The following is a 72,089-nucleotide window of genomic DNA, read 5'->3' as shown; positions in this document are numbered from 1 at the left end:
GGCCTGAGGAGAACAGTTGCTGGAGTCCCTGTAATCCTACTATGCCTCCATCTTCAAAATAATCTCCTTAGAACTGAGGCCATCAAAACTCAAGAAAAAAATGATGCCTCTATCGGCCTCTTTATCAGGAGGATAAAATATTTCACTTTATTTTAAGAACCTTGGCCCTTAACTTAGAGTTTCTAGAAAATGTTTTTTTTCTCCTTTCTGATCACTTTGCTATAGTTATTCAGACTGTATCATGAGGTTGCCCAGATTGTATAGCACATTCTTTGGGAAGCATTTCATTGTTTAACTGGTGAATTTGTTGAAAAACTCTAAGTGAGTTGTAATTATGTAACAGAAATAACTCGGGTGTTGGATGTTCAGCAATATTTGTTCACCTATGGGTCATCATTTATCTGTGATTGGATTATTTACCTAGAAAGTTCTTAAATTAATTTTACTATTATCTTTAATTTATTGTCAATTAAGCCTTAAAAAGTAAGCACATAAACTTTCTTATTTTATTCATGTAAGAATAGAAAATTCCGGCATTCTGATTTTTTGAAGAAATATAGATGCCAGAAAAAATAATTTGATGTTCTTGGAAATGTTTATCATTAAAATGGCCTATTGATATAGAAGAAAAAAAAGTTAACACATTAATAAGGCCATTTTTAGTATATATATTCACAGATTAGTCAATATTATGGAATGTAATTTGTTCCTAAAATAAATTTATTTTCTTTCATAATCACACAAGTGTACACCTAGTTGTATAACACAGAAATTTAGAGGGTCTCCTTGATTTCCTCATTCACTTCCAATCCATCAGTCTGTCCTACCTAATTGCTTTACCCTTAAAATGTAAATCTGCTCCCTCATTTCTACTGCTACAGCTAGTTCCCTAATCCGTGTCCAGTTTACTACAATAGCCTACCACATCCTCTCATCTATTATACTCTTGGCTTTCTACAAACCACTTCTCAAAGAGCAGCCAAAAAGATCACATTAAAATATACACCACATTGTATAACATACTAGTGTAACACCCTCTAATGACAAAATCCAAAACTACTTACTGAGGTCATTACTGGTTCTAATCATGCTTGTTCTAATTTGTTGGCATGAATTCCTTCCTTTTTTCTCCTCATTCAACACAGTTCTGCCTGATTGACTTTCTTTTCCTAGGAAACACCAAGCACCTGTCTCATGGCTTTTGCATCTATTATTCTACCTGCTGAAACTGGTTCCTCATGCCTTAGATGGAAGATTTTTATAAACTATCAAGTCTTACAGCAATAGTCACCTAGTCAGACTATGCATGGCCTTTTCACATTGCCAAACATATATTCTTCATTGCACACTTATTAAAATATGACATTACTTTCTTTAATATTTCTCTTGCTCCATTATTGTCTTTCTCACCCATTAGAATGTAAGCCCTAAAAATATTGTCTATCCTGTTCACTAATGTCACCTTAGTACCTACAATAGTGTCTGGAAGATAGTAAGTATTCAACAAATATGTACTGAGTGAATAAATTTTATGATTAATTGACCATGAAATCATGCTTGTAAATGGGACAGGTTCAGGGGAGTCAGGAAAATATATTACATATCTGAACTGGGAAGCCCCCTCAAATAACTGTTGGATCCCCATTTCTGACTTTTATTACAGTTCTTTCTTGGCATTCTTAACAATGATACTTAGATTTGGCTTGCCAGAAATTATTTGATAGTTTTCTTCTTTAAAAGTCATACCAATTTCTAGATCATTATTTTCCAGTGGTGAAAGATTATTGGCACACACTCCAAAAGCACATTTTCTTCAAGGTATCCGGTAAAATTATAAACTGAACATAATTTTCAATGGTAATTTATTAAATGAGGAAACATTTAAAGACCAAAATGTTCTCTAAGCCCTGGAATGTTAGAGATAGAGAATATCAGTCTTGAAAACTCTTAGAATTTGGTGCCAGTCAGTAATCTACCTCCCCTTATATGCTATTATCCTTTCTTCTTCCATCAATTAAATGCAGGGCTTATCTTTTATTATTTTTTGCAATGATAACATTCACTTACATAATGTGGATGTATTATTTCCTTCCCATTTGATCTTTACCAAATGGACATCAAGCTTTAATTTATGTAGAAGTATGCAGTATGTGGAGAGCAGCATAGTAGTAAAAAGAGATTGACTAAATTTGGAACTAGACAATCATGGGTTCAAGTACTGACTCTACATTTGTTAGCTGTGTGAACTTGGGAAAATTTTGTAACCTCCCTGAGACTCTGTTCTCACCATTAATACTTAAAATACCTCATAGTGCTGTTATGAGTAATAAATTTTACAAAGAATATGTTCATTATAGTGCTTTACACCTAGCAGAAATAACATAAATGCAATTTACCTCTTATAACTTTGCTGTCTACCATTAATGGGAAATGTTCTGAGAACACTGGAAAGGCATATACAAATAAATTTTTAAAATAAAACCTCTTAATATAAAATAAATATGTAGAAAAATAATATACAGATTCTAGCACCTCTGAAATGCCAAGTGCTGCAAATATATTTTAGATATTAACTTAAGAGACTGCAGGTTGAAAATAGACATTTTTTATGCTTAGGAAGGGTTCCCGAACCAGCACAACTAAGAAACTGTTCACTGAGGGAAGATCAGGCACGTCAGGCACAACACTCACCAGAGAAGAGAGCCCTTTCCTTTGTGGTTCAGCTCTAAGAGAAAGATTCAACACAGAGAGCCAAGTTTTTAACTTTCTATTTTGGAAGTTTCAAACTTATAGAAAAGTTACTAAATAGTTCACGTAACATACTTATAAGTACTCTTTACCACTATTTTTAAGATTTTTCCACATTTATTTTCTCTCTCTCCCTCTCTCTCCTCTCCCTCATTTTTCCCTCACCATGTACATGTTTTCCTTTTTTTTTTTTGAACAGTTTGAGAGCAAGTTGTAGACCTCTTCCTCCATTTACTTCTAAATACTTCAGTGTAAATTTTCCAAGAACAAGTACATTCTCTTACATAATTATAATTTTCAAAATCAGGAAATCAACTCTGATACAATGTAGTATGTAATCTATAGGTATTATGCAAAGTTTACCAGCTGTCCCAGCAAAGCCCTTTATAAGCAAAAGACTATTCTGAGTCGTTCAGTTGTCCTAGCTCTTTAATCTTCTTTAATCTATAAAAATTCCTCTCCCTTTCTTTGTCTTTCATGTTATTGATAACATTTAAGGGCACAGGTCAGTTATATTTTGAAAACTGTCCCTCAATTTGGGCTCGTCTGATGGTTCTTCATAACTGGATGAAATGATGACTTACAGAGTCTGTGTATTCTACTAAGGTCCATTGTCTTTTCTGAATCTTTTAGCTCTATTTGAAACCACACTGGTCTCTTTGTTCTCTCCACTCCTGTTGGATTTGGAGACAATGCCATAACATTAGACCTAAATCTTTTGTAACTGACATAAATTTACCTGAGAAGAGAGCATGTCTCTGTACCTGTCATCATATAGCCCTAACGGAAGAAGGCAATCAGGTAGGCTTCATGTTAGAAAAAACATATGAAATCTATTTTTCAGAAGCTATGTTTACCAAATGAAAGCTAAGCAAAAATGTCCATTTCATCGTTCAAGTGGATCCTCTGAATCTCCATTAATTTCTATGGTCATCAATGAAGAAGGTAGACAGACTATTTAAATTCATCTTACTCTGGTCATAATTAGCTTAGGAGATTCAGAGGAGACAATGATTCTAGAGGTGAATCTGAAATTATGACAGAAATGAGAAGAAAATTAATTAAATTGGGTGTCCATAAAGGTAGGAGAAGAAATGAGTACCTACATTTTCTTTCATAGTTTTTTTTTTTTTTCAACCACAGCAGAATGTTTATTGCTACGTTCTAGTCTAGTGTGTGTGTGTCTTTTAGCATGCCAGAACACAGGGATCCAGGGATCATCATTCAGCACCCCAGAGTGGGTCCTGACCTGGAAATTGACTTGTGTTACTCTAGTGTATGAGACTTCAGATATTGATACTATTGTTTCACCTCCATTTTCTGGGCTTCTTATGGCTTCTGAAGTGTTACCATGCAGCAATGGGCTTTCCAGGAAGCCTTGGCATTAGGGAACAATTAGGATCAGCTGTTCTTCATTCACAGCAGTTTGAGGCCCACTGGAGTTTATGTAGATTAAGAGTTTGGAGATTTGGGACGCCTGGGTGGCTCAGTTGGTTAAGCAGCTGCCTTCGGCTCAGGTCATGATCCCAGTGTCCTGAGATCGAGTCCCTACATCGGGATCCTTGCTCATCAGGGAGCCTGCTTCTCCCTCTGCCTCTACCTGCCATTCTGTCTGCCTGTGCTTGCTCTCTCTCCCTCTCTCTCTCTCTCTGACAAATAAATAAATAAAATCTTTAAAAAAAAAAAAAGAGTTTGGAGATTTGGTGACTTTAATATGCCCAACTTTTTGCAATGAGAGCTGAAAACAAGGCTATAATAAGGATCCCCTTGTGCACTGAAAGCTTAGAGAACAGAGAAAATACATAGAACCTGCAATATCTTTATAAAACAAAACAGTTGCATTTTTAAAAAACATATAAAGAAAGTGGAAAACAGCAGAATCCCAGCTGAGCCAATCATTGCATTTTATGGATACTCAGTATAAAGCATTTAAATTTAACAATTAAAAAGACACTGGGGAAGAAGGTAATGTTCCATTTTGGTACTTTAAACCTGTTGTTTATGTTTCACTGAGTGAGTTCTCAAAATGTTCAGCTGTTTCTGCTTAAAACCAGAGGTGCAAATATTTGAGATCTGGAACAAGATTATGAATCAAGACAATCAAATTACTTTAAGGAAACAGAATGCTCAAGACTTCAGTGAACCGAGATGGAGAAAAAAAAAATCATTGTAAGCAGTGATTGATTCACACCATGAAACAGAGGACATTTTATGAGAAAATAGAGCATCATCAAAATGGAAACTCAGAGATGCTATTCTTTAAAAGAATAATTAAAATAAAAACATAATAATGCCTACTTCTATTTCTTTGGATTACCTTCTGTTCATTAGCCCCACCAAAATCAGAAATATGTAATATTATAAATATCTTCTGGCATATATACTATTGAGCCCACGGACAGAATTTTTTAATTATAATAATAACTTATGAAGGAACAAAAATGAAAATTTGGGTATTCATTCTCTTCAGTAAGACAACACTTTTCCTTACTAGTATATCCAGTATGTCACTAACACTACAAAATATCTGTTAGGCACATGGCCTCAGAGTACAGAATAAATAAATAAGTTAAACTGACATGATACCTATTTATTGGAAAGCTGAAACAGAAAATAAACAAGTATATCAAACTCTGCTTTCTATTTATATTCAGTCCTGGTCTTTTTCCACATTCTCTGTCTACCATATGTAGCTGTCAAACTAAATGAAAGCAAATATTGAAAAAAATAATAAAATCTTTATAGCAGAGATATTAGCTCAATCTGTTAATTTCTGCTATATATACTAATACTGGATTAATGGAGAAAAGGTATCAGCTTAAACATTTTGATTACTTTGACCAGTGAGGGGTGAACTACAAAAATTATTCATGTAAATATTATTTGAGGAACTCTCAAATGCCATGCACTATAATAATAAGGCCAGGATATGGCAGTGAATAAGATGGTCAAGGTCAATACTTATCACTTAACCTCAAGTATCGCAATAAAAACTAAAAGAAAAATAAACAATGATAATAAGAGATGAGCTAGGAGAGGGAAGGAATAAGAATTGTTTGGATGGTCAGGAAAAAAGTTTTTGAGGAGGTAGCATTTAAACTAAAACCTGATTGAAAGGCTGTTCCAACCATGGAATGACCAGAGAGCAGAGAGCCTTCTTGGTAAAGAGAACTTAACTTGATGGCATGGTCCTTCTTGGTAAAACCTTGCTTAGTTCTTCTTTAGAGGGCTTATAGGCTGTCTCTGAAACTTGACTCTTAAAATAGTATCTTTGTAAAAAGTCTGCAGAGATGAATATCAACACTTGGCATGCCATCTGCATAGAGCTAATTATATACACTTTGTTATTTGTCACTATAAGATATTTCAGAATGAAATGTGTGAACCATCTGCCAACAACTTTATTCACATTTCTTGGATCATCAACGAGAAACCTTATACTTCTTTTCCCCCTAGGAAACACAAATTGTAATGTGCACAAGGTGGGTAGATGGAAAAAAAAAATTCTAAAAATGACTTTGCCATGTACCGGGAAATAGTAGGTATTTTCATAAGAATGTCCCAGAATCATTTATATCTATTACTCTGCCATGTGTCCTTGAGACAGTGTTATACAAACTAAAGCTAACCCCCAAGTGTCAGACAGGCACCAGTGCTTTTGGCATTATTTACATGATTGTTGGGTAAGGAAGAACAAATAATCCATGGGCTTAAAATAAATTGCAGTTTGCCATTTGATTATGTAAATATGTGGTTGTATGATCCCTAAATTCTCCAAATCACATTTTATGCACAAAGGCAAAACCAGCTTTTGTGTTTTGAAAAGCAGGTGCACAATTATTCCTGCAAAGAAAAAGAGAGTCATTTGCAGTGATTTTGGGGAGGGGAGATGATTGAGCAATTACAGGCGTACATGCTAATTTTGTTTCACCCTCTGACCATCTTCTGTTTGTGAAATGGACAGGCCTTTCTGTCTTTTAGATAAGAGAAAGAAGCTGCAGAAACAAAGATAAGTACATTGGACAATTTATGCAGTTGCCAGTCTATATCAACCTGGCACCACATGTTCAAGCACTTCTCGCTGAGGACTTGTAAGGGCCCTGCATTTACTAAAACACGTTGGCAAAGTTTAGTGCCTACCTTGTTAACAGTGATGTCCAAACACCCCCACAGAAAGCCAGGGACGTGGTATTGATTACAACATGCATATATATATTTATATATATTTAATTTTCATTCCAGTATAGTTAACATACGATCTTCTATTAGTTTCAGGTGTACAATATAATGCTTCAACAATTCTGTACATTACTAGAGGTCACCAAGATATGTACACTCTTAATCCCCTTCACCTATTTCACCCAGTCCTGCAACCTCCCCTCTGGTAACCATCAGTTTTCTCTCTAGAGTTAAGTCTGTTTTTTGGTTTGTCCCTTTCTTTCTTTGTTTTGTTTCTTACATTTTGCTTATGAGTAAAATCACATAGTATTTCTCTTTCTCTGAGTGACTTACTTTACTTAGCATTATACCCTGTAGATCCATCCAAGTTGATGCACATGGCAAGATTTCTTTTTTTTCTTTTCTTTTCTTTTCCTTTCCTTTTTTTTTTTTTTTTTTTTTTTTCAAATAGAGAAGGTAGTGGGGAGGAGCAGAGGGAGGGAGAAAGAGAATCAGGGAATCTTGAGTAGGCTCCATGCCCAGAATGGAGCCCAACATGGGGCTCAATCTCCTAACCCTGAGATCACTACCTGAGCTGAAATTTAAAAAATTGGATGATTAACTGACTGACATACCCAGGTGACTGTAGGTTTCATTCTTTTTTTGGCCTAATATTCCTGTGTGTGTGTGTGTGTGTGTGTGTGTCACATTTCCTTTATCCCTTCATCTACTGATAGATACCTGGGCTATTTCCATAATTTGGTTGTTGTAAATAATGCTGTAGTAAACATAGGAGAAACATATATCTTTTTGAATTAGTGTTTTTGTATTCTTTGGGTAAATACCCAGTAGTGGAATTAGTGGATCATATGTTAGTTCTTTTTTTAGTTTTTTCAGGAAACTCCATACTATTTTCCATAGTGGTTGTACCAGTTTGCATTCCCACCAACAACACATGAGCGTTCTCTTTTCTCCACATCCTCACCAGCACTTGTTGTTTCTTGTGTTTTGGGTTTAACCATTCTGACAGGAGTGAGGTGATATCTAATTATGGTTTTAATTTGCATTTCTCTGATGATGAGTGATGTTGAACATCATTTCATGTGTCTATTGGTCATCTGTACATTTTCTTTGAGGAAATGTCTGTTCATGTTTTCAACCCATTGTTAAATTGGATTATTTCTTTTTTTGGTGTTTGGTTGTATAAGTTCTTTGCAACGTGTGTAATTTTTAATAATACTCTCTAATAGACCTTTTGGAAAGAAACTGAGAGGTGAAATTAGAAGATTAAAAGAGCCTATACTTTGATTTGGAAATTCAACTCACTTCCTTGCCACTGTGAGTTTCCGTCAAAGACAAAAGGGCCACAAATTCACTGTGATATAAGATTAGAACTTGGATAATTTCAGAAGGCAGAAAACTGACAGGAATACTGTCCTTGAGTTTTGAGCTATTTGTACTACCTGAGCTCTGAAAATTTCCCAGGACTAGAACTGTAATTAATATTATAAACAGTCAAATTTCTATTTCAAAAAAATAAAATTTTATAAATAAAGTTGGCTTAAATGTATACATCTAAAATTTATATATACACACACACATACATATACATACACACAATTACACACTTTTTTAAACTATACTTCTTTATCTATATTTTAGGGATAAGATGAAGAATCTCTAATTCAAAGTCATTGAAATGTTGAGGCGCTGGTTTGGCTCAGTTAGTTGAGCATTCAACTCGATTTCAGTTCAGGTCATTGTCTCAGGGTCAAGAGATCAAGCCCTATGTCGGGTTCTATGCTCAGTATGGAGTCTCTTTGTCCTTCTCCCTCCATCTTTGCCCCTTCCCTTGCTCTCTCTCTCTCAAAATGAATAAATACAATCTTTTAAAATAATCATTGAAATATCAGTTACCTTTGAAAATTATCTCATTGAAACTACTTGGGAGATACTCAAGTGTAGATAATTTTACTTAAATGATTTGATAGGGCTACTGATAAACCATTAGAGACATATAGGTATAAACAAAGGGCAGCCAAGTATTTAAAACAGTGTATCATAATATCCTTGATAATAAGACAGGAAAATATATCTGTATACAAATTAATCTAGATTGTATTAAAATAGTTAAATGTCCTCATCAAAAGTGTATAGACACATGAATCAATATCATTTGTGAGAAAGAATATACCACTATAGTCCACCATTGACCATTCTCTGCACCAAGTTCATGAATATTTGGCATAAGGAAAAACTGAAGTTTATTATTTGCCTGTTAAAAGAAGCTGAGAGAAATAGACAACACAAGGAAAGAGTCAGGATTAAAGTGACAAGAAGGGGGTGCCTAGTGGCTCAGTGGGTTAAGCCTCTGCCTTTGGCTCAGGTCATGGTCTAAGGGTCCTGGGATCGAGCCCTGCATTGGGCTCTCTGCTCAGCGGGGAGCCTGCTTACCCCCTCTCTCTGTCTGCCTCTCTACTTGTGATCTCCCTCTCTGTCAAATAAATAAATATTTTTTTAAAAAGTGACAAGAAGAAATAATGGACCAAGTTTATAAAAAATAAAATGAATAGTAAAATGTAGTTGGATTTATTTATTTATTAAGATTTTAGTTATTTATTTGAGAGAGAGAGATAACGAGAGAGAGGACAAGCCAGAGGCAGGGAGAGGGAGAAGCATGTTCCCTGCTGAGCAGGGACCCTGATATGGGGCTGGATCTGTAGGACCCAGGATCATGACCTGAGCCAAAGGCAGAGGCTTTAATCCACTGAGCCACCCAGGCACCCCAGTAGCTGGATTTTTTTTTTAAGTGTAGGATAGGCTGGAATCTTTGGTGTGCTCTTTACTCACTGTATATGGATGAACAAGTTGCTTAACTTTTCTGTTTTTCAATTTATTCAACTATAAAATGGAAATAATTTTATAAAAGTACCGATCTTTTATGAATGTTTTAGGATTAAATGACTTTAAAGGATGTTTAGGCACAGAGGCAGGTCTCAATGAATGTTGAAGTATTATTATATTTGTAAAAAAAACAAAAACAAAAAAAGAAGAGAGTGGTTTTGGTTAAAAGCTCAGTGTGAATCAACAGTGTTATGAGATTGACAAAATACGCTGATCTGGGGTTTGACTAAAGGAAGGAAGATTCAAGACTGAGAAGTCTATGTGATTGTATGCACATGCCAAGCCACTCCCTAGTTATGCATTCCTTTCTGGTACATCTGCCTTCTGTTGTCGCTCTTCCTTTGTTTCTTTATGCACATCTTGTATATCTTCCTGCCTCTCTCCCTTCCTCATTCTCTCCCTCTTTTTCTCTTTCTTGCTCTCCCCTTCTTTTTATGCTACTTCTTCTCTGTCACATTAGAAGAAACTTCAACATCCCTGAGTGCATCTAGGGGAGAGCAAAGACTAGCTGGTGACAGCTGGAACTGGGGCACCAGAATGGCAGCTCCATTAACAGAGATGGCAGGGCTCAGGGACATGCTGAGGAGCAAAGCAAACTGTTTTCAAACCCACCAAAGTTACATAGTTTAAGCACGTCTATGAAGCTTAGCAGGGAACAAGAAGAATAAATGGAGAAAAGATAACTGAATTCAAAAAATTTTTAACCTAAAACTTTGGAATTCAAAGTAGTCTCATCAAAAAATGTAACCCTGTACACTTTTGGTGGGAATGTAAATGAGTACAACCATTTTGAAAACAATATGGAAGTTTCTCAAAAAAAACAAAACAAAACAAAACACCCTGAAAATAGAACTACCATACCAGCAATCCCACTTCTGGGTATATATCTTAAGGAAATGAAGTCATTATGTTGAAGAGATAGCTGTACCCCCATGTTAATCGAAACATTATTCACAATTACTAATATATAGAAACAACCTAAGTATATATCCACCAATGAATGGAAAAAGAAAGAAATTCTGCAATATGTGATGACATGGATAGACCCTGAGTGCATTTTGTTAAGTGAAATAAGTTAGACAAAGATGAATACTGTATGATCTCATTTACATGTGGAATATTTTTAAAAAGCCAAACTTATAGAAACAGAGACCAGATTAATGGCTGCTGGGGGCTAGGTGAAGACAGGGGGAGATATTGGTCAAAAGGTAGAAACTTCCAGTTACAAGATGTATAACTTCCAGGGATCTGAGGTACAATATGGTAACTATAGTTAATACTGTATTTACATATTTGGAAGTTGTTAAGAGAATAAATAAGTGTTCTTACCACAAGGAAAAAAAGGTGACTATGTGAGTTGAAAAATGTGTTAATTAATCTTATTGTGGTGATCATCTTATAATATATATGTATATCAAATCATCATTTTGTGTACCTTAAGCTTACATAAGTTATTAATTATATCTCAATATAGCTGAAAGGGAAAAAAAGAATAGCCCCCTAGTGAAGCAGTGAATTTCGTCTCACCCAGAAGTTCAGAAGAGACTGGAGAGCTTATGATTACCTTACAGCTGACTTAAAGAACCTGGAAAAGGCCTATCAGGTTTTTTTTTGGGGGGGGTGTTTGTTTTTTTTTTTAAAGTAAGCTCTACCCTCAACAAGGGGCTTGAACTCATGACCCTGAAACCAAGAGTAGCATGCTCTACTAAGCCAGCCAGGCACCCTCTTGGCTTATCAGTTTAACAAAACCAATGGCTTTGTGTTTGCTGTGATCTGAAAGGCAACAGAGGACCTCCAATAAAACAAACAATTCATAACAAGCATCATTTTGACTAAAAATGGAACAGGATTTGAAAAAAACTGGATCAAGATACTAAAGTCTCTTAATAAAAGTGGAAAATACTTCCTGGGTATGATTTTTTTAATCATAATCATTTTACTGTGAATTTATTTGCCATCAGGACAAAAGAACATGTATATGAACTAAAATGGAATTCATTTTTGTATATAAAATAGGAAATTGATGAGAAGATATGAACAATACAAGTGGGTTATGTGATTCCTTTTGTTTTTATGTCCTTCCACTCAGGAAGGTGTTGGTTATTTATGTGATAATTAAAAGACATTCCTCTGCAAAATGCATGAGCCACAGAAGTATTATCAATAATTTGACCACACAGATACAAGAAAAAATATATATAATTAAATTTTTAAAAAATTGCTATTTTCAATATACCCAATATAATCGTTTTGCTAAGTATGTCAAAAAGAAAGGAAAAAAAACCACTTAAACCTTTACTATAATCTGTAACCTCAGTGCAAATTGCAAAGCTATTTAAGGATGAAATGTACATATTAAAAAGAAAGAAGCCATATACCCAAAGTATCCCATAATTACTTCTCAAACAGATTTCAAAAGAAACACATGATATATTTGCATAGAGACACAATCACCTTGAAATTTTACTACTTACTTGCTAATGAGGGTATAAAGATTATTCATTTTATATGATGTCTTAGGAAACAAGATTTTTTTCTTACAACATTTATCATGGACTCTTCTAGTTAATTTAAAACTGTATTTTTGTCACTCGCCATTTAGAAAACTGAGAAGGCAAACATACCAGGAGAGAAAGATGTTTGAGAACAATGACAAAGTTCTTGGATTCCCTAAGATCCTTCCCTTCCTCTTCTGGAATACTGAGCTACTAGAGAGTTTTCTGGGAGGAATTTTGGGAAATCAACTTTGAGGCTGTATCTGTGGAAAAGAGAGCAGACTAAGCATGAGCATGGCATATGCAGTGATGCAGATAAAAAGAGATGGATTTTGAAGATGCATGGAATGCGTTAGAGACAGAGACAGAAAGACAGAGATACAGAAACAGAGAGAGACAGAGGCAAGAGACAGAGAATCCAAAGATGGCTTAAATAGAGAAGAAAAAAGAAAAGAAGCCAAACATGCTACCTAGTAATGCTGTTATATTTTATTGTGCCCAGTGTAAAGTTCATGAGGAATATCTTGAGTAGCTCCCAGGAGTTAGACATTGTTGTTCTGTTCCTGCAGCCCATGGTTTCATTTTGTTCAGAACAAACAACTGAACTTTTCGAAGATAATTAATGAAGAAACCTTTAAGGCCTTAGAACTTCATATTATTGCCACAAGCCTGATCCTGCCTCCTCCACACATGGTGATACTGGAATGTATCTTTTATTTCTTTGATCCCAAAGGTCACTTCTACAAATTCAAACATCAAGGAAAGGAGAAACTGGTGGATTATTTTTCTTACTATAGCAATTATTTCGAACAAGTTCCATTTTTGTCTTTTTTCCTCCCACAATAGGACTGAACAGTACACACTTACTAAATTTTTTGCCACAACAGATCAGTTCTTGCACATGGCAAACTTTTGGATTATAAGAGCCACTGGTCAAAATATACCTAAGGGTGAGATATAACAGACACAATTCTTCTTACCACTAATACCATGTGATTTAGGGAAAATTATCCCCCTCTCTGGGTTTCTGTTCTGTCCACTGAAAAATAGAAATCCTTAAGTCAGTGCTTGCTAATGTCACTTATACTAATGAACTTGTATTATTCTGTAAAAAACCATGTAACCATATAATATACTAATGAATAATTTTTGGATAATAGTTATCTCATTCAATTGAATTTGATTTAGCACCTTATATAGGTGCATATTTAATGTATTTAACATATATTTAAAAACAAGATGTAATCTTAAATAACATTCTCCCAATGCGTTTTTAAAGATTTATTTATTTATTTTTTTTTTGAGAGAGAGAGAGAGAGTGAGTGAGCATGGAGAGGAGTGGCAGAAGATCCCAAGCAGACTCCCTGCTGAGGGCAGAGCCCAGTGCAGGGCTTGAACCCATGACCATGAGTCCATGGCTTAAGCCCAAATCAAGAGTGAGACACTTAACCAACTGAGCCACCCAGGTGCCTTTTTCCTAAAAGGTTTCTTATGTACCTATTTTATTTTATTTTTATTATTATTTATTTTATCATTTATTTTATTATTATTATTAAAAATTATTATTTATAATGCACCTATTATATTTTATTATTATTAGTTATTATTTTTATAATATTTTGCTTTTCTAAAACAGTTATGGCTCAACTACTCTTAAAAAAGTGGAGAGTATTACAATCTATTAAACAAATCATACACACACACATAGACATACACACACATGCCAAATCTATTCTTTCTTGTCATCCAAATAATTAATTTGTCATGCAAAGAGGGGGGAGGGAGATAATGCCATCTTAATCAGACAATAATGAAACACATCATTAAGAATGCTATAGCATCAAGAAAATGGATCTCAAAAATAATGAAACGTTCTTAGCAATTAAATGATACAGTATAAATATTGGCTAAGAATATTCTAGTCTTCAAAAACTATAAGCTAATTCACTGACTCAATGTCCAGAAAAAATACGGATACATTTCTAAACATGAAAATCTATTAACCCTTGGGGGGAAAATACAGTGATCTGTATGAACCAAAGTGATGGCACATAATAAATTAATTTTGCTTTTTTGTATGTGAAATTTCTTTTTTTTTTTAAGATTTTTTTTAAGATTTTATTTATTCATTTGACAGACAGAGATCACAAGTAGGCAGAGAGGCAGGCAGAGAGAGAGGAAGGGAAGCAGGCTCCCTGCTGAGCAGAGAGCCCAACTGGGGCTCGATCCCAGGACTCTGAGATCATGACCTGAGCTGAAGGCAGAGACTTTAACCCACTAAGCCACCCAGGCACCCCTAAAATTTCTATTAAAATTTCTGAACCAGACTGTATTATGCATAAATTATTGGAATAGGACCTTGGTTCCACTGAGCTAACATTTTTATCAGTGACCTGAATGAACACTGTTATTTGTGTACAAGCATGATAACTATTATAATAGACAAAACAATAAAAGGTAGACATAATGCCAAAAGAATCCAAACATGTAAAATTGAACACACATAAATGTAAGCTCTGTATTGGGTTCCAAAACAATTGCACATATATACATATATATATATATATAGTCAGAGCCATGCTTTGAAAGTAATTCTTGTGAAAATTAGAGTGAAGTTCAGCTTGAGCTAAAGATTGTTCTACATCTGCTTATAGAAGCACATTTTCAGATAAATACTACCTAAAGAATTGGAACCCCCCAAAAAATGAGGTCTTCCTTAATCAAGCTTAAATAAAATACAATAATGCCATATCTTCAAAATAAAACCCTCAGTGAAGATCTTTCAAGTGTTCAGAGAGTGCCAGGCAATAGGTTAAGCAGTTTAATAATAAGTTAAAGCTAAAGAGAGAATTAGAGAACTGGAAGTAAAAAAATATATATATATATATTGAGGATGAAACACAGTGGGAAAGCAAAAATAAGAATAGGTAGGAGACACTGAATACAGTGAGAACTTATAATATATATAGATACTTATAACCCCAGAGAGAAACATATGGGAAAAAAGCAATATTTGAAGATATAATAACCAAGAGTTTTTCAAAGCTGATGAAAGAATTAGTTAATTGATTCAGACATTCAGTTAGTCCTAAAGTACACTAAATTAAAGAAATATGCCCACAGATACTTCACTGCAAAACTGTAGGATACAAAAAAAAAAAAACAAAAAACCAAGAGCAGCCAAAAAAGGAGAAAGAATAGAATTTTCCTTAAAGCTGACTTCTTAAAAACAATGAAACCACAAGAAAATGAGTTAATATTTTAATTGTGCAGAAAGAAAATTACTACCAATGTAAAATTCCATACTAAGTGAAAATAAGAATTTAAGTGAAATTAAATTTTTTTATATAATTGTAAACAGAGGATTCATTACAGAAACACACTCTAAGAAGAATACACACACACACAAACACACACATACAGGTATATATTAACACATATTCACATATATTGACATATGTATGAATGATAGATACAGATGAAAGGTAGAAAGATTTAATGTGCTATAAGGTCTTTGCATTGTCTAGGAAAGGGATAAAGCACTAATTAATATTGGACTTTAAAATCAAATATGTATTTAATCACCTCCAGTATAACCACTATAAAAGCACAACAACATATAATTTCCAAATACATAGGGTACAAAATGGAACAATATAAGCTAATCTAATATAAACTCATAAACCTATACAAAGGAAATGAGAGAAACAAAAAGAGAACATAAAACAGGTGTAAGAAATAGTAAGTGTATACGCACCAAAAAAAAATGATAACCAAAAAGAGATTACTTATTACATTAAATATAGGTGAACTAGAAACTCCAATTAAAAAAAAAGATTAAAAGATTATAATAAAAGGGGTGCCTGGATGGCACAGTTGGTTAAGCATCTAACTCTTGGTTTAACTCAGGTTGTAATCTCAGGGTCATGAGTTTAAGTCGCATGTCAACCTCCTGGCTCAGCATGGAGTCTGCTTAGGATTCTCTCTCTCCCCTCTCCCTTTCCCTCTGTTCAACCCCACTTGTGCTCTCTCACTCTGTAAAGAAATAAATCTTAAGAAGAAGAAAATATTATAATAAGAAGAGAACCCACATGTTTGCCTCTTACAGGAGATGCATATAAAATATAATGGTACATAAAGTTTAGTAAAAAATAAAAGGATGACAACTTAAAATTCAATATGTGAAAAATAACAAATATTAAAGCTGAAATAGCTGTATTAATTCAAACTCAGTAAACTTAAGGGCAACAGGCATTAAAAATAATAAAGGAAAATGCATTGTTAGAATGAAGTGTTCAATTTATCGTAGGATAAAATACTTCTAAATATGTATGCAACTAATATAATGATTTTTAAATACATTAAACAATATTGATGTAACTATAAGGAGAAATCGGCAAATCCACAGTAACTGTAGAAATTTTTAATACAGCTTTCTCAATAACATAGAAAAAATAGGAAAAAATATTGAATATAAAAGATTTGAAGAGAGCAATTAAAAAATTTGACCTGATAGATATAGATGATATGTACCTCACAAACATAGAATACAAATTCTTTCCAAGGATATCTGAAATATTTACAAAAATTGATCAAAGTCAATATCAATATATTTCTACTTATTAAAATTATACAGAAAATATCTGATCACAATGGAATTAAGTTAGAAATCAATAATGTTCCTATGATTTGGGGAAACTAAGAAATGAAACACTTTAGAGCCCATGGGTCAAGGAACAAATTATAAGAAAATTTAAAAATATTTTGAATTCAATAATAGCTAAAAATACATTTCAAAGTTAAGAGAATCAGCTAAAGCTGTATTTATTAGGCAATTTATAACTTTAATTTCATACTTGGGAAAGGGATAGGACTAAGAATTTATAAATTCTGAATCCAACTCAAAATGCTAGAAAAGTGATACAAAATTAAGAATAGATAAAAAATAAGGACACCAATTATATGAAATAAACACCAACACACCAAAAAAAAAAATTGGCAGATAAGAAGGTGGTTCTTTAAAAAGAGTAATAAAACTAATAAACCCCTAAAGAGAATAATAAAGAAAATAAGAAATAAGACAAATATTTTTAAATCAATTTCAGAAAGAGAAAAGTAAGCTCCATTAAAGATTCTACAGACATTAGGGGTACCAGGGTGGCTCAGTTGGTTATGCTTCTGCCTTAGGCTCAGGTCATGATCTTGTGGTCCTGGGATCCAGTCCTGCATCAGGCTCCCTGCTCAGCAGGGAGTCTGCTTACCCCTCTACTCCTCCCCCTTCTTGTTTTCTCTCTCTCTCTTTCTCTCGGTTTGTCTCTCTTTCAAATAAATAAATATTTAAAAAATGAAGATTCTACAGACATTAAATATATAATGTAATATGTATTATAAAAAAGATCATCATGCCAAAAAAACATAAATTTACTAAGATGTAAAGAGTCATAATTTTTAAAGATACTGAATCCATTATTTGAAACCTTCATACGAAAAAAAAAAAAAAAAAGCCCTGAAAAAAAAAAACAAAAACAAAAACGCCCCACTAGCCTCAAGGGTGAATTCTACCAAACATTTAACATTCATCCAATTAGAATATCAAGATACCTTAAAGATATTTTGAGAAAACTTATTGGTCAACCTCATTCAAAAACAGATACAAAAATCCTAACGAACTGCAAAATAATTCAGAAATATATAAAAGGGAAAACAAAGATAGGTTTCCTTCAGGAATAAAGATTGGATTAATGTTTAAAAATTCCTCATTATTGGGCACCTGGGTGGCTCAGTGGGTTAAAGCCTCTGCCTTCAACTCAGGTCATGATCCCAGGACCCTGGGATCAAGCCCCGCATTGGGCTCTCTGCTCAGTGGGGAGCCTGCTTCCTCCTCTTCCTCTCTGCCTGCCTCTCTGCCTACTTGTGATCTGTCTGTCAAATAAATAAATAAAAATCTTAAAAAAAAAAGTTCCTCATTATTGTATGTCACATTGACAAAAGAAAAAAATCATATAATCATCTCAATAGATGCAGATAAGGCATTAGGCAAAATTCAACATTCATTTATGTTTATAACTCTTAGCAAACTAGGAAGAGAAAGAAATTGCTTAACGTAAGAAAGAATAATTACAGGAAGTCTGTAATATTGAATGTTGCTTTCACTTAGCGGTGAAAGTTGAAAACTTTTCCTTTGAAATCAGGTTCAAGACAAGTATGCCTGCTATGGCCACTTCTATTCAAACTTATACTGAAAAAAATAAAATAAAAGCAAGAAATAGAGGTGTAAGAATTGGAAATGATAAATAAATGACATTATTGGCAAAAGGACTTGGTTATATAAAAAGAAAACCAGAATTTTCAGAAAAGAAAATCAGAAATTCAGAAAAGCAGTAAGATTTAGTGATCCACATACAAACATAAAGCAGAAAATAAAATTAAAGATACTAATTATAGTAGCAAAAAATATTAAAATAAAATATGTAAGTTTTCTACGTAGACCTCTACAAAACGTTGTAAGAAATGCAAGAGAGCTTATATAAATTGAGATGCAACATTTTAATTGACCAAAAGACTTAATATTAAAAAATAAATCTCTCCAAATTAAACCATAGGCTCAATGTAATCACAATGAGAATTGCAATGGATTTTTGGTTTTGTTTTTGTGGAACTTAACACGCTGTTTTTATAATTTATATGAGGTTGCAGAAGATCAAGAAGAGTAATGACTATCTATTTTCAAATGCTTTGTGCTCTGAAAAATTACTGAAGACCACAGAGTAAAATTTGTATGGGTAAGATGTATTGATGTTTACTATATAAGATATTAAAACTGGGAACACTTTAAAATATTTATAATTAATTTTTAAATAACATCAGTGAATATATTATATTTTAACATAACATAAAGAACATCTTTCAACATATAAAAATATTTAATTTTCCAAATCAAAAATAATCAGTAACAACAGTGGCCCTGTTTTGAATATTTAGTAACTTCTGTTGCTTACTCACATTGTCTTCAGAATTAGAATCTGTTACATATTCTATTTGGTTGAAGTATGTGAAGAAAATCCAATCTCACACTTGTAAGTAGATAGAAAAGGTAGAATCATATGCTTTCTGAAAAATCTTGGGGACCACATGGGTCTTGGGAAGCAATGGCCAAGAAAATGAACAGTGACGACCTGGTCTATTTATTATAAAGGACAACAGTATGGTGGTGGTAGAAAGAGAAAAAAAATACACCAATAGCATGATATAAAGATCCTAAAAATATACATAGATGTTTCATTGATAGATGATATAACTGTCATTATAGAGCCATGGGAGAAGGATGATCTTTTCAATAAATGATACTGGGATAATTGGATACCATGTCAGAAGAAAACAAAGCTTTACTCCTCCTTCGTACCATATCATAAAATCAATTTCAATTGGATTTTAAACTAAAATGATCAAACTTTAAGAAGTGTAGAGAAGAATATTACAAAATTCTCAGGGAAGGGAAAGATTTTATTTTTACTTTTAATAGAAAATCAAAAACATTAACCATAAGGTGAAGACTTAAATTTTTGACTGCATTAAAATTAAATTATTTTTCTCTAAAGGTATCAGGAGAGTTGAAAGGCAAGTCATAGAATGGAGATGGTGCTTGCAATGCAAAGAACCAACAAAGGAGGTATAAGTGCAGAATATAGCACACACAGTAGGAGATACTCAAATGGTCTATGGTAATAGGAAAAGCTGGTCTTCCTTAATCATCAGGAAAATGCAAATCAAAACCATAATGATATTGTCATTACACATCTACCGGATTATGTTAAATTTAAAAAGAATGACAAAAGAGGAACTCTCATAAAGTTTGGCATTCTCTAATAAAGGTGGGCTCACCCTCTGTGACTCAGGAAGTTCATTCCTATGTACAGATTCATTCATGAAATTCATTCACATGCACCAAGAGACAGATAAAAGAATATTCACAGCAGCCTCATTATTAACGGCCAAAAGCTAAACTCATCCTAAATGTCCATGCAGTTGATTGGATAATTTAACTAGTGTTCACTAGAACACTGTAACAGCATGAGAGCCCAAAGACAATAGTTCTAGAAAAACATGGATGATATCTCACAAACATAATGCAGAACAAAGAAACCATACACAAAAAGAACTCTAACTGGTGAATCAGTTTACATACCAATTTTTCTTTATATGTGTTATTTTTTCCAGTAAAAGTTGTTTTTTTAAAAAGGCTAACATTGGGGCGCCTGGGTGGCTCAGTGGGTAGCCTCTGGCTTCAGCTCGGGTCATGATCTGAGGGTCCTGGGATCGAGCCCCGCGTCAGGCTCGCTGCTTGGCGGAGAGTCTGCTTCCTCCTCTCTCTCTGCTTGCTTCTCTGCCTACTTGTGATCTTTCTCTCTCTGTCAACTAAATAAATAAAATCTTAAAAAAAAAAAAGGCTAACATTGTTATGCAATGACGTTTATAAACACACATCTACCAGAAGCTTTTCAAAGTGCTTAATATGCATTATCTCAGTCACTCTTGAAAAACGATCCCTATTTTATAGATGAATAATCAGATTAAATAACATACCACAATTGTAAGTGATAGATCCAAAACCAAATACAGTTCTGAATTCAGAGCTTGAGGAGTAGTCTGTTGCATATGCATTACCTCATTTAATCTTGTAAATTTGCAAGGAAGAAGCTCTTATTTCTAAGTTGTATGAGAAGAATGAGCCCTGAAGAAGTTAAATCATATGCCCTGGGGTCGCAGAACAAGGAGAAATCCATTGCCCTGCCTTCTTTGAGTAAAACAACAGGTACCTTTTTATTTTTTACTCTATACAAATGCACTGAAATAAATTACCACCTTTGCTTATACTAAGTAATTGGGTGAATAAAACATGCTATCCTGAGCCATATTACCTATTTATTCCAAAATGTAAAGTGATTCCCTGTTTCCTAAATAAGAATTGAGAAGTAATATGCATTTGTTTCTGGCTTTCCATTGTACTATGTGACTAATGATTTTGCTTTTGTGACACTGGACCCCTGGGGCCTAAGCAGGACTAGTCCTGATAATTAGAAAACCAATTTGAAAGAAAAGTGCAAAACAGCTAACCAGACAGAGAAACAGTCAATGTTACCTCTGGGATAATTCCTTTGTGTTCTTAGTGTCTTTATCACAAACTGCAAGTATGATGTCATAAGAAACCATGCCAGAGGATTCAAGGAGAAGAGAAGGAGCTAGTCTGAGAGACGTAGAGAAAGAGAGAGAAAAGGGGTAATAAAGAGAAAAAGAAATGAAGGGAAAAAATTAAGGCCAAGGAGGGAACAAAATTTTAAAATAGAATTTCCATTTATTGATACACTGGAAAGAAGAAAGTAAGGAAAGGAGGGAGGGAGGGAGAGAAGATGGAGGGGAGAGAAGGAGGGAGAATCAGAGGGAGGCAGAGAGGAGGAAGAGAGGGAAAGAAGGAGGGGAGGAGGGTGAAAGGGAGGAGGGAAAGAAAAAAGGGGAAAAGGTAGGGGGAAGATCCCTTACCCCTAGGGAAAAAAGAAACAGAGAAAGGGGTGATGATAGCAACTTCCATCCTGAATTCTGCCACTTTGTAGAATCAGATCACATCCTCAGTGACTCCCAGCACTTAATCACCATTCCTTTCCAACTTTCTCTACCTGAATTGAAAAATGCCATCCTACATTCAGCATGATGTTACAATAAAATGACTTCTTCCAGGAATTTGCCTTGTAATTTGGTGATGTACAATTGCCCACCCAGCAAAATAATGTGATGCCTCTTAGTGACCTAAAGCCTTCAAAGTACCATTCACTTGATTCCCTGCCCTGAAAATAAGTGGTTTGTCACTAAATTTATTATTTCAGAATGGCCTAACTACCACTATTTGAGTGACTATTACACATAGTAGTACTGGTAATATTGACAGCAAATACTTGGCATCGACTTTAAAAACAAGATGATTTTTGCCCAGCATCTCTTATCATCTTCCTTTTGAGCTCCTTTAACTTCTGACAATCTTTTAATGTGCCATTTCAGCCGAAGGAGATTCTCAATCTTAACCATCAATTTTATGCAGAATCCTATTTGAAGAAATACCACCACTGGCATTTGTCTTGTTTTCAAACTCCATCCTGTGTGATTTATAAATCTCCATTCCCAATGGAGAAAAATGAAATTCATATCCTATATTTTTATGAGGCAATACAGAAAGTTCAGCTGTTCTCTGAAACTGGTAGAACGGCGGAAATATCTTTGTCATGTAAGAAGACATTCCCAATCTCCTCCAAGGGAACCCCAGCAATGGAGAAAGGAACATTCTTTAAAATCCTAAATTAAGTTCTAAAATTTATAAATGGTTTGAAATAAGAAGTGGATATTTTGAAAAAGTTATTGCCATGAATATCCTAAACTGAAAAGAATATCACTATGTGATAACCAACATGATGATATTTTACAAGTATTTTTCTACCTCTGCTTGCCCTCAAAATTTTCTGTATTATTTCTTTATAATTTAGGAAAACTTACTTATACTTTGAGGTAAAACTATACAAATGCTGTCAATAGGAGGCTAGTTTAACTAATGACCAGTATATTCTACTGAAATAAAAGGCCAGAAAAAGACATATTTAATTAGTATCAAATGTATGTGCTGATGGAAAGCAAAAGAATTGTGTAAATCTCATGAAGTAGGAAATCACCACCTCCAGAATTAGGAGTAATGGGACAGTAAACATTCTTTGCATCCACCACAAGAAAACGACTCAAATGGTTTTCCTGGGCCAGCTCCCATTAAAATAGAGATTGGGAAAGGAATCTGGTTGGAAAATAATGTCATGTGTAGGTTAGGGGCCTATTTATATAGGTATGAGGCTCAAATAGGGTCATCCATCTCTTTTAATATCAGATGGGACCAAACAAGGAAGAAAGCAATGACATTATTTTTCTGGATGTATCATCTGGCTTTAAGTATTCTATCAGGCAGCCTGGGATAGGCTGAACCAGAAGCAGGACCATCAGTGCAAAAGTTCCCTAACGAGAGTACTCCTTACCCACCTCCCCCAATCATACATGTGGCAATGTGTAAAGACATTTTAAACTGTCAGCTATAAGCTTCCTCTGTAATCTAGTGGATGGAGGACAGGGATGTTGCTAAACATCCTAAAGTCCACACAACAGCTCCAACACAAAGAATTATCTGACCCAAAATGTCAATAGTACCAAGGTTGAGAAAACTTGGCTTGGGGATTATCCATGTGTAAAACTGACCAGCAGTTCAAAGTTAGGTACGCAATATATTAAGTTCAATGAGATTGTTTTTAGAGGTCAAAGACAAATAAAAACTAACTGGGCTATAGTTTAATTCTTGATTTATTTGCTATTTCTATGTTCAAGTATATCATAAAGAAATCCATGCTTAATTCATTTTGTCATTTGAAAATTAAAAATATTGTTCCAAGACAACATTAAAAGCCTGATCTATAAAAATATTGATATAGGTTGTGCCTCATCAAGATTAAAACTTCAGTTCTTCAAAAGATCACCGACTAGAAGAAGTATTTGCAAAACAAATATCTTACAAAGAACTTGGGGATAAGAAGTAGGGAGTAAGAAACTGCATACAGGCATCTAAAGCTCAGGAAAAAATAAAAGACCAGTGATATATATTTGGGGGTAGTTAGTGTATTTATGTTATATACAGCCTTGAGATCAATGATATCTCAAAATTGTGGACTGAAAGAGATACTGGAAGCTAGAAATCTAACAGGAAAAAAAGATGTCTCTCAGAAAGAGGTTATACAGCCAAAGCAGAAGCTTAGAGGAAGGAATGATTCAAAGAGACTGATTATTAGTGATTTCAAGATAGTCAGCATACAACAGATGCCCCTTATCTATGGAGGATATGCTCCAAGAACCTCAGTGGATGCTTAAAACCATGGATAGCAACAAACCCTGTATATACTATGTTTTTTTCCTATACATACATGCTTGTGGAAAAGTTTAATTTATAAATTTGGCACAATAAGAGATTAACAACGAATACTAATAAAATAGAACGTGTATAACACTGTATTATAATAAAAGTTATATAAATGTGGTCTCTATCCAAGAATCTAAATGTACTGTACTCACCCTTCTTGTGATGTGAGATGATAAAAGAGTATCATTAGGCTATGACTGACCTTCTAACAAAATACGGAAGGAGGGTCATCTGCTTCTTAACCGTAGTTGGCCATGGATAACAGAATCCACAGAAAGCAAAACTGCAGATAATAGGGGATTACTGTATTTCATTCATCTATTGCATCTTCAAGGACAGTATAGTGCCAGGAAATCAGAAGATCCCAAAAAATGACAGATGGCTAATGAGCAAGGCACATGAAGGCAGCTAAGGGAAACTGTCTTTCATGGAAGGTGGGAGACTGAAGGGAGAGATTTATAATAGTGAGTTTGCCTCAGAGACATCTGATCCTAAAACTGGGACACCTTCTCCAGACTGTGAGATAATTTCTCTGAAACAGAAGCATAAAGAATTTTGCAGATGCCCTGGTTAGGAATAAGTAGGTGCCTTAGGTTCTAGACTCAGCTGCTGGTGGGGGGGGGATGGTAACTACAGAGCCACCTGAAATTCTTTCTGGCATCAGAGAAGGTTGGGGAGTTTATTTGAAATGTAAAGAGAAAATAGGTTGACAAAAGAGAGTGCCCAGGTCAACTAATGGGTCATGTGTCTTGCAGACATTTTTAAAGTCCTATGTTAGGATCTTTTCTTATTTAAAAAAAAAATCCTTTTAGCCAACAACTTTAAATACTATGTGTTTTCAGTACTGTGACAGAAATATTGTGTAAAAACAAAATTTTAAGATGTTCTTTCAGTGCTGTGCCAGAGGTGCTGTGGAAGATATTAAAAAGAAAAAAAAAAATGACTCTAAGTAACCACCAGAGAATCAGGAGTCAGCGTACATCCACATTTTGGAAGTAGTATTAAAGTTCACAGAAACAATGTTTTAATACTTCTTTAAATTATTTAGAAGCACGATTTTTTAAACACTTCCATGAGATTGCCCTGCTATACCTTAAACCAAATGTGTATGTGCTTATACATGGAAGGCATTAAAAAGTAGATTTTGGTCAAATTCACTGAAAGAGTAGATAGATAAACATCAGGAGTTACTTTAACTGAGTGCCTGTTACGTGCTCAGCGCTGTCATCTATGTTAACTCAGCTATTAAGTGGCAGCCTGTGGAAGTGTACACAGGCTGTAGGATCCACAACCATGCTTTCCCCCTCATCCCTGTTGTCTTAGCCCCAGAGCTCCTTCCCTTTCACTCTGCATGTGTCAACTCAGATTGACTAATTTATACTAATTCACGCTCTTCCCTTTAAAGAAATGCTTAAAAAAAAAAAATAAGTCACCCCGACACATGACAATTTTGCAGAAGCATCGGAAGTTCTTTCAAGTGTGCTATGAGATAAATTATATACCAAAATAATGTACTGTCAGGTACATTTCTTTCTTGTCACTTGGATGGATTTAATAACATAGTAGGTCCTTTCTACCACTAACTGATTGTTGGCATGGGATGTGACATTTTGTCTGGATAAAATTATATCTCCTACAGGGAATTTTCTATTGATAAAGTTAATTTCAGTCATTTTGAACTTTCAGCAAGTCTGGGAGATTTTTAGAAAAAGAGTAACCCTGTCAACCAATGAGTCAAGTGACTATATATTTTAGTGTGAGTTTTTTGAAAGCACATGAAAAGGCAATTCACAATGTTTCTGATACTAGGAAGAATATGCAGGGTTTATAACTCTATCAAATGTATCACCAAAAAAAAAAAAAAAAAGCAAACATACAGATGTTATTTCTTTCTGTAAACATGATTAAAATGTTCTGCCATTAGAAAATTGGGTAACTCAAAGATTTAGAAACATACTAAGATAACTTCAATTAAATCACCAAAATTTTGTGTATCCTTTATATAGGTTAGTCATAGACATGGTGGTCTGATGTCCACAGCTGTGGTCACACACACCTCCAGATAAAGATGAAAAAGTTAGCTAAAGAGTCTACTACTTTATTATCCCAATGTCTAAGCTTTGCAAGAACCCAATTCCTCCAATGAAGTTTTTCACTTTTTCAGTTAGACATCTGTCAATCACTGTATACACACAGACAACAGTGTTGTCTAAGATCTAAGCAGACCGACTCAGGCACACTTCAATTAGCTATCACTAATGTGATGAAGTACATAATTGCACTGTCATAGCTAAAGCAAAACAAAATGTTCCCCCACCTAAATATGCTTTCTAGAAGGCATTGCATTCTGTGACTTTGGTCATTCTACTTTTGTGCTAATAAACCTCATTTCCTATCAGGTTTTTATTAAGAATGATAAAATTTATTAAACTGTATTATATGTTGTAAATATGTACTCTCATTTAACGTCCACAAAAATCTTGTATGTTGGAATTCACTTCCTGATTTTGAAGATGACCTAGAAAGGTATAAAAATGAAGACTAATCACCCACTAAAATCATTCATAAAGATGAAAACTAGCTTTACTCAGCTCTGATTCCAAAGACAATGACCTTTTAATTGCTAAGTACTTACAGTGACAGAGAAATCCCACTTTTAACCCACTGAGCCACCCAGGCGCCCTGAAATCCCACTTTTAAAAGGTATGATACCCTGGAAGTTAAGCCCATGGTATGTTCTTTCCATGGTGCTGGTCCCATGAGGGAGAACTAATATATTTTCTAGATAAAATTTACAGATATCAGGCAAATCTTCTAAATTCTGAAGATTCTACTTTCCTTGTTGCTCTCAGCTTCACTGTATTTTTGTAACATTCTCATTCCGGGACAATCCAAATAAATGGTCTTTGAGTCATGGAGTTCAAATTCAGGCTTTCTTAAGTTTTAAAAAAGAATCTCGAAGTTTCTCCTTTCAGTTGCCTGCTATTTCTCTGCTTTTACTACAACCTCCAAAGCATTGGCTGTATTGGAAAAAAAAAAAAAAAAAGATAAATGAAGAAAAAGAAAGTGGGAAAATAATGAATAAAATAACAGGTTTGGCCAAGTTTTCAAGCATTCTGAAATGGACTGGAATTAGTGATTAGTACCAGAAATTCAGAATTTTAGTTACTTTTATGCAAATATTAGATAAACATGAATCAAGAAGCTTGGATCTGGCAGATAAAATCTGCCACAGAAATTTTGCGGTAGAAAACAAGGGCTTCTTTACAGTAGACTGAAGGCCCCAGCTCTCTTCCTAATAATTTTACAATTTCTACAACCTCAAAGTGCTATCAAATTTTGGACTGTGGAAAGGGAATAGATACATTTAATTACTCGCTCCTTCAAAGATCATAAATTTGAATTACTTTTCCAAGCCTCTTGATAAATCTTCTGAATTTCTCTCCACATGTACAAATAAGAAATAAAATTTAAAATGTTCTCCTTTTGGATAACACCAATAGATGCTTTAAACATAAGCAAAGTCTGGGGCGCCTGGGTGGCTCAGTGGGTTAAGCTGCTGCCTTCGGCTCAGGTCATGATCTCAGGGTCCTGGGATCGAGTCCTGCATTGGGCTCTCTGCTCAGCAGGGAGCCTGCTTCCCTCTCTCTCTCTCTCTCTCTCTCTCTCTCTGCCTGCCTCTCTGTCTACTTGTGATCTCTCTCTGTCAAATAGATAAATAAAATCTTTAAAAAAAAAAATAAGCAAAGTCTGACATTTTAAATTATATACTTCAGGATGAAGTTAGATATCATATTAGGGAATGAAAAGTCATAAGCAAGAAAGCAAAATGTCCATAATTAAAACATAAATATACATCTTGAAATGTGCTACTAGAAAGGTTTTGATGACAGCACATTTCAACAGTTTAAAATACAAATTAAGATGTTCACTTAAACATATAACCCATTTGTCTAAAACATGGAGAAATATTCTATCATACACTTCACCATTTTAACCAGATGTTTTTTAATATGTCAAGGGTTTGGAAGCCTGGATAGTTTTTCACTATTTAACCAGGTGTTTTAGGATACAATCTCTTCTTGCCTCACTATGATACTTTGGAGTCTGTTCCTTTTTGCTCTTCCACCCACTCCCATGTTGCAACTCCACACTTCTAATTATCTTGGTCTGAATATTTATACATAAATATATCTATATATACATATCCATATGTCTATATCTATGTCTCTCTCTCTATATATACATATACACACATATATAAACAGTTTTAGATATCAAAGAACTTATTTAAATAATAAATAATAAATAATAAATATTGTGTCAACTAGAGATTACAAAATGTTTATGGATTAGATATTCTAAAAAATAATTTAATTTTGGGAATAAGGAAGCTCTAAGATACTATTAAAAGTGATTAAGCAAACCTGAAAAAAATAACTTAATAGAATTTTTAGAAATTAAAAAAATTAAGGAAAAATTAAAAATGAAAATAGATGTCCACACATAGATAAAAGAATAAAGAAAAGTGGTATATACATACAATAGAATACTATGCAAACTTAAAAATAAATGAAACTCTTCCATTTATAACAACGTGGATAAACCTGGAGGATGTTATCTTAAGGAAAATAAGTCAGTCACAGAAGAACAAATACTGCATGACTCCATTTTTATAAGGTAACAGCATTAGTTAAACAAGATGAATATGTTCTAGAGAGCTGCTTACAGTATAGTGCACACAGTCAACAGTATTGTATCGTACAGTTAAAAAATTAAGAGGATAGACCGCATGTTAAGTATTCTCCCCCACACACATCCCCAAACAAGAAAACTTTGGGGGATGATGGATATGTTTATTACCTTGATTGTGGTAATGTTCCCATGGGTTTATGCATATGTCCAAATTCAACAAATTACATGCATTAAATATGTGCAGTTTATTGAATATAAAGTAGACTTCAATATAGCCATTTTAAAAAGAAAAATTTTTAATGCTTAAAATAAAAATATTGATAGATTAAATATCAGAATAGGCAAAACCAAAAAGGAAAGTCATGAATTCAGAGACAGCACTGAAGGATTTATTCCAAATTTATAGAAAGAAAAACAGATAGAAAATTTAAAAGAGAGGGTAAAAGTCATGGAGGAAAGAAGGAAAACATCCATTCTATAAACATTCAACAGTATTCATTAAGCATCTATTATGTTTTAGGGGCTTTCTAGTCTCTGAGGGAAAAAAAGGTGGGAGAAAAAGAAACAAAGTAGGAAGTATGGAGTAGATCACATAATAATGGCTGTTACATGGAAAACTAGTAGAGAAGATAAAGTCAGAATTCCAGAGAGAAGAAGAGATAGAACAGAAGAGAAGCTACATTTGAAGCCATATTAGTTAAATTTTCTAGAGCTAAAAAAATAAATGAACCCAGAGGTAAGGAAGTATAACCTATAATAAGAGGAATATATAAAAATAAATGCATATATAGAAATTTTGCAGTGAATCTTCAGAAACTCTAAAGAATATCTTTAAACTAGTAATAGAAAAAATATTTTTAGCTACAAAAGAAAAACAACCAAATGAACAGATTTCTCAAGAGCAAAAATAGAAGCCATAAGACGTTGATTTATCCACTCAACAGATATTTATTGAGTACTGTGTGCTATGTATTAAACAGGAAACAAACAAAAATTTCTTCTCTCAAAGAACTTATATTTTAATGGTTGGAGACTGATAATAAGTGAAATAATAAATAAAACATATATGAGTGATATGCAGTGTGCTGTGGAAAAAGTTTTGAAAAAATGGAAAAGACAGTGACTGAGGGAAACAAGGAGAAGTGTTTTTAGGAGCTGCAATTTTAAACAGAGTCTGGAAAAGCCTCAATAAGAAGAAAACTTGATCAAGGCTCTAAACTGAGAAAGTGAACTGGAATTTGGAGCAGAAGTATTCCATTAAGTTAATTGACATGAGGGGAGTATGGCTGCTGTTTTCCAAAATCAGAGGATGCTATTGTGCCTGGAGTAGAGAAAGAAAAAAAATTAATTAAATATGAGGTCAAAGAAAAAAGACAGGGAGAGGGCATAGTGTTAAGAACTTGAAGTATATGATAAGGATTTTGTCTGCTACTCTGAATGATAGATGAGGCAATTGGGGCATTTTAATATATTTTTAAAAGATGTTATCTATTTATTTGACAGAGAGAGAGAGAGAGTGCAAGAGCACAAGTAGGGGGAGCAGGAGAGGGAGAAGCAGGCTCCCCAGTAAACAGGGAGCCCAATGCAGGGCTAGATCCCAAGACCCTGGGATCATGACTTAGCCAAAGGCACACACAACTGACTGAGCCACCCAGATGCCCCAGTTGGAAGGTTTTAAACAGAAGTGGTATAATGGGCTGAATGGTGGCTCCCCAAAAGATACATATATTGAGCCCCAACCCCCAAGATCTGTGAACATTACCCTATATAGCATACAAATCTAAAAGTGAAACATCTAACAAGAACATATATGATAAGAGAAAATGAATGGAATTATACAGTTTAAGGTTGCTATATTACATGTAAGGTAGTATGATATTAATTCAAAGCAAACTGTGTAAGTTAAATGTGATATCATTATCCCTAGAGCAACTTCTTAAAAAAAATACAAAATGGTATAGCTAAAGGCCAAAAGATAAAATTAAATTAAATATTCAAGGTTATATGGTTAACTCTAAAGAAAGGAAGAACGACAACAAAAAAAACAACCAAGAATTTCTATAGTTATTGGTGTGGTTCTACTTTTGCTTTTTAATTTTTTTTAAGATTCTGTTTATGAGTGGAATCATATGATATTTGCTGTTCTCTGTCTGACTTATTTAACTAAACAGTATACCATCTAGGTCCATCCATGTTGTCTCAAATGGCATGACCTTATCTTTTTATGGCTATGTAATATCCATTATATATATATAAAATATATATTATATATATACACACACATTAACCATATGCAAAAAATTTAAAAAACACTATATATATTATGCATATATTTTATATATATATATAAACTATACTCAAAAAAAATTAAAAAAGAAACACCAGGAATCACTGGGACAAACAGAAAGTAAGTAGGAAGATAGCAGGCTTAAGCATACCTAAATTATATTAATAATCAGATTAAATGTTAATGAACTAAATACCCCACTTAAAATAATTAGACTGAATAGAAACCAAGATTTTCTTTTCTAAATACACAAGAAATTGAAAATAAAAGAATGGGAAAAGACAGCCTGTATATATCCGAACTCTTCTTCCCTCTGGGCATCTTATAGCAAGATATCCATGCCCACAAATGTATTAAATAGGCAACTAGTCTTATATGTTCAGGATATGCCCTGAAAAGGTAACTCAAAAGATAAAAGTACCCTCAAAAGATAACTAGGCCTAAAATTTTGAGAAGAGGATGTTAAAGGTTGCCTTTCTGCAGCTAGAACAGAGTAAAATTTGGAGCCATATCCCAGGTCTGGTGAGTCAAATATTGGAAATTAGTCTTTAATCACTTGTTTATATTTGCAGTATTAAATTGTGATTCTATTGACCCTCCTTGATGTTCATTCCAAGACACAAAAAAAACAAAAAACAAAAACCATAATTGCTCTCTGCATTATCTGTCCTTATCTGCAAATTAAATAATAAATATTAAACAAATGTTAACAAATTTCTGCTTCTTGGTTAGCAGTATTCATTTAATTTTAGAGTGGAATGGAATTTAAGATCACCAACCCTGTTATGGGCTGAATAGTGCTCCTCCAAAATTCATATACTTAAAATCATATGTTGAAAACCTTGGAATGTGACTACTATATTTGGATATAGTGTATTTACAGAGATAATTAAGATAAAATGAGGTCAGTCGGGTAGGACCTAATCTAATCTGACTGGTGTCCTTATAAAAAGAGAATATTAAGACACAGATATCTACAGAGGAAAGACCATGTGAGGACATAGTGAAAAGCCCCAGAGAGAGACCGCAGAAGAACTAAACCCTGATGACACCTTGATTCTGGACTTCTACCCTCCAGAAGTGTGAGAAAATAATTTTTTTTTGGTGACGTCAACCAGTCACCAAAGTCACTATAGTACTTTGTGAGGGCAGTCCAAGCAGACTAATACAAACCTCATCATCTTGTTGAGATTTGGTGCTGAAATTGATGATGTTGAAACTGATTCCCAGAGAGTTCTTTGACTTGGTCAAGCCTCCTAGAAACCAATCCCAATTTTAAATAAACATCCAAATGCTTGACACAAAAACTCAAAGAAGGATGATCTGGTGAATAGTAGGAGAAAAAAACTGATTGTTTGTGAAACCCCAAAGACATTCCTAGTGATTCACAAAGTACCATTTGAAAATCAGTATATTGGGAAGTCTGACATCTTATACAGGCATTAATAGAGAAACTTGCTAACCTTTGCTTTTGACCTTAGATAATAAGTCAACTATGCTTATAAAAATGAACATATACAGTGAAGAAATATTTTCTGCAGTTGATGAAACAAGATATATTTAGGTAGGGGTGCGTGGATGGCTCAGTGGGTTAAGCTTCTGCCTTCAGCCCAGGTCATGATCTTAAGGTCCTAGGATCAAGCCCCACACCAGGCTCTCTGCTTAGCAGAGAGCCTGCTTCCCCCTCTTTCTCTGCCTGCCTCTCTGCCTTCTGGTGATCTCTCTCTCTCTGTCAAATAAATAAAATCTTAAAAAAGAAAAAAAAAAGATATATTTAGGTATACCACTTGAAGATGTAAAAGTAACAAATAAGGAAACTGAAATATTTTATAACTGTACCAGGAAGAAGAGGGAAAAGAGATGACGGGATAGTTAATTAAGTTATAGCGTTAGCATAGTAGGAAACTTAGTGAACCCAGAAATAGCTAAATAAACATTTATTAGCAAAGAGCAAGTAACTGCCAAAAGAAACTAGAAGAAGCCAGAAGTCACTGCCTTTGAAGCTCTGGAGTTGAAGTTGGGAGGCATGAAGCAGGACATACTCCCATAGCACTGAGGTGTATGTATGTGTATGCAGCTGTGCATGTCTGAGTGTGTGTGTCTTTCTGTTTCAAACAAAGAGGAAAAGAAACTTGTGAAAAAAAGTTTTTATGGAACTTATCTTCTTTCCATATTCACCAGAGGGAATAGTGAAGTCTGTTAGTATACACTAAAAAAATATAACCCAAAAAAGAAAACAAGACCAAATATGACCCAAAAAAAATCACCAATCTGTTCCATGCTGACTTCTATTAAGATACAGAGGCCAACAAGCCTGTTCCCACTCTTCCCTAAAGTTTTTCTAAGGCAGAGAATCATACTCTCGGTCCATGGGGACAAAGTCGATTCAAATCTCCTCCCTATCACTCATGCAATTCCCTCTTCCTCCTTCCTCTCTCCCCAATTTTTAAAACAAATTTTTTAATATACTAGAATGGAATCTGTCTTTCCACTGAAGAAGACAATAAATTTCTACATAATTTCATTCTATGGCTAGAAATTCAATTGTAGACACCTCCATCATTTATTTTACTTCCATGGGCTGTTGAAGAATTGAAACAAAGTATATATTTTTGTTTCCCTCCTAAATGTGAAGGTAAAAAAGAAGTGACAATTTTGCTCTCCAAAAAGCAAGTCATAAAGGATGTTTTAAATATAATAAGATTACTGGAAAAGCTATCTCCTTTTTTTCCCCAAAGATTTTATTTATTTATTTGACAGAGAGAGAGAGATCACAAGTAGGCAGAGAGGCAGGCAGAGAGAGGGAGAAGCAGGCTCCTTGCTGAGCAGAAAGCCCAATGTGGGCCTCGATCCCAGGACCCTGAGAACATGACCTTAGCCAAAGGCAGAGGCTTAACCTACTGAGCCACCCAGGCGCCCCATATCATTAAGATCAACTAGAAAAAAAGTTTCTTGAAAATCACATGCCAAAACATGATATAAAATAAAACTTTGATGAATTTTCTGTCCTCAATTGATAGAATAGAAAGTACCTGTTATAGAAAAATTTGCTTGTCTGGGATAAATTCTGTATACAACATAAATATAGTTGTTACATTTCAATGTCAAAATCTCAGTTAAAGATCATAACTGTACTTCCCCAAACAATGTATAACACATAAAGCTAATACAACTTCCATTACCTAATTGTAATATTTAAGGAAAATATCTGGGTTATTTTCAGACTAGGAAACTGAAAGAATAAATTGACTATGTCGAGGTAAAAATTAAAGCTGTCCATATGCAGTACAAGTCTGGTTTATAACAGAAGACCACAGAACATGTGGTCTCTCTCTAGCTGATACATAAGGAAAACATGATAAGCATGTCCTGTTATAACCTACAATATTACAACTATCTGAGCAACACATTTTCCACAGGGACATTTCTCTTTGGCTCTTTTTTTTTTTTCTTTTCTGAAGCACTGCCAATTTTGTCAAAATATTTGGAAGTTTTCGCCCCATTACTTTCAAAGCTACCAAGTTTACGTGATACAAATAATTTAGAAATACCTTGTAGTCACCCGGAAATTGTACACATAAAGTGTGTTTATGAATTGGTGGAATTCTCTTAAGAGATCACATTTTTATAAAATAAATTTTTAAGTCACCAAAGTGGAAGTCCTTACTGTAACAGCTCTCTGAATAGTTAAGTCATCACAACCAAGATAAGCACCAAAAATTGACAGGCACAAACTCTGTATGTTCTAGGTAGCATGAAGGACAGGACATTCCCGAAGGCTCTTTTAGACATTTAGACATACACTCTGAAACTGTTTCCTACAGAAACTGTGCTCTCATTCTCCAACTGGAAAAACAAAAAAACAAAAACACAGACTTTTTTTTTTTTTTTTTTTAAGAAAAAAGTCTATCTCACTACTAAATCACTGAAGAAAACACTCTTAATTTGTTACTAAATATGAAAGTGCAAGGAACTTTCAACTCATCAGATAAAAAGTTTAATGCAGTGTATAGTTGCAGGCTCAGAAAACATGACAATATTTCTTAAGAGAGATTTATTACCTTTTTGAGTTACTTCCATTGATTTTTTCATGGCTACACACCTATGTTTCCTGCTGGATGCACCACACTATTCTATTTTCTCTTTAGATACTTATATTTTCCATCTGCCTACTACTAACTCAAGTCTTTAATAAATTTTTAATGGGTTTTTAGGGTGACCTTAGCAGACCATGCCTTTCTTTCTTTCAAGTAATCTCTAGAGGTGGAGGCCAAGGTCAGCTTCTCCAGTTCTAACACAAATAGGAAAATAAATTGCTGGTTAAGCTACAAGTAATTTTAGATGTTGTGCTTCTATCTCTAAAACAATGCTACAGTATTAATACTGCTGATTTTTAATACCATTAAACTTGATTTTAGTAATTGGAAAATAGTATAAATGGATTAAAAATTAAATGTCTTACTAAAAAAGTATTTCTCATTGATTGAGAGGACTTAGACAAAGTCTAGAGGGTAGCAGAATTGTAATACAGAGTATGGCATTCAGTAAGTGCTTATTAAAGTTTATTGAATCAGTAATGATTTTACTTTACCTTTTTTTTTTCACCTATAATATGCTCAGAAAGAAATGAATAATTTTTGGCTGCTACAAAGCCTGATCCAAGTCTGAGACCACTAAAAATAAGAATATAGAATTTTTTAAGTGGTCACAAGATAAAGATTATTCATGTAGAAGAAGATGACTTTAAAACCCTGTAAGGAGTGCCTGTTTAATGGGAAAAAATATATGTAATTTTTATCAGTCATTGTTGGAAGAGATCTTAAAACTCATCTTTGGTCTTGCACACAAAATACAACCCCCATCCACCCCCAGACTGACTGTGGTCATCAGCTATGTTTGAATACTTCTGAGAAGAAAGAAGTCTCTCCCTGCCATTAGCCTATCCAATCTGAACAACCAATTTCTTATTTATCAACTGAATTGACTGCATTTATTTTGTTTTTGATCTCAGAGATTTACAGGTAACTAAATGCAATGAAACCTTTTCACTGAAACTCTTAAGTCAGCCAGTCTCTTGGATCTAGTTTTGGAACCTAGCTTGAAAGTTTGCCTTGTTCCCCATTTTATTTTAGGTGAACATTAAATAAGTTTACAATATATTTTTATTGTAAAATATGTTAAACATATGGAAAACCCTAAAACAATAAAATTAAAACTCATGTAGCAACTAATTTTAATAATCTTCACATTTTGCCATGTTTACTTCAAATATTAGAGCAAAGAAATTCAGAGCAAAATAAATCAAAACAACCAAAAATTTCACAAACACTATTCAATAACTTTATGTGATCCTTCCCAATCCTATTTCCTTCCTTCTTTCCCCAGAAGAAACCATCACAATGAATCTGCCTTGAATCACTGGTCTGCATTTCAGAATTTTACTCATATGTATATATCTATAAGCAATACAGCAATATTTAATAACTTTTAAATTCTGTATAAATATCCTGCTCCCTTTCTCTCCCTCTCTCTATACATGTATGTATATATAATGTCACATTTTGCAATTTGCTTTATTCTACTTAACTTCTGAGATTTTCTGGGTCAATACATATTGCTCCAGTTAATTCATTTAAACCACCGAATAACAACAACAACAAAATTAAATGCTACAATGAGAAGATCTCTGTACTTGAGAACACATAGGAGACTTTCTCTAGGGTGTAAACCTAGATATCAAATTACTTGGCTATAGAAAAGAGGCATCTGCAACAATTAGCACTATAAAGGGATTAGAACAATTTATAAACACACCAGTAGCCCCATTGCTCCACTATTTTGATAATACTTGGCATTATGAAATCTTGTACTTTTTACTAATCTGATGGGAATTATATTTCATTGTGGTTTTGTTTGCATTTTCCTAATTACCAATGAGGCTGAGTGTTTTTGTTCATACTGGTTGGCCATTCAGCTTTCTTTGTCCATGGATTGCCTGTTTATATACTTTGTCTTTTTCTTTTTCCTCCTGAGTTTCTGTTCTGGTTTTACTTTTTTATTTTTATTGTACATATTCTTATACAATTCACTCAAATCTTTCTAACATGTGACTTATAACTTTATTTATAACCATGCCTATATCTTTAGCGCTAATGCAGACAAATTTATGAATATTATTCTTTATGGCATGTGCTTACTGTGTCTAGTCTAAACAATTTTTCCTTGTCATAGGGTCATAAAATAACCTACTTTTTTCTAGTTTTAATATTCTGCCTTTCACATTTATTTTTTTTTATTGTGTTATGTTAGTCACCACACAGTACATCATTAGTTTTTGATGTGGTGTTCCATGATTCACTGTTTGCATATAGCATCCACTGCTCCATGCAATCTATGCCTCTCTTAACCATCAACAGGCTCACCCATCTCCCCACCAACCCTTCCCTTCTAAAACCCTCAGTTTGTTTCCCAGAGTCCATAGTCTCTCAAGGTTCATCTCCCTTCTGATTTCCCCCTTCACCTTTCCCTTCCTTCTCCTAATATCCTCCATGTTATTCCTTATGCTCCACAAGTAAGTGAAACCATATGATAATTGACTTTCTCTGCTTGACTTATTTCATTCAGCATAATCTCCTTCAGTCCTGTCCATGTTGATGCAAAAGTTGGGTTTTCATCCTTTCTGATGGCTGAGTAATATTCCATTGTGTATATGGAACACATCTTCTTTACCCATTCATCTGTTGAAGGGCATCTGGGATCTTTAAAATCACATTTATGTTTTTAAGCATCCTGGGCATATCCTTGTATATGTAGGGTAGAACCTGGATGTTATTTTTTTATCCACAAAAATAAGCTTTTTTCTAGTATCATTTAGCAAGTGCCCCAATCCCTCCCATTGCTTTATAATGTCACTTCTGTCCTTTGTCATATTTTCATATTGCAATGGTTCATTTCAGGACTCTCTATTCTATTCCACTATTCAATTTAATCCTTGAAATAATGCCACATTTTTCACTTATAGTTTTAATTGCCGTATTTTATGATGAGCCTTAGTGTTTGGTAGGGAAAAACCCTCACTACATTGCTCCCTGTGATGGTTAATTTTATGTGTCAACCTGACTGAGCCAAGGAGTGCCCAGATTAAACATTATTTTTGGGTGTCTTTGAGAAAGTTTCCAGATGAGGTGAACATTTGAATCGATAGACTTATTAGTAAATTACCTCAAATGAGTGGGCATCATCCCATCTGTTGAGGGCCTGAATAGAGAAAAAAAGATGAAAGAAGGAATTTGCCTCTTTTGCTTCCTGCCTACTTGCTGACTTGAAATACGGATTTTTCTCATTGACTCTTCTTCCAGAGGGTTTTCAGGCCTTTAAACTAGAACTGGTGTTATACCAACTTCCCTTGGTTTTCAGCTTTCAGATGGCAGATCATGGGGCCTTTCAGTTTCTTTAATTGCATGAGTCAATTCCTTGTAATAAATATCTTCCTATGAATATACCCTATGTACTCTATTTTTCTGGAGAAACCTGACTAACACACTCTGCTTCAAATTGCCTTAATTGTAACTGGCTTTATGTTCTTCCAAGTACATTTTAGTATTAGTTTGTCCAGCAAAATTCCTCTTGGGATTTAGATAGAAATTGCACTAAATTTATAGGTTAATAAAGTAGAATTTTTCACATTAAGTGATCCCATACATGACAATTTTATATCTTCCCACTTAAAAATATTTTTTAAAATCTTCTTCAATAATACCTCATATTTTTTCTCAATAAAAATGCTAAGTACTTTTGTTGAATTTATTCCTAGTTTAGCGTTTCTTTTTTCCCATGGGCACTTAAAAAGAATATGTATCTGAAAAAATATAACATAAAATATTAAATATATTTTAGATCAAGCTTGCTAGTTTTCTTGTTCGAATATTATAAATCCTTCTAATTTTTTGAGGGCCTGACTTCCCAGTTTCATAGAAGTGTGCTAGAATATTTCACAACAATTGTGGATTTTTCAAATTTGCCTGTGTTCTGTCCATGACAATAGTGAATTCTGGCTCTTTGTTAATTTTTCCTCCCCAGTATCCAGAATGATACTGAGCATATACTAGATACTCAATAAGTAATTACTGACTAAGCAATTATTTAATATTCTTAGTGATTTACTTTTTGTTAGGATACAGTATTCCTATCTTTTCCCATACATGATTTTTGCCTTAAATTTTGTTTAATATTAATTTTGACATAACAGTTTTCTTTCAATTCATACTTCTTTAATATATCTTTTTTCATATCTTTTCATTCAAACTTTTTACACGGTTTTGCTTTACGTCTTTCTTGTGTTAGTATCATATTGCAAGACAGCTTATCACTTTATCTGATAATGTATGATATTAATCTAACTGATTTCTATCATCCTAGTTTTTCTTCTATTTATTGACTTTTCATCAGTTTTTATTTTCCCTTTTTATTTTCTCTATCGGAATTGATAAAATACTATATTTTCCCTTCATTTGTAGGCTGTCAAAGATTATATACAACTATTCTTTTGGTCATTATCTTCAATTTTATTTTCAATTTTTTATTATGATAAAATACACATAAAATGTACCATCTTAACCATTTTTAGGTTTACAATTCAGCAGTATTAAATACATTCATACTGTAATGCAACCATTGCATTCATCCATCTCTAGAATTCTTTCATCTTGCAAAACTGAAACTCTATACCCATTAAGCAATATATCTTCTCCTTGAAGCCCCTGTCAACCACCATCCTACTTTCTGTCTCTATGAATTTGACTGGGAACCTCATATAAGTAGAATCATACAGTATTTGTCTTTTTGTGACTGACTCATTTCATATAGTACAATGTCTTCATGGTTAGTTCATGTGGTAGCATATGTCACAATTCCCTTCTTTAAGGTTGTATTATAGCCCACTATGTGTTTATCCTACATTTTTGCTTATCTATTCATTTGTCAATGCACCCTGGAATTTATTCTTATGTGAATAATGCCGCTATGAAAATGGGTGTGCAAACATATCAAGACCCTGCTTTCAACACTTTTAGATATACACCTAGAAGTAGAATTGTTGGATCATATTGTAATCCTATTTTTAATTTTTTGAGGACCACCCCCATACTGTTTTCCAGAACAGCTACACCATTTTACATTTCCACTAACATGGCACAGGGTTCACATTTCTCTACATCTTTGCCAACACCTGTTGTTGTTGTTTTATAATAGCCATCCTAATCGGTATAAGGTGATAAGTGTTCTTAAATTTTTAACCTCATACTTAATTATAAATTGCTATAACAAAACAAAACTTATTCTACATTCCATCTCATCCCAAATACAACATAGATCCATAGTTCAACTACTCAATGAAGATTATTTTAATGCCTCCTTTCTTTTCCAATGTTTTACATTTACCTTTTTTAAGTGTTACAGGCAGTATACATATCATACATGTTATTAACTTCCATGACATTTTTTCTTCTAAAGTAGTTTTAATAGAAGTTTTTTAATTATATTTTATTAAAAATTTTTTTTTAATTTATTTATCAGAGAGAGAGAGAGAGAGCTCACAAGCACGGGAAGAGGCAGTCAGAGGGAGAAGCAGGCTCCCCATTGAGCAAGGAGCCCAATATGGGGCTCAATTCCAGAACCCTGGGATCATGACCCGAGCCGAAGGCAGACGCCCAATGACTGAGCCACCCAGGTGCCCTGAAGTTTATTTATTTTAAAGATTTTATTTATTTATTTGATAGAAAGATAGAAATAGCGACAAAGAGCACAAGCCAGGGAGGAGAGGGAGAAGCAGGCTCCCTGCGAAGCAGGTAGCCCAACATGGGGCTCAATCCTAGGACCATGAGATCATGACCTGAGCCAAAGACAGATGCTTAAATGACTGAGCCAAACAGGTGTCCTAGAAATTTAAGTTCTCAACCACTGTAGGTCTGAAAGAAACCTCTTGGCTGATAATAGAGTTGAAAGAACAAATCTAGGCTGAATATTATCTCATGGCAGCACTGTGAAGCCACCGTTGTGCTGTTTTCCAGTGTCAACAAGTGTCAAGAAGTCAACTGTTGATCTAAGTGCTATTCCTTTCATGGACACCTCTCTTGTCTTTCTGCTTTAAGAGTTTCTCTTATTCACTGATAGTCTATAATTTCACGATAATCTTTCAAGTTGTAGATTTTTTTTTAGAGTTTTTATTTAAATTCCAATTACTGGGTGTTGGGTGGCTCAGTGGGTTAAGCCTCTGCCTTCAGCTCAGGTCATGATCTCAGGGTCCTGGGATTGAGGCCAGCATCAGGCTCTCTGCTCAGCAGGGAGCCTGCCTCTCCCTCTCTCTGCCTGCCTCTCTGCCTACTTGTGATCTCTCTCTCTGTGTCAGATAAATAAATAAAATCTTTAAAAAAATAAATTTCAGTTACTTAACACACTGTGTAATATTAGTTTCAAATGCACAATATCATGATTCAGCACTTCCATACATCACATGGTGCTCATCACAAGTATACTCCTTAATCCCCAACACCTGTGTCACCCATCCCCTTCACTCCCCAACACCTCCAGTTCTCTATAGTTAAGAGTTGGCTTCTTGGTTTGCTGCACTCCCTCAAGTTGTAGATTTATTTTCTTCATCTTTTTACTCTTATGACTCGGGGCTTTAATTCTGGAAATCTATAGACTTTTATCTCTTTGAATACTGATGTTCCACACTTCTTGCCATTCTCCTCTAAAGCTTTCAGATGCCTGTTGGAACCTCTCAGTCTCCCTTTGATATCTCCTAACTACTCACTCGTATTCTTTGTCTCCCTGTGTGCTGTTTTGGGTGAATTTCTCAGCATCACCTTTTGGTTCACATACTCACTCACCACATACAGTCTAGAGCTTATCTAATTTGTCCCATTTTAAAATGTTTCAATACGTCAATTTTTCCTTACTAATGCTTCTTTTCACATAGGCACTTGTCTGTTTTATTTATGCTTATATATGTCAAACATCATGCTCTTTAATAAATGTTATCCTTGAGTTTTCTAGACAAACTTATTTGAAATCCCTTGTGGTACTGCTCTTATAAGTAGTTCCTTTGGGGATAAATTCACATTCTAAGTATTGATGGGCTGTCCTTAAGGGCATTACATCTACTCATGGGTTTTGAAATTTTGGTTTGCAAGTTCATTTGGAATATTTAGCTTTTGTTTTCTGGTGTTATATTCTGTTTCTATCTTTCTTTGTTCTCTCTACACCAGGAGGATCTGCAGTTGTCACTTTCCAAACCCTTAGGATCCTCAGGTCTTAATGGAATACTGGGAGTCCTTCCCATTGTGATGTTGATAAAATTGTACAACCAGCTAGTGAGCCAGGGCATGGCTCTGTTCAGTCATGGTTTGGAGGTTGTATAGGACCTTCCATTACTGTAGTTCAGCAGCTCATGTACACCCAATGCCACATATAGTGGCCAGTTTTTTCCTCATAGCATATATTCATAAGCTTCCTGTACAGTCTCTAGATTAAAGCAAAAAGATTTCTGCAAGGTTCCATGCCCCATGGAGTACTTTAAGTCTCCCTTCTCTTTCAAAGGTCAAACGAAACCACAACATATACTGCTTGAGGTCCTCAGCCAGAAAATTTATGGTCCAGCTACATCCACCATTTTTAGTTCCTCTTTATTTCAGCTCTATGGAGATTCTTTTTCTTTTGTTTATGTTTTTGTTTTGTTTTTAGCCTAGTTATATATTTTCTTTCTCTGTCTGTTCATAATTTACCTATGTGTTTGAAGCAGAGAGAATACATTACAATATTAATTCATGGTGCCCTCCTGAAAAGAAATCCATGTCATAATTTTGAATGGTGAGTTCACCTTTGTACCTATTTTTTTTTTTTTTTTGACAGACAGATCACAAGTAGGCAGAGAGGCAGGCAGAGAAAGAGAGGAGGAAGCAGGCTCCCCGCCAAACAGAGAGCTCAATGCGGGGCTTGATCCCAGAACCCTGGGATCATGACCTGAGCTGAAGGCAGAGGCTTTAACCCACTGAGCCACCCAGGCACCCCTCGTACCTATTACTTTATTCTAAGTTCCATTTACATTAAAATTCCGTGGACACAGTTGTATTTTCAGTTACAAATTTCCCAAACTATGATATTATCACTACCAAATTATTTTATTTATTATAGAGAATATCATGAGAAAGTTTGGCAAATGCTCTGCCTATATCCAAATACCTATATTATTCTATTTCTATATCAGTTACTATAAAATGAAATGATTAACTTTGGCCTGACTGAATTTCATAATCAATTAGTAATCTTTATGAAAATCTGCTTAAGGGACATATCAACTTTGTGAGCCCACTTTAATGACAATTTAAATAGTAAAACAAATACTAGTTTTTATGCCAGGAACTCTGGAAGGCCTTTCTTTTCTAGCACTTCTACAAACCTCTGCCATTCTTAAAAATTAGCTATATAGGCTCTTTTTCTACTTCTGCATCTTCACTCAACCGCCCTCACCAAAAGTATTTATTTGGTTCTAAAGAAGATATTTGATTTAAAAGAGCAAGTTTCCCACAATAATCTGTCATGAGTTTCCATTTTCTCCTGATTATGCTTGCTTTTTCTTTATTTGCCAGTGTATTTTCCTTGGTAAGAAAGAACGAAGCATAAAAGAATTAAATAGGTAAGATTTCTCACAGCTCTCCACAGTATAGTATCTTCCTCCAGTGCTATCTTTATCCTTTCTTTAACTTCTTTCCCCCTCATCCTAACCAGACTAAAATCATCCCAGTTATCCTTCTGCAATTTTCCCCCTTTTCTGTATTTTATACCTATATTTTTATAAATCTGTGCTTGCTCAAGTGTTTCTAATAGAGTTAATTACTTTTTATCAAAAACAGTCATGAGAATTCTGAAAGACTCTACAAGTAATTGTTGATCCATATAACCATATCATGATTAAAAAAAAAAAAAAAGAAGTTCCCCAAATCTTGATAGCTATTACCTTTTCCAGGGGATGGTTTTTATTTTTATTAAATATTTGAGTTAGGGATTTCTAAAAAATTGAACAAACATGATCAAATGCTTAAACCCTCCTTCCATATACATGACCCCTTGAAGATATCAAGAGGATATCAAGAGGTGATATAATAGTGGTAATAATACCAATATCTAACTTTGTGAGGCATTTACCATGTACCAATGCACTTCATCAAAAACTCTACATAGATTATCTCATTAAATTCTTAAAATAACTCTTAGATAGTATAGTGGGTTGAATAGTGTCTCCCCAGAGTTCCTGTCTACCTTGAATCTCAGAACATCACCATATTGAAAATGGGGACTTTGCAGATGTAATTACTAAAGATGAGGTCATATTGAATTAGAATGCGCCCTAATCCTATGACTAGAACTCCTTTAAGGAAAAAAAAACGGAAAACATGTAGAGCACACAGAGGGAATGCCATGTAAAGGCAGAGGCAGAGACTGGAGTGATATGCCCACAACCCAAGGAACACCAAGATAACTAGCAACTACCGGAAGCTAAGAAGCTTCCAGAGGCAGAGAAAAACCCCTAGAGAATTAAGGGACAACACCTAGATTTCAGACATGTAGCATACAGAATTCTCAGAAAATAAATTTCTATTGTTTTAGGCCCCCAAGTTTGTGATACCTTTTTATGGCAGCCCTAGGAAACTGATAAAAGTAATTGCTTTTGTTATTCCATTTTATAGATGAAAAAAAACTAAAGTTCGGCAAAGTTAAATAATTTATCCAAGATCATATGGTTTGAAAATAGCAAAATCAGACTGAAAACTGAGGAAGTCCAATCCCAAACCCAGATATCTATGTATGTGTACATAAGATATATATGTGTGTGTGTGTGTATATATGTACATGTACATATATACACACACACACAAAAAAAACCACATGCACACTACAAATCACCATAAAGTTGTGTAGATATGAGTGCTGCTGTTCAGGTAAGATAAAAGCTTTCCAGGGTAGTCTCATCAAAATTTTTGTCAAGGAGGTAAAACTTATATTGGACCTTATATTATTTTGATAGAATTAAATAAAATGAATAGAAATTAGAATTCTCAGGTTGGGGAATGGATGCAGAACAATGCTTTAAAGCATGGAATGTCATAGCTGTTAAATGATTCTGGCTATAGGATAGTATCCAGAAAAAGATTCAAGTTAGGACATGATTGGGAATACAGAATGGAGGGAAATGGTGGAGCACCAGGTACACCAGGAAAAGGAAGTGGGTCTTTATCATAAAGGTACAAATTGTTATGATAATTGAGTGTAAAAGAGTATTTGCTTTGAAAAGAAGGACTTAATGAAAACTGTACATTTGGAAGATTAATTTGGCAACTATATTAACTATGACCAATAGGGGAACAATATTAGTGGAAAGAAACTATTTTAGAGAACAAAGCAATAACCCTGAGGAATTAAAAGCCTAGATATGATTGATGGCAAAGGAAAACAAAAAGGTAAGATAAAGATTCAAGAAATGTTGCAAAAGAAAAAAAAAAAAGAAATGTTGCAAAAGAGATTAAAGGAACTGATTTCTGATTGACTTGGTTAGTGGGAAAGAGAAAGGGAGGAGAGCAGATGGAAAAAATTATTTTCTTTGTAAATAGGTAAATTTGGAAATAAGATTAGGACAAAGATTGTTCCTTTAACAAATCTAGTTTATCTATATCCATGATCATCATAATTATTATTTTATTATTATTATTTTCTATCCTAAAAATAGATTGATTCAAATTTTTCTCCAAAATTATTTTTAATATGCATTGTGGTGTTTTCCTATTTTTAATTCAAAATCCTAAAAGCTATAGACTCTTGAAATAACACACACACACACAAAATCATTACATTAAACTTAGAAATCATCACAGAACACATTTTCCTAAATAGCAATTGGGAAAGCTAAAGAAAAAAAAAAAGTTTCTCTTTAGACTACTTGGTCCACCCACTAATTTACCCAATTATTAGTAATTTAAAATGGTGTATTTCACAATTTTCCTAGCGAATTGATATTTAATGTGTACAGCAGGGCAAATCAGGAAAGCATCAGCCAATTTCAGGAAGAAAGTTTTACCACGTCAGCAATAACCATGATGTCATATATTACCTAACGCTCTTTCTTTTTTAAACCATGAATAAGATCAGGTTCATTAAATTTTTTGCACAAAGAAAACACATATGAAATAAAATACAGTTTCATTGAGAATCTACAAGAATTTCAATTTTTTGGCAAAATCATCCCAAGGCTGTGTCCAAATGCCTAGCTGAATTTGACTGAGTGGAAAACTTTAATTACCAATAAGAATTTCATCAATATAAGAGCAAAAATTTTTCCATTAGTTCCTCCTCCCCCCAAAGTAATGAGGGCAATGTAGTAAGGACAGAGACTACTTTGACTCACAAGACATTTGGAACATTTATTAACCCATAATATATGCTAGCATGATGGAAGCGGGCAGTGTGATTTATCAATCCCACACTCGGAGGCATTCACAGAAGGCTTTGTGATCCAAATACCCTCTATGGTCTAAAAGAAGTATAGCTCCTTTCTCCATCTCATCACCATAGCAACTTTATCTTACACATTATCTAACTAGCACGAACATGTAAGACAATACCTACGCTAACATGGTTTTACCTAGTAATTATAGGGAAGGTGAAAAATCCAAGATCTAAGTCTGATTATGAATTTAAACATAGTTTTAAGATGAAAGGTTAGAAGATGGCATTGCTTACTGGTTTTAATGACATAGTGTTGAGATAAATTTTGCATAAATTTCTCCAAGGCTAATTAATCTGTCTCATTTGTGTTTTTGCACTCTAGATGTACCAACTATCCAGCCACATACTTGTATATCTCTTCAGTAATAATGACAATGTTTAAATATTCAAAGTATCCTTCTACTCAGGAGCATATTCGCTACACTGGGGAGCTTTTATTTTTCTCCTAGGTTCAACATGCCTTCGTATTGCTGCATTACAGACTACTTGATATGTTGCTATCACACATGGGGAATGGGAGCCACTGTCTTTACGTCAGTCTTTGAATTTCTGTTTGAAGATGTGAGCATGTTGCTCTAATTACACAGAAATGTCCCAGTGCAAACTTTCCACAGAGGAATTTCACTTGCGGAGTTTACACCTGAGGTGTTCTTCCCGATCTTCAAAATCTACTGACATTGATACATATTCATGTCAACAATATACCACAAACCCAACTAGATTGTGGACTTCTTGGGTTCAAGTACCATATCCCAAAGTATATTTATAGTTTCCAAAATATCAAATACAGTGTTAAATACACACTGAAATATGAGTAAATATTCACTAATTTTAGCAGTCAAATTATATTATTTTTTGGTTTAATGAAGAAGTGGTCTGGTGTTATCCAAATCAAAGAAAATACTTCATGACTGCTAGACATTTAAAGGGAAGAATTCAAAGATAATTGCCATATCTCTCTGATAAAGCAACCATTCTCTCTTCATTTTGTAATTTAGAAATCTACAGCAATAGTTTGATTTCAAATACCAACCTAAATGACAGCTCCATCATTCAAATTCTGAGTGCAGCTGTGACATTCTAGTCAGGCTGGGAGAGAGCTCTGCATTTGTTGAAATTGTAAAGGTCTCTATTAAAGAGATCCTTTATTAAAAAAACTTAAGTGCTATCAAAATATTTTATCTTCCAATTATTGTTTTAATTATGAAAGTATAAGCATTCAATTGAATTTTGAAAATAATCACTCTTACATCTACACTCCCTACTTTTCTACAAATTCATTTGGAAAGTAATCTCTCTGAAAGCCAAACCAACATTAGAGATGTCATATCCATAAAACACCTACATAACAAGTTTATTGTCTCAATTTCCAAATTTTTGGAACCTGTAAATTAAGTTAGGAATGTATTAAAGAAACAAAAAAGAAGCAATAAAAGAGAATGAACTTTGAGTCAGACTCACGTGGATTCTGTTCATGGCTTACTTACAGAACTTGCTCTGTACTTGTAGGTAAGAGACTCTGATTTCTATTTTTTTTTCATGGATAAAACAGAGGTAATTGATTCTGCTTCATAAGATGGTTGTGTGAATTGATGTAATAATATATATACAGTGACTAGTGCATGGCCTGGTACATAATACCTACTCAATAAATTATAGTATCTACAACTTCTAGGAAGAGAGGATGGAGAGGCAGGATGAAGAAAAGAGGGAGAAGTATGAGGAGAAATGATTTTCATCCAACACAATTTTCTTCTTTAAAGAAATGGCATAGTTGGTCTGGTCACAGGAAGAGAATTATGCAACTCAATATCCTGGCCAGTATTTAGATATGACTTAATTAACCGGGTGAGTAAATGGAACAAGAGAAAAGAAAAGAAAAACTAAACTAAAAAAACAAAGAAAAGAAAGAGTGAGAGAGAAAAAAAAAAAAACAAGTTACTCTGAGTATGCTCAGCACATGTGGGACAATTAAAGAAGTACAAGCTATAATCCAGTGGGACATTGTCATCACCAACAGTAAATGTCAGCACATGTAGATTTGCCCAAATATAGTTTGAAAGACCGAACCAGATAATTGTGATTCTAACAATTCCTCAGAACCATTTACCAAATTAAAGCAACTTGTCCTCATTGATAAAGCCCTATGTGAGGTGAGGCAGGTGCACACCTGAGTGCCAGAACCCACCCACGCTTCCCACAGATGCGCATGTAGTATTTCAATCTTTGCTATCCTATTCCTAAATTCAAGATATGAAAAAACCCATGGGGGAAAAGTGGTATTTATACCCTATTTTGATTTAATCTATTTTCTTCCAGTTAAAAATTGGTATTTGTGAGCCTATAATGCCCTTTATTCCAACAACATAAATATGAATCTAAAGAAAAAAAAATAGATAATCTAATAGTGGACTGTAGAAGGTGTACTCAAAACACAGTTTGATTTAAGTTTTGGTTTAAGGAAAAAGAAAGGAAGAAAGAATTACATTTATAATTTCTCAGAAGCCCAGGTTATTATGACCATACATTCTCAGTGACCACACTGTCATTAAGCAATTAACTTGACATACAAGTTGATTATGGTTTTAGATCCTGGAATCTAAATTGATTCTTATTATCTCAGAATATAAAAACACTTATGGCTTGGGTACCAGCTGGTTTTCATAGATGATTTTCAAAGGAGCTAAACACAGTGACTTGGGGAAAATAAATTATGAACACATGCAAATACATATAGACAATTCAGCTCACCAGGTTTTAAATGATGCTTGATTTTCCTGAAATGTTTTTCTAATTGTATCTCATTTATTAAATGAATTATTTCTAATTTTCAGAGGTGCTTGCCATTATACTGATTTATGTTATATAATTTCATAATGAACATAAGAAAATATTATGTTTTATCAACTACATTATTTCGAATCAGGTTCTTGTTAAGGTAATATAATTCATCTACTTTATTAGGAAGGAACCAGTTATGTTTGCCACTGTTTTATGCTAAACAATATTCTTCTAGGCCCACATTTAAGTACATGCATTTAAAAAAAACGGCAATTCATGTAGAGATACTTGGATAGGTGATTTCAGAGTATGTTTTGTAGAGCGGATATGGTTTCTCCTACAGACACAAATTCTTGACTATAATAAATGTAAAATATGTAAAATTCAAACTATTATTGATGTATTCCTTAGATCACTGCCTATCTGATGTCCTTTAGTCTTTAGATTTGAGATTTTGCTTTCACTTTCAATTTTTAATTTCACCAAGATTTCTGAGGACTAACTATGAATCATACACTGTTCTAGCTTCTGGTTCTGCTAAGAGGAATAAGACAAAATTGGCTCTCAGAAACTTACAGTTTAGTCAAGGACTCTAGAAAAGAAAGAAGGAAAAAAGTTATGCTTACAGTCATAGAAATCTGAATGCAAAAGGAGGTAGAAAGATTATTTCCCACTATATAAATGTATGGGGAGAAAGGGAAGGGCATACAGAACGAGCTATATCACAGAAAATAAAACGACAAATTTAGAGAATTTCAAGAGGTTGTATTTGCCTTCAGAATGCCATGCCAGAAAGTATGATGTAATGGGATGTTGGAAACAAGACTCCGAACCTTTTAGCATTGCACAGAAAGCCATCCATGGCCTTGTCTTGCTTATTGTTTCCAACAGGGGAGTGAACATCACATTACTTATTTGTTAAAAAGCTCCCTCTAGTGGCAGTGTTGAATTTGTGTTGAAGAGTTGGAGGACTGCCGGTGGGGACACGAGTGATAGAACATTGAAGAATCCAGGGGAGAAAAGGTAAAGGCCTGGAAATTAAACACTAGTTGTAGGAATGCAAAAAGAAAACAGATGAGAAAAAGTTCAGACATTAGGATGAAACCTGTGTTTAGAGCTTACAGATTGGGTGGAGGCTTATGACATTTACAGGAACAGGGAAAAATAAAACAAACTATGAGTGTGGAGGGAAATCTCTTTAATTTTGACTTCTTGAATTTGAGATTCTTGTAGAATACCCTTCCAGAGATGCCCATGGACAATTAGATATATGAAAGTAACACCGACTTTTTGTGCACTTGAACCTCTTAAATCATTTCTGTGGTGGTATATACTTCTGGGAAGCAGATACAGGTAATGGTTAAGAAGCTCTCCCAAGTTCACACTTAAACAATAAAAAGCCAAATCTAAATGGAAGTTTATGAGAACAATTATGACACCCAGAAGGCAGTTAAGCTTATCCACCAGAAAGAAAACAAAGATACTGGCAAGAGCTAAATCGTAGTCAGCTCTGGGTCAGAGTCAGATCTCATCTCTAGTATTTACCAATTGTATGAAGTTAGGCAGTTGACCCAGCCTCAAGTACTTTGTAAAGTAAGGCTAGTGACTCTAATCTCAGATTTGTTGAAATAAATATTTTAGATCATGTACATAAAGTACCAGCAGAGAGTCTTCATCTGCCTAAAAATGCTATCTAAATTTATTCTCTCTGATTAGTTCACAATCTTAGTCCCATGGTTTGCTTCCTGATGAAGGTTGCCTATAGGACATACACATCTGTCACAGAATGTCTGGCAGGTTCACAGCTGTGGAAGGTAAAAGTTGAGCTATGACTAGATGAATGCTAAGAACAGGTAGTTGATAGATGGCTCTTTGTTCCCACAGTTTCTACTTCTGAGCCTTTCCTAGAATTCCAGTTGCTTTGTTTAAGCTCAAAAAAGATGGAAGAATGATTTGCTCCTCAACACTATCCAAAGGCATTTTGAATATGCATTGTCATCCTTCATCTTTCTCCTTGACATAAATGAAAGCATTACTACAGAGATTTATGTGGTATTCTTTTTTTTTTTTTTAATTTTTTTTTTTTTTAAGATTTTATTTATTTGTCAGAGAGAGAGGGAGAGAGAGCGAGCACAGGCAGACAGAATGGCAGGCAGAGGCAGAGGGAGAAGCAGGCTCCCCGCCAAGCAAGGAGCCCGATGTGGGACTCGATCCCAGGACGCTGGGATCATGACCTGAGCCGAAGGCAGCTGCTTAACCAACACTTTTCTAACCAGGGATTATATCATTCCTCCCCGGAGCCATCTACAGTGGGAACCACTTCAAACAGGACTTTACAAAGAGCCTCTTCAAACAACCCTTCTCAAAACAAAACAAAACAAAACAAAACAAAACAAACAAACAAAAAAACTGGAGGTAAAGGGAAAAATGAAACTTGGAAGCTCCGCTGAAGTAAGCCCATTATCTAAGTTCTGGAATGTGCCACTGAGGCCACAAAAAAAGCACAGACAGTGGTACTCCTGCTACTTAGCCTCAATATTGTGTCCTTAGCTGTCTGTGTCCTTGGGAAAAAAAAAAAATATAGAAAACAGAAGGATCTTTATCTGCCTTTCATCCTTGACCCAAAAGAGAAATGTATGGCATATAAGGTGTAGGATGGAGTTCAAAGATGTCAGTTGGATGATTTTTAAAGCATTAGTTCCAACAAATCTATGGTCTGTATACACATTTCACTAATTTACCTACCCCCCTGAATATCTTTATAACCAAATGATTGTAAGTAAGTTTGTCTAGGAGGAAATATATGAATCATATTCTCTTTAATACCAAAAAAACTGAAAAATGTGGATAATTTATTCTCTAACAAATCCTCACTTACTCTAATCGTGGTGCAGTGGTAAACCACAAATCTAGTTTTTGGTCTTCGTTGGGAGGCGATTTTGTAACAATATGTTCTAGAACCTACTTCCTGGAGTTCTTAGAAATCAGGTCAGACTTCCTGACTCCATTTGCTGTAACTGTTGAGGAAACATTTTTGAAGTTTAGACCCTTCCTAAATAACAATCTGTTGTCCACTTCTAAGAAACACCAGTTTTGAGGACACCAAAAGAATTTCCAGAGGAAGCATATGGACATCAGGAAATTACGTTGCCTTTTGATCATGAACGAGTCATCTGCAAGTGTCCCTTGAGAGATGAGATTGGCCCAGGACTTCATTTTCAAAGAGAACTGTTGGAGCATTAAAGCCAAAAGCATCTGGGACCAACTAGACAACCCAATCAGCTTATCTTTGCATGAACTATGACAGACACCAAATGTAACTCCAAAAAACATCAAAGCAATTGCCTGTGGATTCTGCCAAAAGAGGAAATGCTGCCAGTATAAAAGAGCATTCCTGGCTTAGCAGTTGGAGCCTCAAACTGCCTTTTTTTTTTTAAATGAGCAAAAATAGAAGCACAAACAAACAGTGGTCAGCAATACTTGGGGAGCATGAAGTGAAAATATTCAATAAAATGCATTTGCTAGTCATATTATAACTCTTCCTTTGCCCACTTGGATATTTCACATCCAACATAAGTGCTTCTCTGTTGGTTAGTATGTCGTATTCAATTACACAGTTTTTAATCTAATAGGTTTTCTTTAAGAGTCAAGGGAAGATAGTGATTAGGGAAAAGTGGAATGTGTTAGATGCTTTAAAGACATTAAATTATTTACTCCTTTCTGTTTTTACTTCAAGAAGAAAGCTCAATGACCTCTTTAAAAAGGGACATCTTTCAACTAAAATGGTTGAAAAAATTAAAGCCACTCAGAGCCACATCTTGGAAAGGACTTTAGAGTTCCTTCACGCTATTCCCCATTCAAGGCAGAGTCTACCAGGTTTCCTTGCTCATTTGTAGACATGGGGACTCCCCTAAGACTGTTCATATCATCATTGCATAGTTTGCATTATTAGAAAGCATTTCTCAAATATTTCCTGCTAACTTCCATGCATCCATTTGAACTCTGCTATATGACGAAATAAAGACCAGGGATGCTATTTCTTCTCCATCAACCCCTCATTTCAATTATGAGGTGACAAAAACTATGGCTTCCCAAGTTTTCTTTTTTCTTAGAAAAATCTTCAATTTATACAATCATACCTTGGGTAACTCTTGACTCTAACATCTTGTTCAACTCCCTTTCTATATTTAAGGATTTCGTGAGGGGTCAGGCATAGGACATGCTCAGATAACTGAATATAATAAATATGGTGAAAAAGTTCAAGTGCAGTCTGCTAAATTTCATTGTTTTTGTTGTTTGGTTGACTGTGTCTTAAGGTGCTATTATGTTGACTAGTATGAACTGTGCCCTTTGTCTACTAGGATATACCAATCTGCTGTGCAAACTTGAGAGTGTTTTTGGGGGGGCGGGGGTTTTTCTAGACTTGTGGGTGGCTTCTTCCCATTTTTAGAACTCTCTAAACTTGCCCAAAGCTCTCCTGTATTCATCCCAATGTCACCCCGGAACAGGCCATCCTCACTCTAAGATCATTTTCACTTCATTCTTGCCCTAATCCAACCTTATTCCAACCTCACCCTTACCTTGCATTTGGAAAGGCTTTTTTAGGAATCATTTGATACATTTTACTAAACCCTACATCTTTTAGGCAGAGCAAACAATATTATGTCTTTTAATACTAAAACATGTATAAATTTTATCTTTTGGTTATAATGCATCTGAATGGTCCAATACACAATCATAAGATATGGAATCTAGATGTGAACTCAGTGTTGTGGATGTAGTAAGGTCAGCACAGAAAATGATAATTGACCATTTACTTCATTTCTAGGCTCATGGTTTTGATTCCTATTAAATCACTTTAAAAGAATAGCACATCAAATTTTCAGGTATAGTTAGGAGAGGAAGCTTCAATGAAAGAGAAACATAAAGAAGAACACTAAATATCTGGAGTAAAAAGAGTAGAAGTTCTATTCAATAGGTGGCTGAGAGCACTGAAGAAAGCCTCACTGGATCAGTGTTCATTAAAGTTAACTCCTTTGCTGACCAAGGTAAAACCTCCATTCAATACCCCTTGAGCTTCCTGGAGAAGCAGATGATAATTTCCACATTCTTGAAAGACAGCACACCTCTCTACTGGTGAAAGCTTGAGAATCTAGTGACAGAAGAGGAAACATGTCCATCTCTCACTCTTGTCGGTTCCTAGGTATTACTGGGACACGGACACGGACACACACACACATCCGACTATTTGAATAATATCAGGGGCGCCTGGGTGGCTCTGTGGGTTAAAGCCTCTGCCTTCGGCTCAGGTCATGATTCCAGGATCCTGGGATCGAGCCCCGCATCGGGCTCTCTGCTCGGCAGGGAGCCTGCTTCCTCCTCTCTCTCTCTCTCTCTGCTTCTCTGTCTATTTGTGATCTCTGTCTGTCAAAATAAATCAATAAAATCTTTAAAAAAAATAAAATAATATCAACTGTGTTCATTAATTTTCAAAGTTGGTTTTCCCTTTTCACTAGCTTCTGATGTGGAAAGGTCTTAAGGATAGAGATGAGTAAATGTAGGAGGGTTCTGAGGACTTACACACAAGAACTAAGTGTTCATAATCAAGACAAGATTAAAAATCAGAAGTATGCAGTGCTACATGCTATGGATTTATACTCCAGATTTATCAAACAACAGAAGCCAAAGTATCAGATTGGATTGGTTTTACAGTGGACACACTTTGTAGAAATTATCATTCAACAGCCTAGTCCAACTCTCCTTGAATTGCCTTGGTTTGATTGTCACATTTCAAATCCTTAATAACTATCATATAGCTTATTCCATCAACAGAATACTTTAGATTAACACCTGATTCCCAGAATTAGATCTCACCAACAACAGTAATAAACACAGGAGGGACACTGCTTCATCACTGTGAAGGAAAAACAGAAGGAGAAATCCTGTCTTGTACAGATGCCTTGTTTTTCATTGAGATGTGAATATACTTATATGTACAACTTGCAACAGGGGTCATTGTATCTGCAGTGGTAGAAAATAGACAATAGAAAGGTCAATCTTCTCTATTTTCTCTTTCTGAAAACTCTGCTCAGACTGCTGTGAAGGCTTACTTACCATTTACTTCTAGATACTCAGAATGGAGCTGTGTGTGCCTATGTCAAGCATCATGTGATGTGATGTGACATGATGAGAGAGAATGACCCTGTGATGTGACGTGATGCCAGGGCCCATCACTCAGAGATGCACTTAATGATACATACATGCAGCCTGCATTCCATGATCCAGCCAGCAAAAGAGCAGACTCAACTGTCACTGAGCTTTGCAATCTCTGTGATAAATAAGCAAGGAAGGGGAGGAGAGTGTTGCAGGAATGATTTACTCAAAGCTTATTACACAGAAAATCACCACCGTTGGGAAGCAACCATGCAAATTAGCAGGCAAAGAAAATGGCTGGACCCAAAACTCTGCAGTGTGGGTGGTGACAAAGCATATGACCTTTGCCCTCTGCCATTCTTTACCTGCGTAGTACACATGCAGGGCATGCCCATGTGCAGAGATAAGATAGTATTTGTGGAATCCTTCCGTGCTGCTGCTCCTGGGGATTTCCTAGCTTGTGGATTCCTAGGGGATTCAAGGTGTCTTAAATAACATTTCAAGAGCTTTCATTTCAGATCATTGCAGAGTCATTTCAGTGAAGGGCCAAGTCTTGAAAATTATAATTTACCCTTACTGCTACACTTTGTTGAAAAAGAGTCCTGAATTCATTGCTGCCTTAGTGACACAAATATCTTCTCCCAAGCCAAAAATTTTCCATGGGAATCAGAATACAGTCTAGTCCAGCAAAGCTGGAAGATGCAGAGGTTTATGATTTGAGAGCAACTGAGTTGGCGCAATTTTCTTAATGTGATCTACCTCCAAGAACTATAGAAAGCCCCAGTGAAAAGCATCACAGATACAAGTGCTGATTTCTTTTTCTTTTTTGTCTGCCAAGTCTGGTTGGCAGTACTGGCAAGACCAACTGTCAAATGCCAATTTAAAAAAAAGAAAACAGTCCTTTGTTTCCTCCACTGAAATTTAGCATTTACATCACATCACCACACCTGTTTATTCTCCTTGTCCTTTGAGGTTTCTAGAATGTCCTATTTGAACTTGATTTTCATTCATCATACTGCTTAAGAGTTTCAGAATACATTTCCCTCCATTAGACCATGTTCTCATGGGATTCTGGCAACTAGAGAGGTCTGTTGTTCCTTTCCCAAGCTGAATTTTTTTTTTTTAATTTGAGTATAGTTGACACACAATGTTACATTAGCTTTACCTGTACAACCTAGTGACTCAACAAGTTTATATATTATGCTATGGTCACCACAAGTGTGGCAACCACCTGTCCCCATACAAAGCTATTACAGTATCCGTGACTATATTCCCTATGCTGTGTCTTTTTTTCCCATGACTTATTCATTCCATAAGCCAAGCTGAACTTTTAACCTTGAGGATTTCAGATACAAGCTATTTGCCTATTGATGGTGGTTTCCCATCACTTCAGAAGAGCTGATAAAAAAAACTTCATCTAGATTATTATTATGCATAAATCCTTTCAGTGGTCTATTTTGAGTATCTTCCCCTTCATAAAATTCAGAAATTAATCAAAGGGTAATCATATCATTGTTCTCTGGTTGAAAAGTCCTATTCCAACTTGCCTGTAGGATACCCCAGGGTTGTGATAGTTGCAGTAGCTACCAAAGACACATTTAATCATACTCCAAATACAATTGAGAGATTCCACATTGTGAAGTAACATTATATAATTTTTTTTTTTTTACTTTCAAGGTCAAATATATTCTTTTTTTTTTTTTTTTAGATTTTTATTTATTTATTTGACAGACAGAGAACACAAGTAGGCAGAGAGGCAGGCAGAGAGAGAGGAGGAAGCAGGCTCCCTTGTCCCGATGCGGGACTCGATCCCAGGACCCTGGGATCATGACCTGAGCCGAAGGCAGAGGCTTTAATCCACTGAGCCACCCAGGCGCCCCAAGGTCAAATATATTCTTATAACAAGGACAGAAGAATAGTAGACTCAACTGATTTCTTCATATTAATTGTAAGTGACTATTTCTTTTAGAAAACTACTTTAGGCTTGCTTCATTGATCAAGACTCTCAGAAAAAAAATACACAAAGCAGCCTGTTTGGTGTGTTCCCTACAATAATGAAATAACAAAAGCCCATAGTAGATAAACAATGATGTTTTCCATATATTCTATAAAATCAAAATACAAATTCCTTCTAGCTTCCTCTTGGATCACAAATTTTAAGATAGATCATTTCTCCGTAGGAATCAAACACAGTCTGATCAGCACAGTTGGTAAATGTCTCCAAAATAGGAAAGCAAATGAAAGATGACAATAAATATAAAATTAGAGGTATCCTGTTGAATCATCAAAGTATTCCTTTAAGCTTAAGAATTACTGACATCCCAAACTACTGCAGTGACAATCCACTGCTGTCTACCTTGATCATCTCTTCACACAAATAGTATTTTCACTTTAAAAGTTATATATGCACAGCAAGCCCCTGGAAAACTTAGCAATGTGCACAGCTTTAAAAGGAAAATGACAAGCTTCCATTTTCTCTTCAGTGGTTATAAAGAAAATAAAGTGTGTTGAATGATTCACTGGGCTTTTGATTCCAGTTGGAGGGTTGGCCCTTACCAAAACTGAAGAAGTGTACCTTTCATTAATTACCATAGCACTTTATAAGAAATAAACTCAAAATTCTGTTCAGAAAAATGATATTTATATTTCACCAGGTAATAAGGGTAAGAGACTCCCTTGGAGCCCTAGATGTCTGTGGAATAGTCTTTTGTTTTTGACATAAAAATTCTTGACATCCAATATACAAATATTTCCAACTATTATTCTTTGTCATTTGTACATTGAAACAACTATATTAGACAACTGATATTCTACCTTGTGATTTAGCAACTTCTTCATTTCTGTTCTGCTTTGAGTAGCTTTGGTCCCCGTACCTAATCCAGTGATGACCCAAAGAAAAGCCTGACTCTAAAAAAATCATTAATACCAGGTCAAGTTCAGCAAATAGAAAATGGCATGGAGTAAACCAAGGCCATCATACTAGCAATGAGCACCTACTCTCAGAAATGGCTGTGGCATTCATTACTTTCTTTATTTATTCATTCAGCAAATCTTATTTAGCATCTACTATGTGTCAGTCTTACTCATGGGGTAGTAAAAAAAAACAAAAAACAAAACAAAAAAAACTCCACCTTCATTTACTACATTCTAGTAGAGAAAAATGTCCAGTAAACAAATAAGAAATATAATCTTGGATAATGATAATAGTTATAGACATATTTAGAAAACAGCAGGACAAAGAGAAAGAGAATGACTGGGTCTATGTTCTAACGTGTGAACAAGCAAAGCGTATCAGAGAAGGCAAAATCTGAGCAGAGAACGAAATGAAGTGAGCAGTGGAGCTATTTGAAAATCTAGAGCTAAAGCATTTGGGGCGAATGAAACATCAAGCAGAAAAGTCACTGTGTCTGGATGAGATTGGTGTGCTCCAGAACAGAGCAGGAAGTCAGTGTGCCCGGAAAGGAAGAGCTAGGAAGAAGGTTGGGAGACAAGGTTGCGCAATGGACAAGGACCAGTTCAGGCTGGGCTGGTACACCATGCTTCCTGTTTAGGAGTGGGAATCTTCTGTTAACTGTGGTCTTCATCCAAAAGATCTACTCTGAGCACAGAAACGATATACAATGATTTAGATTTCAAAAGGCCACTGGTTGCTATGTGGAGAAAAGCCCAAAGAGGAAGCAAGACTGGAAGCAAGATTGGAAGCAAGGAGAGTGGGAAGGAGACTGTTGCAAAAGCCCAGGTGAGGAATGGTGGTTTGAACCAGCGTGGTAGTGTTCAGTGGTTGGATAGGGTTGGATGATGGTGACTTACTGAAATGCTGCGCACAGAGTGAGAATGAATGAGAAGAATCAGGGAATGATTCTACAATTATCACTTATCAAGGTGAGCTGTGGAGGAAGGACACTTGGCCTAGGTGCTATTATTCCCCTGCCTGTACTGCTATTGATGCTCCTCTCCTGATGTTAGCTCAAATCTGCTCAGGTCTCTTACTTATCTGCTGGGCTTTCTCAAAATTCTTTCATGTATGAAGCCATGATCAGACCTGATGCTCAACAGGAAGAGGCAGCATAGGAAAAAATGCCCTGGAGGCACAGAAACCATTGTTGTATTTCAACATACAGAAAACACTCACGAAGTTGACCAAAAGGAAAAAAATCAATCAAAAGGAAATAACTGAGCATCTACCATATGCTTTACCTCATTTTAGGTGTCATCAGAAATTTAATAAAAGGATCAAATGTTAACTGCTCAGAAATTAGAACTGAGTTGGAAAGCCAAACAGTATGAATAATACAATTGCAAAGCAAATTAAAAATTACGAAATAGAAACTTAGGAATTTACTATAAAAAAAGTTATCTGAGTTCCTACCTGACAGCACCTAGCATAGTGACTGTCATATAGTTCTTCAATAATTTTTAAAAATTGTCAATAAGCTAATTAGTTAATTTATTAATACAATCAAACTAACTAAGATTGGAATTATGTGAGGGGGGAACCTAAGGAAAAAAATTACATTTATACAGTAAATTATTCTGTGCCAAGAAAAACACATAGAAATGTATAGGAGAAGCCATTTATAGGAATAATGCAGTCTAGAAAGAGCATCATGCTATTTAATTAAAGAAACAATATGCAGGGACACCTGGGTGACTCAGTTGGTTAAGTGATTGACTCTTGATTTCAGCTCAGGTCATGATCTCAGGGTCCTGAGATGGAGCCCTGTATCAGACTCCATGCCTGGTATGGAGCCTGCTTAAGATTCTTCCTCTGCCCCTCCTCCCTGCTCTCTCTCTCTCTCAAAAAAAAAAAAAAAAGGAAACTATATGCAAGAATAGTCTTTGATCATTTGATCCTGTACCACCTCATCAGCATATAAAGCTTCATGTTTTCCAGTCAGGTCATCTCCTCTCATTAGATAGATGTTTCATGGAAAGAGACAAGACCCCTGTGGGATTTCTGAAAGCAGAGAGACAAAGAGCAGCAGGCATTGGCCTCCTCTCACCCATTGAGGTTTGATGCCACCAAACTAGAGAAATATGGGCTCTGCTGCTGACAGTCTCAGGCAGATAGAAAGGTCCGTCCACCCCAAGTCTCCCTGTGAGGGTGTAGGCCATTCTATCTGGTTGGCAATTTTGAATATTCAAGGCCTTCCAAGATCAAAGCAGAAAACTTATTTCCTGGAAAAGCCTTACCCCCTTCCATCCTTGGTATCTCTTCTATTGCCTAAAAGAGGAAAAAGCCAAAGCTATTTACCAGATTGTCAACTTCTGCTCTAGACTGATTTTATCTTTGCCCTGAACTTTAAATCAAATAATAGAAGAAATGGACCACAAGTGGATTGGCTTAAAGGTGAACCAGAGACACAACGTGGCTTAGCTGACAGGAGGAATTCACCCACATAATCTCTGCTACCCTGCACACTACAATTTTGAAGTACATCATTGTCACTTAGGCAAACAGCAGGGGTTTTTGATACTTGCCATGAAAAGGCAGGGTACGCTCCACATTTGTTTCCCTTTGTTGCCGTCATAACGTAGCAGGCTGTTAATATCAATTTGATGAAAAAAAAGACTGGATTCCCTGCCTGTCTACTTTCATTCCTTCAGAGGGAGTGTCTCATCTCCAAGTTCTCTGCATAAGGAAAGCCTCTGAGCAGTGTCCTTCCCTGTGGGACTCATCAGTGAGCCTCACATTCTACCCCATTTACAAGCTTAGAATTTATATTTAATCTCCACAGTACAGTGGAGCGGCTTGGGGGAAATTCACGGGTTTATCAAAGGGAAAGCAAAAAGCTGAAGAAAATACTTCTCACACATCAGACAGACAATTTTACTTTCTCTGAATGACCATCAATAGAAAACTTACCTTCCAGATGGTCAAATCAGACCTTGCTCTCCTTTATTTGTATTTTTTTTTTTTACACAGACCTCTCCTCTCCTCTTCATGCCCTGACAAACTCTCCTTAGTTTTTGTACCAGAGAGTATCCCTTTATTCACAAGAAGACCCAGCTGAGATCTCTAAAGGCATTTTAGGGTTATGTCTTTGGTGGCATATTTTTTCTTCCTCCTTTAGGTTGAAAATTAGGAATGCTCTTGCCTACATGTAGAGAGGCCTCTCCAAGCAGTGAGATAATATTCCAGGACAGTGAGAAAGCCCTCAAATCAGCTTTCTCTTCGCCTCTTGACAGCCAGGACCAGAAAGAAGAGGTCTGCCTCCTTAGGATGGTTAAGTGGCTGTGAGCAGGTGTTCTAGTGTTGGAACAGAGCTAGCTTCTCTCAAATATGTTCTCAGAGCAGAGAGATAAAGGATAAGGAGAACTGACCCCAAACAGAAGAAAAGTAAAAAATTCATAATGTTTCACAGTGATTTTTCTAGCATTCAAGTCCTGCTTAGAAACACACACACATTCACACATACATACTTCCAGATTCCCCACCCACATGCAAATTTGGTTTAAATGCCTTACAAAGGCTCCAAGTTCTCCAAAATGAGATATGCTTTTTAAAACTGGTTGCAAACAACAACAACAACAACAACAAAAACAAAAAAGAAAAAACCCCAGCATCCTACTTTTTTCATGGTGCAAAATCACTCTTAAGACATTAATATTGGCAGGATATAGGAGTATTATTAAAGAAAAATCACTCAGGTCGACATGAAAAGGCAGGTACTGATTTTATTCCAATATCACCAAAAACCAGCAATAGGAGGCAGAGCATAGATACTCAGCTTTGCGGATACAAAAGGTGGGAGGTTTTTAAGTGCTGGGGCGAGCTAGTAGAAAAGTACTGAAGATTGTAGGGAGAGGCTGGTCAATGGGATGTGCCTTATTATTATAACATTGAGTTATCACTGAGTTAGCAACTGCTTTTCTCTGTGATTATGTCATCTGTGTTTGCTGATTGGTGTCCACTGAAGTTAGGCTACTGCCATCCAAAGACTGGGAGATGGGGTTCTATCTCCCTCTATGTTTACATTTCAAAGAGATAGTTCCTACGTCCTTGAGAAAGACTTTCTGGGCTATAAACTTGCAAGAGGCTGAGAGAAGATTCACATCTCCAAGCAGCAAAGAAAGAAGTTAAAATGGCAAGTTTTCTGAAGTATTTTGACTACCTAAAAACTTGACTATTAATAGCCTGCCATTGACCTGACCAATAATATAGTTGATTAACACATTCTTTGTAAGATATATATATTATATACTATCTTCTTAAAATAAAGTGAGCTAGAGAAATCAAAACGTAATTAAGAAAATGGTAAGGAAAAGAAGACACATTTACAGTACTGTGCCATATTTATCCAAAAATATCTGTGTGTAAATGGACCCATGCATTTCAAACCCATGTTGTTTGGTGGTCAATTATATACACATTTCTCTCAATTTGTGGATTTATATGTCAGAATTATTTCTTATCAAATCAGATTCTATAGGAGAAATACTCTGGATGTTAAAGTGTTGATTTTAATAGGCCATCTATTAGTTATGGAAGTCAAGGGTTTCTCCCTCTTTCTCAATCTTCTTTCTCTCTCTCTCCTCCATATATATGTATACACACACATACATACACACATTTCAATAAGCAGGATTTGAATAGCTATAGAAAACTTGAGTTCTTGGCACCTCATATCCCCAATATTATCAAGAAATGAAATAAAGCTCAAAGGTCCATAATGAGGTTAGAAAGTTCTCAAGAGGAGCCACACTTAAGAGAACAATGCTCCCTCCCACACCTTTTCTTTACCAGCCTATGAAGTTCTTAGAAGTTGTAGAGAACTATTAGCACCAACCAGCCAGGGCCTTTCATTTCTATTTAGAGGATAAAATTTTCTGTCTTATGAGGATTATGCAAAATGATCTAACTGCTAAAGAATTCTGAAAAGGAATTTTAAAAGCCTGCAAAGATAAAGAGAAAAACTCTCAGGGCACTTTGAGACATTATCTGGGTAATCTTTTTCTAAGGAGCTTAGATACCTGTACGAAGATATTAACTTTCTGTGCAGATAAGCAGGTCAAATACTTATTCTTCTCGGAGTCATCATGTCCTCATTTGTGAAATCAGGAAAATAACATCTGCCTTTTTGGGTGGATTTAATGAGATCATAGATGTTAAGTATCTGTCCAAAAGTGGAGGCTTACAAAGGGTGGCTTTTATATTCACATGGCAATTCTAACTTTAAGATTCTATAATCACTTACAGTGGAAAAATTTTTTAAACATATTGAATACTTTATTGTATTCTTAAACCCATTCTACTGGACATATAGAACTTTGTTGATGGCTTGAGATCATTGGCATGATCTAAGAATGATGCCACCAAGGGGTTTGAAAATCCTACAGGGTGTTTGCCTAACATCACAGTTCATAGCTCTGTCTAGAAGTTTGAAGTTGCCAGAAATCTAAATTCCATATTAAGTCACCACGAATTTCTTCAGTTCTAAGCTACATTTACAAATTAATAAGAGAAGGTATATTTCATTCAAAGGCTTAAATAGAAAAATAGAGTTTATTCGGATAACTCTAGTACAAGACAAAAAGTGACCTACACTGGGAATAGAGAAGCAATCATGTAGGAATAATTACAGTCCCAAAAAGAATTCTCAAATCCTGAGTTTTAATAAAAATGTGGGTCAACCTGGGAAATAAGATATAGCCAGGGGCAAGCAATATTGTTCAGCATATAAGGTTAACAGAGAAAAAACACAGGGTGTAGGCAAAGCGTCTGAGTTAATGGCAGATGATTTCAACCCTCTAGAAAGCCTTTTGGACAAGAAATTCATAGCTGGAGGGACGATGTATCAGAGGAATTTAAAGCTCATCTTAGACTCAAATGGTGAAACCCTCCACCATACATATTTAGAGCTAAAGCTTGGGCAACTAGAAATTTATTAGTTTGAGGAAGAAGTTGAAGTGGCCCAAATGACATCAGAATTAAAAAAGATATCACAACAGACAAAATGAATTAACCCCATAGTCAGGTTTCACGTCAAGATACCTGGTTGGGAAGAGGGTGAGGGGTCCTCCCACTGCCTACTGCCAAGACTGACGGCTCCACGGAGAAAGGGGAGCACAGAGTTCACATTCCAGTGGGATGCAAGAAATAAATTCATCACTAAGAGTTTTGTGTGCTCCAGCTGTCACAGAAGAGGGCAGCTGGATTTAGGACAAGGTTAAAGGAGAGGACCATGGTCTGTAGATTGCAGTAGGTCAATGCTATCTGATTCCCTGTCAGGAATGGGTTTAATTGTTTTTGGAAGCTAGTGGCAAAATAACAGATGCAATTATAAGCAATGGGATGTGCCATGCTTACCTAGAGCTCTGTATTAAAAATGAGTCGTATTAAGGCAACTTTGTATTAAAAACAACTTGAAGAAATCATTAAAAATAATCACAATTAGCATATACGTTACAATGCATGCTTGGAGGCAAGTATAGAAACAGTAGCAAGCAAGTGCTTGATTGGATTTTGTGCTGGAGGAAGTTAGGGGAAAAAATGAAATCTGGACTAGTTTAAATGCTCAGGTTATCTTTTATAATAATTAGAGAGAAGGCAAGCCCTTGGTGCTTAGAGTATGAGTATGTTCATCTTCTATATCTGCAAAGTGTTTTTCAAAGAGAATAAGTAATTCGGGCTCTCATTGGTGAAGTCTTTTACATAATTCAGGGAAGATTCTCAATCAACCAACAATTATTTCTAAAATACTGTTTATGTGCCTAGTACCAAGATAAATACTATGAATGGTAAAAGAGAACTGTGAGATACTGACTGCTGCTTTTGTATAGCTCATAGTCTAGCTGGGAAATCAAAATTGGTGTTATGAAATTATTTAAATGCTCTAACAGTTAACAAACTCCAGTTTGTAACACCAGACCAGAAAGAACTGTAAACAGCGAGTGCTTAGAGCAGGTAAGGATAGACAAGGAGGGAGACCGACTTCCATCGAGGAGATAGATTCTTACTTGGGTGTAGTCGGCAGAAATATTCCGGGTGAAGCTAGCTAGAAATACCTCATGGAGAGAGATGACATGTTAATAAGCCCATAGGCAAAAAAGGGATGTTATGAAAATTGAATACTGTATTCTTCTAACAATATGACATTCTTGAGAAGGCAAATCCATGAGACAATAAATAAGATCAGTGGTTATGGGGGGTTAGTGGAGAGATAAATAGGCAGAGCACATTTTTAGGGAATGATAATACTCTGTATGCTATTATAATGATAGACATATGTGACTATACATTTTTTCCAAACCCATAGAACATACACCACCAAGAGTAAATCGAATCCTAGGTAAACTATAGAGCTTAGGTAATCATGACGAGTTAACATAGGATCATCCTTCATTAAAACACTCTACCATTTTGGGGTGCCTGGGTGGCTCAGTCAGTTAAGTGTCTGACTCTTAGTTTCAGCTCCGTCAAGATCTCAGGGTCATTATCTCAGGGACATGAGATCGAGTCCCATGACCAGCTACATACTCAGTATGGGGTCTGCTTGAGTTGAGTTGAGGTTCTTTCCCCCTTCCTCTCCCTCCCACTCAGCTCTTCCCCCAACTTGTGATCTCTCTCTCCTCTAAAATAAATAAATGAATAAAAACTTTTTAAGAAAGTATCATCTTGGTGAGTGATGTTGATAATGGGTGAAGCTATGCATGTTTAAGGGCAGAGGCTACATGGGAAATTTCTGCCACTTCCCAATTTTGCTGTGAACCTAAAACTGCTCTAAAATATTTTTTAAAAATTTAAAAAGGGGATTGTCGGAAAACAGTTTCCATTCCACTATAGAAATCATTAAGGAAAAATGAACTCTAAATGTTAAAAAATCAACCTGTGGATAAAATATATTTGGTGTCAATAATGCGTCTCAAAACAAACATTCTCCAAGATCTCTACTTCTTCACTTTCATCCTAGTGTTTTTAAATCAGGAAAGAGAGAACTGTATCAATGCTAAGTATCATAGTGAAGGCTTTTTCTAAACATGTTCCCCCTGAGCTTTATGGGAAAGGTTTCTGGACCATTGCCTTTTGCAGATTTATAAGTTGAGTTCATCTGTGAAGGGCGAACTGACAGATTCTTGGGTAATATCTTGATTTCATCCCTTGTTCAGTCCAACCCCCTCTAGAGTTCCCTCTCCTTGCCTTTCAGATTGTCAGTCTGCTTCCCTCTGTCCACTGTCCTCTCCCTGTTTTAGGTGACAAGGGTTCACTTACTTTATCTGAGACACAGATTCACATTTCAACAGTTCTGGTCCATTGTCCTTCCCTAAAGGTTCAGCTCTATTATTCTATGGTATCATCAGGAGAGGGCACTGCAAGTTTACCGCTCTCTAATCCTTTTAATTAGGCATTCCAACACTGTCTGCTATGCACCTGTTTGTGGTCCTACCTCAAACACCCCTGTGATATCTGTCTTGTTTTTCCATGTAGGGTGATCACTACTAGAAGACAGAGAGTCTGACAGATAGACAAATCTCAATTGCCCAACTATGCAAATGGATTTCAGAAAGTGTGCAGAGGCCAGACTAATTGTTTAGGAAGCTGTACATTTATGATCATCTCTGTGATATCAGAGAGCCCGCAGAGTGGTATAAGTCTTCATTTATAATTTTAACACTTGGAATCAGACATGTAAAAATATTCATTTTTTTGTAGATATCCAATAAATAATATTTTTAAAGTGGAACAATATTTATGTATTTCTGAATTATTTGTACAGTGGATTATATACAATCCACAAGAAATTCTTAAAGGAAAAAGAGTTCAAGAAGCAACTGCAAACATAAAATTTGTAGACTATCTGGCTGCATTAAATTTCTTCTTCCCCCAAAAAACCAAAACAAAACATTTCCATATGTCAGATAGGGTAGGTGGAGTTTTTAGGAGTTTCAAAGACATTATTCAAAAGACCAATGTTGGGGCACATGGGTGGCTCAGTGGGTTAAAGCCTCTGCTTTAGGCTCAGGTCATGATCCCAGGGTCCTGGGATCAGGCCCCACATCGGGCTCTGCTCAGCGGGGAGCCTGCTTCCACCTCTCTCTCTATCTGCCTGCCTCTCTGCTTACTTGTGATCTCTGTCAAATAAATAAATAAAATCTTTAAAAAAAAACCCAAAAACAAAAAAACCAAAAGACCAATGTTGTTTTGTCTTGGAAGCTCTTCTATATTAGTATGGACTTGACTTAGGAAAAAAATCATTCTTTTTCTGTCTCTCTTTACTAGTCCTGGTCATATATTCAAGTAATCTCTATAAAGTTAGGTTCTACCCTTCTAAAAATGATGAGTTTTTTATTTTACATTTACTGAACATTTGCACGCATCAGAATCCTGATCTAATCCCAAAAGAAGTTTTACATATGACATGAAATTAGATGTAGCTAGGTCAAGGTAAATTCCTGGCATAGTGGGTCCCAATCCCGTGGGTTTTATTCCCAGCTCTATCATAGAAAAGCATGTAATCTTGGTCAAATTACTTAACCTTTTATAGTCTATCTCCATAGTAACATGTGGAGCTGAGTGACAACAGGAAAAAATCTGGCATACAACATTTCCTTTTAAATGAAGTTGATTCTACATCTCAAAGTTGCACAATTTTTTTCTTGAAATGACAAATTCAGCTGTGAATGCATAAAGTTACCCAAGGAGTTTATCCATTGAAACAAACCAATAATAAAATATCCTAATATTTTTGTATTTATAAGGACAAAGGAACATTAAAACTTTTGAGGTTTTTTTTTTTTTTAATGGCAATATCTACTGCATTGCCTGAAATTTGTTCAAAATATTTTCAAGAAATCTTATAAGGTAATGGGAGTACAGGAGGGCTATGAAAAAAAAGGTTTAGAAAAGACATACTGTTATTTATTAAGCCTCAAGTGCCATAAATCTCAATTGTTTACAAAAATGGATAAGAAATCTGGCAACAATGCGCAGTACATTATTAAAGCAAGGAAAATAAAATCTAGAGGGAAAAGAAAGCCAAATCAGGCAGAATATTGGCAGTTTCATGATACAGGTACAGTTAGGGACTGCATAATCACAAAAGAAAGAGAAATTAATTCAAGATGGGCAGATGAAGGACTTCACAAAATGCTAGATATGGTTTGGCCTTGACCATGTGGACAGAATCCTATTATATGAGAGGAAAGAGAAGAAGGATACATTTTATAATACACAAAAAGAAAAGAGGAAAAGACTGGTTGAGGTGGGATGGGCAGAAATTACTTCAGAAGATAGTTATAAATAACTACTATTTTCCCTCAAGAAGTAGACTCCATGTAAATATATACCTTTATACTTGACAATGAAGAAGAATCCCATGGTTTGAAAAAAGTCATGCGGCTGTAGTGTGATCTCAAGAGGTGTGAAGAAGGGTTGAAGGTCTTCCTGCCTCACATTCCTTCTCTACCACAGATGGACACAGGGACCTCCTGAAGCGCTGTCAGAGTCAACAAGGGAAGGTGACAATTGTATTGTGTCCATGAAAAGTGTAATAGAAAAAAAAAAATCTAAGGCTCCCTGTGCTTTTGTTATTCTCTTTTCATTTAATTTAAAGCTGTTACTTATCAGGAAATTATTTAGTGCTCTCAGACTAAATGCAAAACTCAAGCTCCTAGGATTCTGATCACGTTTATTGTTTCAAATAAGTAAATGCAACCTTTCAGAGACTTTTATCTCTCTGGGACAAGGCCGAGCACGTGTGCTACTGTGAGGCTTCCCATAAGGACAGGGGTGAAGGGTAGGAGTAGGTTGACTATACTTTTAGCCTCAGCCTCTTCACAGAGTCCACAACCCACACCGTGTTCTTTCCTTGAGGACTCACCAGCCTAAATCCCTTTGCTTTCACCAGTTTGAAGCAACCCATTAGTGGCATCGTGATGATTTTTTTCCCATGTGGCTTAACACACTAGTAGTTCCATCTCAGGTGCCTTTAACTAAGTGCATCTGCAGATAATTGTTTTAAAGGATAACCAATTGTTTTGACAACTATAGGGTAAGGCTTTCAATAGATAAAGCAGCATTAAATTTGGGGTTTGTGAAGCTACCAGAGTTATACTTGAATACCATATGCACTTTCAAAGCCAACCACTGACATGCTCTCTTGCTAAGTGGCTTTTTATTTCAACTACTATAGACATAGGGATCAGAACACCTCTTGGTTCACAACCTCATTATAATGGGATCATCTAGCACTACTACAGCTAATTTCCTGGATTTAATCTCTTTCTGGTCCCTGGGGGAATTTCTGTGAAAAATGTCATTTTGAGGAGAAAATATGGCAGTTATGAATATACTCATCTTCAGACTTTTGTATAAATGCCTTTCAAGGATACAGATAAGAATCAACTCCATGTAAAAAAAAAAAACATTTCATTCTGTGCTCACTGTATTCCAAGGACAGTTGGGTTAATGACCAATAAGCAATTCCTCTATTAATGAAGAGGATGTCTTCTCAAAACACATTCTGATAGATATACTCTTTAACTGAGCTAAAAGTTGGAAGTCTATTGATGGCATCTAGAAGTAAGATGATCACTCCTCTTTTCCTTCCTTTACTTTTAGTTTGGGCAAGAGTCCTCCCCGCCACACCTGAAAGCTGCAAATCTATAAAGGTAGTCCTCCTGCTTTGTTTAAGCAACCAAAGGCAGCCATGCAGTGAAGCACAGTCCTTCCCTCGCTGGGCCAGCTGGGCCAGCACCTTAGCAAATCTAGGGTATCTATGCTAAGACAGTGTCCATGGCATCTCCTTCCTAGCAGCTATCAGCTCAGGCTGAGGAGCAAGGACACACCATTGGATCTGCCACTTGTTGACAAATAATAATGATCTCAACAGCAGCAATAGTGTTAGCAGTACAAACAGCAACTGTTGTTGTCTTGGGAGAGGAGGAATCCTGACTTTCCGTGTCCAGGGGAGAGACATCAGCTGAGACCTTGCTCCCCAACTCTCATACACTCCTCCTCAGGAGAAGAGGATAGTCTTATCTAAATGGAGAGTTGAAAAAAAAAGAGCCACAGAAGTATGGCTGAGAACCACTGATACTGTTACAGAATGCATGCTGGTTCCCTCTCTGCTGTGCGGGAGAAAACTGTGCCTTTTGGGGGTCTTGAATTGTCCGAGTTCCACCTGGGGAATCAAGTTAATTCAGGAATACAATGTTATCATATTTACTTAGCTGCAACTTTAAAGCCACATTATTCATCAGTTTGTCAGTAATACTCTGATCTCCATAATACTTATGTTTAACTTTTAATTGATTCTGAATTTGGGAAATGAATGAGGGTATTATTTATGAGCCTCTAAAGACTTACCAGTGACAGAATCTAAAGCTAACAACTATAGGACATTAACTAAATTCTGGATACCATACTGAATAGTCATTAATATAGCATAGTGGCTAATTGCTGGGACTCTGGAGACAGAAAGCCTGGGTTCAAATCTCTCACATCATGTGTTCTTTACTTAGGGAATATTACAAAACCTCATTGTCTCTCATTTTTCTCATCTGAAAAAACAGGAATTATACTAGCTCCTACCTCATAAGATTGTTGTGAAAATTCAGTGGATTACATGTAATATGTTTAGAAAAATGCTCGGCACATAGTATGTGACATTTTTTACTACAACACAGTAAGTACTTAATTTGTGTTAATTTTATAGATGGAGGGACTGAGACTCAGAAAAGTTAAATATATTTCTCTGGAAGTGCTCACTGTTGGCAAATTTGAAACCAGATCTAGCTAACTGTAGTGTTCTGGTTCTGACCTCTGTATTTTGTTCTGAAAAGGGATGTTTATTAAGATAGAACAAGTGAATTGAAAGAAAAGGGGCAGAGAAAGCTAAAAATGCCTTCATTTGTCTTGTTTTTCTATATAATAAGTAAATGTCCACTGTTTCACATCATAGCAATGTTCCCTGCAAAGTTTTCAATCAATACTGTCCTTTCTTAGTATCTATATGTAATGGAATATCCACAACCATGTTTTAAGATTTGCTGACTTTTAAGGCTGTCACTAAAGTTATATCTAAACTATCATTCAGATAGTTGTAAGAAGTTTCCATTCTTAAAATAAAAATCCTTGCCCATTCACTCTTACACAAATATGAGAAAAATCATAGGTATATTTAAAGGCATTCTTTATACTTGAAATTCCCAAGAGTGGCATTCCTATTTTTAACAAAAATCTGTTAAGTAATTTAAAATACGTCTTGGTGAGCTTACTTATTGAATTTTCTCTGTAGACTCAAGCCTTGAGTTGAGTCAGGTTGCTTAGTAATCAGAGCATTATTCTATCAGATTTACTTTTTGGTGAAGTATTGTT

Source organism: Enhydra lutris, unplaced genomic scaffold (genome assembly GCF_002288905.1).
Source record: "Enhydra lutris kenyoni isolate GAN:26980312 unplaced genomic scaffold, ASM228890v2 scaffoldscaffold18, whole genome shotgun sequence".
Lineage (NCBI taxonomy): Eukaryota > Metazoa > Chordata > Mammalia > Carnivora > Mustelidae > Enhydra > Enhydra lutris.
The sequence above is the reverse complement of the archived record's forward strand: the minus strand, read 5'-3'. Positions refer to the sequence as shown.